Source organism: Triticum aestivum, chromosome 1D, assembly GCF_018294505.1.
Source record: "Triticum aestivum cultivar Chinese Spring chromosome 1D, IWGSC CS RefSeq v2.1, whole genome shotgun sequence".
Lineage (NCBI taxonomy): Eukaryota > Viridiplantae > Streptophyta > Magnoliopsida > Poales > Poaceae > Triticum > Triticum aestivum.
The window spans coordinates 410,236,842-410,308,930 of NC_057796.1; the positions used below are offsets into that span (position 1 = coordinate 410,236,842).

General features: G+C 46.5%; 1 long non-coding RNA gene across 1 annotated transcript; it reads right to left on the bottom strand.

The window, feature by feature from the left end:
- Window positions 1-37,893: 37,893 nt before the first annotated feature.
- On the bottom strand, window positions 37,894-40,266 carry LOC123182467 (uncharacterized). The gene is made up of 2 exons (XR_006492173.1): window positions 39,514-40,266; window positions 37,894-39,408 (listed from the first exon to the last, which is right to left on the bottom strand). It is a non-coding gene; the product is annotated as an uncharacterized lncRNA (long non-coding RNA).
- Between the last annotated feature and the right edge of the window lie 31,823 nt (window positions 40,267-72,089).

A 72,089-nucleotide genomic window follows, 5' to 3' on the forward strand; every position in this document is an offset into this window, starting at 1 on the left:
GTGTAGTTCGTTTGCTAGAGCTTTTTCCAATGTCAAGTATCATTTCCTTAGACCATGAGATCGTGCAACTCCCGGATGCCGTAGGAGTGCTTTGGGTGTGCCAAACGTCACAACGTAACTGGGTGACTATAAAGGTGCACTACGGGTATCTCCGAAAGTGTCTGTTGGGTTGGCACGGATCGAGACTGGGATTTGTCACTCCGTATGACGGAGAGGTATCTCTGGGCCCACTCGGTAATGCATCATCATAATGAGCTCAATGTGACTAAGGAGTTAGCCACGGGATCATGCATTACGGTACGAGTAAAGTGACTTGCCGGTAACGAGATTGAACAAGGTATTGGGATACCGACGATCGAATCTCGGGCAAGTAACATACCGATTGACAAAGGGAATTGTATACGGGATTGATTGAATCCTCGACATCGTGGTTCATCCGATGAGATCATCGTGGAACATGTGGGAGCCAACATGGGTATCCAGATCCCGCTGTTGGTTATTGACCGGAGAGGCGTCTCGGTCATGTCTCCATGTCTCCCGAACCCGTAGGGTCTACACACTTAAGGTTCGGTGACGCTAGGGTTGTAGAGATATTAGTATGCGGAAACCCGAAAGTTGTTCGGAGTCCTAGATGAGACCCCGGACGTCACGAGGAGTTCCGGAATGGTCCGGAGGTGAAGAATTATATATAGGAAGTCCAGTTTCGGCCACCGGGGAAGTTTCGGGGTTTATCGGTATTGTACCGGGACCACCGAAAGGGTCCCGGGGGTCCACCGGGTGGGGCCACCTATCCCGGAGGGCCCCATCGGCTGAAGTGGGAAGGGAACCAGCCCTTAGTGGGCTGGGACGCCCCCCCTTGGGCCTCCCCCTGCTCCTAGGGTTGGAAACCCTAGGGTGGGGGGCGCCCCACTTGCCTTGGGGGGCAAGGCACCCCCTTGGCCGCCGCCCCCCTCAGATGAGATCTCCAGGGTGGCCGGCGCCCCCCCAGGACCCCTATAAATAGTGGGGGGAGGGAGGGCAGCAACAGACACAGCCCCTGGCGCCTCCCTCTCCCCCTGCAACACCTCTCCCTCCCGCTTGCGCTTGGCGAAGCCCTGCCGGGATCCCCGCTACTTCCACCACCACGCCGTCGTGCTGCTGGATCTCCATCAACCTCTCCTTCCCCCTTGCTGGATCAAGAAGGAGGAGACGTCGCTGCTCCGTACGTGTGTTGAACGCGGAGGTGCCGTCCGTTCGGCACTCGGTCATCGGTGATTTGGATCACGGCGAGTACGACTCCATCAACCCCGTTCACTTGAACGCTTCCGCTCGCGATCTACAAGGGTATGTAGATGCACTCCTTTCCCCTCGTTGCTAGTATACTCCATAGATGGCTCTTGGTGATGCGTAGAAAATTTTAAAATTCTGCTACGATCCCCAACAGTGGCATCATGAGCCAGGCCTATGCGTAGTTACTATGCACGAGTAGAACACAAAGCAGTTGTGGGCGTAGATGTTGTCAATTTTTCTTGCCACTACTAGTCTTATCTTGTTTCGGCGGTATTGTGGGATGAAGCGGCCCGGACCGACCTTACACGTACGCTTACGTGAGACAGGTTCCACCGACTGACATGCACTAGTTGCATAAGGTGGCTAGCGGGTGTCTGTCTCTCCCACTTTAGTCGGAACGGATTCGATGAAAAGGGTCCTTATGAAGGGTAAATAGAAATTGGCATATCACGTTGTGGTTTTACGTAGGTAAGAAACGTTCTTGCTAGAAACCTATAGAAGCCACGTAAAAACTTGCAACAACAATTAGAGGACGTCTAACTTGTTTTTGCAGCATGTGCCTTGTGATGTGACATGGCCAGAAGATGTGATGAATGATATATGTGATGTATGAGATTGATCATATTCTTGTAATAGGAATCACGAATTGCATGTCGATGAGTATGACAACCGGCAGGAGCCATAGGAGTTGTCTTTATTTTTTGTATGACCTGCGTGTCATTGAATAACGCCATGTAAATTACTTTACTTTATTGCTAAACGCGTTAGCCATAGAAGTAGAAGTAATCGTTGGCGTGACAACTTCATGAAGACACAATGATGGAGATCATGATGATGGAGATCATGGTGTCATGCCGGTGACGAAGATGATCATGGTGCCCCGAAGATGGAGATCAAAGGAGCAAAATGATAATGGCCATATCATGTCACTATTTGATTGCATGTGATGTTTATCATGTTTTGCATCTTATTTGCTTAGAACGACGGTAGTAAGTAAGATGATCCCTTATAATAATTTCAAGAAAGTGTTCCCCCTAACTGTGCACCGTTGCGAAGGTTCGTTGTTTCGAAGCACCACGTGATGATCGGGTGTGATAGATTCTAACGTTCGCATACAACGGGTGTTGACGAGCCTAGCATGTACAGACATGGCCTCGGAACACACGCAATACACTTAGGTTGACTTGACGAGCCTAGCATGTACAGACATGGCCTCGGAACACGGAAGACCGAAAGGTCGAGCATGAGTCGTATAGAAGATACGATCAACATGGAGATGTTCACCGATCTTGACTAGTCCGTCTCACGTGATGATCGGACACGGCCTAGTTAACTCGGATCATGTTTCACTTAGATGACTAGAGGGATGTCTATCTGAGTGGGAGTTCATTGAGTAATTTGATTAGATGAACTTAATTATCATGAACTTAGTCTAAAATCTTTACAATATGTCTTGTAGATCAAATGGCCCACGTTGTCCTCAACTTCAACGCGTTCCTAGAGAAAACCAAGCTGAAAGATGATGGCAGCAACTATACGGACTGGGTCCGGAACCTGAGGATCATCCTCATAGCTGCCAAGAAAGATTATGTCTTAGAAGCACCGCTAGGTGAAGCACCCATCCCAGAGAACCAAGACGTTATGAACGCTTGGCAATCACGTGCTGATGATTACTCCCTCGTTCAGTGCGGCATGCTTTACAGCTTAGAACCGGGGCTCCAAAAGCGTTTTGAGAAGCATGGAGCATATGAGATGTTCGAAGAGCTGAAAATGGTTTTCCAAGCTCATGCCCGGGTCGAGAGATATGAAGTCTCCGACAAGTTCTTCAGCTGTAAAATGGAGGAAAATAGTTCTGTTAGTGAGCACATACTCAGAATGTCTGGGTTACACAACCGCTTGTCTCAGCTGGGAGTTAATCTCCCGGATGACGCGGTCATTGACAGAATCCTTCAGTCGCTTCCACCGAGCTACAAGAGCTTTGTGATGAACTTCAATATGCAGGGGATGGAAAAGACCATTCCTGAGGTATATTCAATGCTGAAATCAGCGGAGGTGGAGATCAGAAAGGAACATCAAGTGTTGATGGTGAATAAAACCACTAAGTTCAAGAAAGGCAAGGGTAAGAAGAACTTCAAGAAGGACGGCAAGGGAGTTGCCGCGCCCGGTAAGCCAGTTGCCGGGAAGAAGTCGAAGAATGGACCCAAGCCTGAGACTGAGTGCTTTTATTGCAAGGGAAGTGGTCACTGGAAGCGGAACTGCCCCAAATACTTAGCGGACAAGAAGGCCGGCAACACCAAAGGTATATATGATATACATGTAATTGATGTGTACCTTACCAGTACTCGTAGTAGCTCCTGGGTATTTGATACCGGTGCGGTTGCTCATATTTGTAACTCAAAACAGGAACTGCGGAATAAACGGAGACTGGCGAAGGACGAGGTGACGATGCGCGTCGGGAATGGTTCCAAGGTCGATGTGATCGCCGTCGGCACGCTGCCTCTACATTTACCTACGGGATTAGTTTTAAACCTCAATAATTGTTATTTAGTGCCAGCTTTGAGCATGAACATTGTATCAGGATCTCGTTTAATTCGAGATGGCTACTCATTTAAATCCGAGAATAATGGTTGTTCTATTTATATGAGAGATATGTTTTATGGTCATGCCCCGCTGGTCAATGGTTTATTCTTGATGAATCTCGAACGTGATGTTACACATATTCATAGTGTGAATACCAAAAGATGTAAAGTTGATAACGATAGTCCCACATACTTGTGGCACTGCCGCCTTGGTCACATTGGTGTCAAGCGCATGAAAAAGCTCCATGCAGACGGACTTTTGGAGTCTCTTGATTACGAATCATTTGACACGTGCGAACCATGCCTCATGGGTAAGATGACCAAGACTCCGTTCTCCGGAACAATGGAGCGAGCAACCAACTTATTGGAAATCATACATACCGATGTGTGCGGTCCAATGAGTGTTGAGGCTCGCGGAGGATATCGTTATGTTCTCACTCTCACTGATGACTTAAGTAGATATGGGTATGTCTACCTAATGAAACACAAGTCTGAAACCTTTGAAAAGTTCAAGGAATTTCAGAGTGAGGTTGAGAATCAACGTGACAGGAAAATAAAGTTCTTACGATCAGATCGTGGTGGAGAATATTTAAGTCACGAATTTGGTACGCACTTAAAGAAATGTGGAATCGTTTCACAACTCACGCCGCCTGGAACACCTCAGCGAAATGGTGTGTCCGAACGTCGTAATCGCACTCTATTGGATATGGTGCGATCTATGATGTCTCTTACCGATCTACCGCTCTCATTTTGGGGCTATGCTTTAGAGACTGTCGCATTCACTTTAAATAGGGCTCCGTCGAAATCCGTTGAGACGACACCGTATGAATTATGGTTTGGGAAGAAACCTAAGCTGTCATTTCTAAAAGTTTGGGGATGCGATGCTTATGTCAAGAAACTTCAACCTGAAAAGCTCGAACCCAAGTCGGAAAAATGCGTCTTCATAGGATACCCTAAGGAAACCATTGGGTATACCTTCTACCTCAGATCCGAAGGCAAGATCTTTGTTGCCAAGAACGGGTCCTTTCTGGAGAAAGAGTTTCTCTCGAAAGAATTAAGTGGGAGGAAAGTGGAACTTGATGAGGTGATAGTCACCCCTTCCGAACCGGAAAGTAGCGCAGCGCGGGAAGATGTTCCTGTGGTGCCTACACCGACTGGGGAGGAAGTTAATGATGATGATCATGAAGCTTCGGATCAAGTTACTGCTGAACTTCGTAGGTCCACAAGGACACGTTCCGCACCAGAGTGGTACGGCAACCCTGTCCTGGAAATCATGTTGTTAGACAACGGTGAACCTTCGAACTATGAAGAAGCGATGGCGGGCCCGGATTCCGACAAATGGCTAGAAGCCATGAAATCCGAGATAGGATCCATGTATGAAAATGAAGTATGGACTTTGACTGACTTGCCCGATGATCGGCGAGCCATAGAAAACAAATGGATCTTTAAGAAGAAGACAGACGCGGATGGTAATGTGACCATCTATAAGGCTCGACTTGTCGCTAAGGGTTATCGACAAGTTCAAGGGGTTGACTACGATGAGACTTTCTCACCCGTAGCGAAGCTGAAGTCCGTCCGAATCATGTTAGCAATTGCCGCATTCTATGATTATGAGATATGGCAAATGGACGTCAAAACGGCATTCCTTAACGGCTTTCTTAAGGAAGAATTGTATATGATGCAGCCGGAAGGTTTTGTCGATCCTAAGAATGCTAACAAGGTATGCAAGCTCCAGCGCTCCATCTATGGGCTGGTGCAAGCATCTCAGAGTTGGAACATTCATTTTGATGAGATGATCAAAGCGTTTGGGTTTACACAGACTTATGGAGAAGACTGTGTTTACAAGAAAGTGAGTGGGGGCTCTGTAGCATTTCTCTTATTATATGTGGATGACATACTATTGATGGGAAATGATATAGAATTCTTGGAGAGTATAAAGGCCTACTTGAATAAGTGTTTTTCAATGAAGGACCTTGGAGAAGCTGCTTATATATTAGGCATCAAGATCTATAGAGATAGATCAAGATGCCTCATTGGTCTTTCACAGAGTACGTACCTTGACAAGATATTGAAGAAGTTCAATATCGATTAGTCCAAGAAGGGGTTCTTGCCTGTATTGCAAGGTGTGAAATTGAGCATGGCTCAATGCTCGACCACGGCAGAAGATAGAGAAAAGATGAGTGTCATCCCCTATGCCACGGCCATAGGGTCTATTATGTATGCCATGCTGTGTACCAGACCTGATGTAAACCTTGCCGTAAGTTTGGTAGGAAGGTACCAAAGTAATCCCGGCATGGAACACTGGACAGCGGTCAAGAATATCCTGAAGTACCTGAAGAGGACTAAGGATATGTTTCTCGTTTATGGAGGTGACGAAGAGCTCGTCGTAAAGGGTTACGTCGACGCTAGCTTCGACACAGATCTGGATGACTCGAAGTCACAAACCGGATACGTGTATATTTTGAATGGAGGGGCAGTAAGCTGGTGCAGTTGCAAGCAAAGCGTCGTGGCGGGATCTACATGTGAAGCGGAGTACATGGCAGCCTCAGAGGCAGCGCAAGAAGCAATCTGGATGAAGGAGTTCATTACCGACCTAGGGGTGATTCCCAATGCGTCGGGCCCGATGACTCTCTTCTGTGACAACACTGGAGCTATTGCCCTTGCCAAGGAGCCCAGGTTTCACAGGAAGACCAGGCATATCAAGCGTCGCTTCAACTCCATTCGTGAAAGTGTTCAAAATGGAGACATAGATATTTGTAAAGTACATACGGACCTGAATGTAGCAGATCCGTTGACTAAACCTCTCCCTAGAGCAAAACATGATCAACACCAGAACTCTATGGGTGTTCGATTCATCACAATGTAACTAGATTATTGACTCTAGTGCAAGTGGGAGACTGTTGGAAATATGCCCTAGAGGCAATAATAAATGGTTATTATTATATTTCTTTGTTCATGATAATTGTCTATTGTTCATGCTATAATTGTGTTATCCGGAAATCGTAATACATGAGTGAATACATAGACCACAACGTGTCCCTAGTAAGCCTCTAGTTGACTAGCTCGTTGATCAACAGATAGTCATGGTTTCCTGACTATGGACATTGGATGTCATTGATAACGGGATCACATCATTAGGAGAATGATGTGATGGACAAGACCCAATCCTAAGCATAGCACAAAGATCGTGTAGTTCGTTTGCTAGAGCTTTTTCAATGTCAAGTATCATTTCCTTAGACCATGAGATCGTGCAACTCCTGGATGCCGTAGGAGTGCTTTGGGTGTGCCAAACGTCACAATGTAACTGGGTGACTATAAAGGTGCACTACGGGTATCTCCGAAAGTGTCTGTTGGATTGGCACGGATCGAGACTGGGATTTGTCACTCCGTATGACGGAGAGGTATCTCTGGGCCCACTCGGTAATGCATCATCATAATGAGCTCAATGTGACTAAGGAGTTAGGCACGGGATCATGCATTACGGTACGAGTAAAGTGACTTGCCGGTAACGAGATTGAACAAGGTATTGGGATACCGACGATCGAATCTCGGTCAAGTAACGTACCGATTGACAAAGGGAATTGTATACGGGATTGACTGAATCCTCGAGATCGTGGTTCATCCGATGAGATCATTGTGGAACATGTGGGAGCCAACATGGGTATCCAGATCCCGCTGTTGGTTATTGACCGGAGAGGCATCTCGGTCATGTCTGCATGTCTCCCGAACCCGTAGGGTCTACACACTTAAGGTTCGGTGACGCTAGGGTTGTAGAGATATTAGTATGCGGAAACCAGAAAGTTGTTCGGAGTCCCGGATGAGATCCCGGACGTCACGAGGAGTTCTGGAATGGTCCGGAGGTGAAGAATTATATATAGGAAGTCCAGTTTCGGCCACCGGGAAAGTTTCTGGGGTCATCGGTATTGTACCGGGACCACCGGAAGGGTCCCGAGGGTCCATCGGGTGGGGCCACCTATCCCGGAGGGCCCCATGGGCTGAAGTGGGAAGGGAACCAGCCCTTAGTGGGCTGGGACGCCCCCCCTTGGGCCTCCCCCTGCGCCTAGGGTTGGAAACCCTAGGGTGGGGGCGCCCCACTTGCCTTGGGGGGCAAGGCACCCCCTTGGCCGCCGCATCCCCCCCCTCAGATGGGATCTCCAGGGTGGCCGGCGCCGCCCCCCCAGGACCCCTATAAATAGTGGGGGGAGGGAGGGCAGCAACAGACACAACCCCTGGCGCCTCCCTCTCCCCCTGCAACACCTCTCCCTCCCGCTTGCGCTTGGCGAAGCCCTGTCGGGATCCCCGCTACATCCACCACCACGCCGTCGTGCTGCTGGATCTCCATCAACCTCTCCTTCCCCCTTGCTGGATCAAGAAGGAGGAGACGTCGCTGCTCCGTACGTGTGTTGAACACGGAGGTGCCGTCCGTTCGGCACTCGGTCATCGGCGATTTGGATCACGACGAGTACGACTCCATCAACCCCGTTCACTTGAACGCTTCCGCTCGCGATCTACAAGGGTATGTAGATGCACTCCTTTCCCCTCGTTGCTAGTATACTCCATAGATGGATCTTGGTGATGCGTAGAAAATTTTAAAATTTTGCTACGATCCCCAACAACTGCCATCACGCTCTCCAATTCAAATGGCTGATAAACAAGAAAATTAATTGAAAGTATAGACATTGTATGATAGACAGGTGCAATGGATAGTGGGGAATAAAAGAGGGCATGAAATGATTCATATTTATGTTGTCTAACCAAACAGGATAGCATGACACAATTTCACATATATGATGGCTAACTAAACAGGATAGCATGACACAATTTCACATTATGATGGCTAACTAAAAAAGATGGAAAGACATAGTTCAAAATATGAGACTATGTAAACAGGATGACATGACATAACTATATAATGTGTTTATTAAATAGGTTGGCATGCCATAATTCACATACATTCACGGATAGAATGCCATAATTTAAAATATGATGACTGTAAACACTAAACTGGATGAGATGATATAACTATATGATGTCTTTATTAAATGGGTTGCCATGCCATAATTCAGATAGATGATGTGTATGTACTATGTAAACATGATGGCATGATAGAATTCAAATATATGATTTATATAGTAAGCAAGTAAGCAGATGGCAATCCATATATGATGTAAAAACTAAGCAATGCAAGACAACATGCATGACATGGGTAATATAACCCTGCCAAGTTTGAGCATAGACCTCAGGGGGGAAATAGGACTGGTCATCAGTCTCTGAATCCTCCTCTTGGGAGCTCTCTGTAACCAGCAAGATGTCTGCTTCAGCAGGTAGCATTGTCTGCTCTGAATACCTTGTTTTCACTCCAGATACTTCCATCACCGCTTCAAATGGCTGATGCATAGGAAGAGTAGTTGAATATACAAATGTTGTCGACAAATGGAACACGTAATACAAAAAAATGATAGCATGGTATAATTCACATACATGATGATTGGCTAAACAGCATGGCATTGCATAATTCACATATATAATGCCTTTGCAACAAGATAGCATTGTATAATTCACATATATAATGTCTTGCAACAAGATGGCAATGCATAATTCACATATATGGTAATTAGACACTGAACAGGTGGCATTCACACAAAGCATGTCTAAACTAATCAAATGACATAGCAATGCGAGACACCATACGCACGATATGAGCAACATAACCCAGCCAAGTTAGAGCATACACCTCGGGGGGGGGGGGAATAGGACTGGTCATCTGTCTCTGAATCCTCCTCTGAGGAGCTATCCGTAACCAGCGAGATATGCACTTTGTCAGATAGCATAGTCTGCTGTGAAGACCTTGTTTTCACTCCAGAATTTGCCATCACCGTGTCAAATGGCTGATGCACAGGAAGAGCAGTTGCATGTACTAACATTGTTGACAAATGTAATATGTAACAAAAAAAGGATGGCCTGATATAATTTACATATAAGATGACTGGCTAAGCAGGATGGCATTGCAAAATTCACATATATGATGCCTGGCTAAACAAGATGGCGTTGCATCACATAAACGATGAATAAACTAAATAGATGGCATTCGCACAAAGGATGTCTAAACTAAGCAGATGACATATTTGATGTATAAAGTAAGCAATGCAAGACACCATATGCATGATATAACCAACATCAGCATGCCAAGTTAGAGCGAAGACCTCAGGGGGTAAATAGGAGTTGTCTTCTCCTTCTGAATCCCCCTCAGAACAGATATCTTCCTCTCGATTACAATCCAAAATGCGTGGAGGGGGGCTGCCTTTGCGCCTACCATGGAGCGACGTCTGCATGAAATTTTATTGCCACGCAAGGCTCGTCTCTTTTGCTCTACATGTTCAGTTCCATTGTTTACAACAACTGTCATGCATAGGAATAAAACATAGTGAGATTATGTAAGGAGTGCATGCAGAAATCCAGAGTGATGGTAGCAACCTGTGGATAGACCCAAAACCAATAATAGCAGGCAGATAATGGCTTCAGTTAAAAAATACAGATAATGGCTTCTTTATTGTTTGTTTCCCACCCAACATGAAACTCATAGTAGACACCGGAGATTAACCAGATAGTAGATAGATACTATTGATAGCGGCCCCGATGTACCCCACAACCATTTAAAAACTCAAGTTTGACCATTAGTTTGGAGCTGACTCAGAGTCTAATCGGTGAACAGGACGATAAAGTAGCATGTAATATTAAGCGATGCATAACGTAAGTAGACACGAAAGAGTGCGACCTCTCTTGCGGACCCGTGTACCTCGAGGTCATCTGCTCGGTTGATGATGGTAATGCAGTTTTCATGGCTGCCAGCGGCGGGGAAGAAGATCTGAGGCGGCGAAAGACAGTCTGGAGGCCGGATCCCTACTGTGCTGACCCTTCTGTTGTTGGAGCAGCTGAGCTGGGGTGGACGACGGCGCAGCAGGAGCGGGACAAACCACGCAAGGTTTTCTTTGACAACTATCTGTAAGAGAAGTAATTCTGTAAGGGCTCGTTTGAATTGGAGGATTCCAACAATGCAGGGATAGGAAATATGATAGGAATGCACGTGCAAAACAGAGAATTTAAAAACACAGGATTTTTGCCAATCTGGGTGTTTGATTCACAGCAATTGGAAGATCACAGGATGCAAAGAAGCATGGTGAGATTAAGTCAAACCACAAGAAAATGTACGGTTATAATGCTATTATGCTACTATCTCTTAGTCTTGTGCTTCATGAATAGGAATTTGAAAAGGAGGACAAGTGAAAATTAAAATTCCTATGTTTTTTCTATCAAGGAGACACTAAAGGAACAAATCCATGTGCTCAGTGGACAATATATAAGATGTAGAGTCAAAAAGAGATGCAACAAGTGTACAACCTCTTTGGCGAAGCCATGTCGATCTCAGCGTGATTGGGTTGGCCGGTGAGGATGCTCCAGCTGACTTTGCTATTGAAGGAGGGGAAGAAGATCTTAGGTGTCTGGAGATGGAGCCCGAGGTACTGCACTGCTGTGATGGAGGCTTTCGTCGTTGGAGCAGCTCCGGTGAGTTATACGACGCCGAGGCTGAAGCAGGACAAGAGAGACAACGAACAACGTTAACCTGAGTGGAATTCTAATAGCATCTCTAATACATGACGTAAAATACATAACCACAAAGTGCTAGATGTAAAATACATCAGCCGCTCATCTCTGAACTTAACTGTCGAAACTGAACTTAACTGTCAAAACTGAACTTAACTGTCGAAACTGAACTTAACTGTCGAAACTGAATTTTGCTGACGAAACTGAATTTTGCTGTCAAAACTGAACGCACTAGCAAGGTGAGGCTACACGTCGGTCGACTGACTTTTTCATCTCTGGTCAGTCGATTTTGCAGCCGTTGGATACGAAATCAAGGGCCTGCGGTTCATCTTCAACCTCCACCCCCCTGAGCCGCCAGCCACCACCGGCCAAACAGCAGCCCCCGCCGCCCACGGCCGGTGGTGTGCCGCCCCGCCCGCCCCAAAAACACTCCCCACCGCTGGTCCGCCGCCGCCCCGGCCATCCCTCTAGGCCCCCCATGCCGAGCTTTTTCTCTGGCGATCCCCACGACACCGCCCCGCCAAAGCCCCGCCACCGCCGGCGACCACTGCCCCCATCCTGAACCCTAAGATAGATAGTGGGGTACCTCTCCGGCGAGCCCCCCTCCCCGCTGCGGCTGGTTCTTCCTTCACCCCGGCGAGCCCCCCCCCCACCCCCTGAAAATCGACTGACCCAAAAGTCGATTCAGTCGACTGAAGTGTAGCTAAATCGGAGCAGCATCGCAAGCAAGAGCAAGAGCGAGAGCAGCAGCGCGAGCAAGAGCAATAGCAAGAGCAGACCAGGCAGGGGACCGAGAGCAAGAGCAGAGCAGCAGCGCGAGCGAGAGCTAAAGCAGCAGCAGCTCCTACTGATGTGGACGTCGCCGCCGAGGGAGCGACGCCGTGGAGGAAGTGGCCGGCGATGCCGCCGTGGATGGAGCCGCGCCGTGTCGGCTCGGGACCGAGCGCCGGCAGCACCGTGAGATCGAATCAAGAAGAAAATGCGGCGATTAGTGTACAACCTCTTTGGTGGCGCCGATTAGGCCGCAGCTTCATCCGAGGAAACGGTGATGATGATGCTCTTCCGGTGGTGCAGGTGAAGACGGCGGTGTGGGAATGGAGGTGGCGCGAAAGACGAGGGGAACGTCGGGGCAGCTCCTTGGAGGTGGAGGACGGGGTGGCTGAACCGGCGGGACGATGAGATCGACGACGGATCCTCATCCGGTACGGTGGATGAGGGACGTCGAGGTGTTGCTGTGGACGACGTCGTCGGGGAAGAGGCTCCGGCTGGGTGGCGGACGGAGCAGGGTGTGGGGTTTCGTCGCGGGTTTTCGCGGCCTCGGTGTACGAATGGGTGGGCGGATGGGATGGCAGTGGGGAACCATGGCTTAGAGACGCGCTTGTCCGAAATGTGGGGTAAGTTACGAAAGTACCCCCACCGATTTGAGGCGGTTCTTTCGGTTCAGGGGTAGCACGGGCATTTCGCGTGTCGGGATTTCACAGGAGGTGGGAGTTTTCGCGCGCGTTGTAATTTCGGAATAGCAAGGCGCGGGTTGAGATGGAGGGAGTTGTCGGAGCACAACGAGACAAAGATATATCTTAAATATTTCGGGCTAACAAGGCGCGGGTTGAAATTTCCGGACAAGCCTAACGTGTACTGTACCAAATCAATGCGCACTACAAATGTCATTCAAAACTTTGAATTCATGTTATGTTCAATTAAAATATTTCGCTACGTGTATAATGCATGCAACCTACTACTCAAATGAACGTTTTAGTGCATTCCAAACGTATATACTACCGCTTCAATATGAACTAAATTTGAATTCGTTTCTCTATTTGAATAAGATCTACAGTAATGATTGTTGTGAAGTCAAAGCATTTGAATTCGTTTCTCTGTTTTAATAAGATCTACAATCATCATTATTGTCAAGTTAAACCATCGTTTGTGTATTATCTTCACAGCACACCACATGATTAGTCTCGAGTTACATATGAACTATGTGTACTATATGAACTCGAACTAGATTTTTTGAATCCACTTTATTTTGATTTCAAATCACATTACATTTCTAGCTCTAGCTAGATCTTCATAATCTAAACCATGTCTCATATGTATAATGTGTTTATCACATTATGTATGGTGCCCCGCCCCCTACGCCTACAAGTATTTAGATGTGAGTTGCAAACACCACACATTACCACAAATTCAAATAAAATGTGAGAATGTTCGATATATAGTATTGTTTAGATTGTTCGATATTTAGTTGTAAGCTGCAAACGCCACACATTATCACAAATTCAAATAAAATGTGAGATTGTTTGATGTATAGTATGGTTTAGATTGTTCGGCATTTAGCTGTGAGTTGCAAACGCCATGCATTATCACATTATGGTATAACATGTGCACAGCACGTGTATCACCGCTATATTCATGCATGCAATGTTTAAAACACTATGATCTCCTATTCAAATATATGAATCCGCTTTCATATCAAATTATGATCTTTGTTAGTCTCTTACACCCACACAATCCTCTAACCTTTGTAGCTACCACTAACTTTCTCTCGTGCATGCACACGCCCTCCTCGCCCTCCCCCTCCCTCGGCATTCTATCCACCGGGCACATTCATTTTTTTCTTTAGGTCGTTCTCCCAGAGTCTCCACAACTCCTTTCCGACACACACCGATCGATAAACCTCTCCAGCGATGCCTGCCTACAACATACACACACACACCTTCAATCTCCTCCTTTATGTGTCCTTGCCTCGTGTCTCTCATACGGTCAGACACACGTGTAAACTCTCGCCCCTCTTTTCATCGATCTCACAACCGCACACTCCTCCCCCTATCTAGCTAGTAGTTGGGCCTCTCGCACCACCTCCTAGCTCCATTCTCTCTGTCTATCCATCTCGCTGGGCCTTATTTGCCTCTAACAAATGGACGTACACCGACCGATCTCTCGCTATACATATAGCTAGCTAGGTCCTTATAACTCGTTTTTACCCACACATCAATCGACCTACCTCATTAGTTGTGTCTCTCCCTTCCTCCGACAAACAACAATTGATCTACCGATCTAGTTAGGTTTGCTTACCAAACACATGGTTCCCCTTCATCATCCATGGATGCGTCCCGACAGATCTATCACGCACAGGCACACACAGAAACACATCCCCACTCTTATTGATAACATTGCAGTTCCACCCTCAGTTTGTCTAGTAGGCCTCTCCCACCATCTTCGAGAAGCAACTCCATCACCCATCCAGCACTCTACCCCTCTCCCTCCCTCTCCCTCCTCTCTCTCTCCTCTCTCTCTCTGTCCCATCATATTTCCCGTCCTTCAGTTATGTATGGATGTCGACCGATCTCCCTCAAGACATAGCTGGGTCTCTCCTTCTCAACACATATACGAGTCGTTCTACCTCTATAGTTAGGCCTCTGCCTACCCCTCCCCCACCCCCTCCCCCCACACACACCGATACATCGAGCGCTCTAGTCATGTCTCCCTGCCACACACAAACTTGACATGTGCCCTCTAACGTTCCGGTAGGCCAGTCGCCCTATATCTTTGACTTGCACACACACACAATTTCGATGGCTCTCTTCATCGATCTCGCACCCACCCACTTGATCCTCTCTTCGACTCTATCGATAGCTATGACCCCTCCCTCTCTTCTCGTGGATTGCCCGACCCTCTATGTATGATATGGATAGGCCTCCATTTCACACACATTGCATGCAAAATTTTGTTTGAGATGTCATCGACACATATTCCCACAAATAATTCACGAAATCAACCCCCACCCCACCCCCACCCCAAAACAAAAAACACTCACGAACGCGGTTTGTATCTCTCACACACACCCACGTAGGTGGGGGACGTGCACGAAGAGAAGAGGTGCATGCACGGCGCACGTACTCCCGTCTCTTTCCCAACCACACCCGCGCGGTACACGGTGGAGCTCATTTCTGTACGAAAAAGGCAGCCCACGTGGTAATTTGGCACGTGTACTGGTTGTCCACTTGGTGGAGGGAGGATCGTCTACCACGGGTGAACAAACAAATTGCGACTTGACGTGTTATGTTAAAAAAAGAGGCAAACCATGTGGGGCCTACCTTAGAGGCAAGGCTCTATACACTGGAGTACTTTTGATGTGTCCCGTCAACTCGCAGAACGAGGAGAAGCTTGCTTAGTACGCCGTCTCCCCCGCCCACGGGCGCGGTGGCTCGCAGGATGAGGTGAAGCTTGCTCCGCCTTACGCCCGCTCCCTCGCCCATGCGCGCGGTGGCTCGCAGGACGAGGAGAAAAATTTACTACTCCCTCCGTTTACTCCTCGTCCCTACTACCTTGGTTATAGAGATTATATCATATTGTTTGGAATATATATGTCCTTTAGTAGATTTCAATATGAACTACTAGTACATACTCCAAACACTGATGTATATAGACGTATTTTAGAGTGTAGATTCACTCATTTTGCTCCGTATGTAGCACTCTCCCTCGCCCCTCGACCCTCGCCCACGTGGTGGACGTGCAGCAATTCATTCGGTCTCATATAGCCAGAACGATATATACTGCACTACCATTATTGCTCGACTTCCCGAAGAGGCGAAGAGCCAATCGCAAGGTTAATATTTTGGAGATGCCAAGCGCAAGGTTATAGGAGAACGAGTAGTAGGTGTCGCGTCATTTATAAATAAAGTTTTTTTTTCTTCAGTGGCACGTACGCAATATGATAGGTTCATATGGAGAGAAAAGGAAACCGCTCCACTATATACATAGTCAGGATGGGCCAGCCTACACGGTTGCTTGCTGGGGTTGCTCTCTTCACACTCTCTCGCACAAAACGACTGTGGCCACATCTCTAACATCCCGGCGGATCACGTCCGCTTGGGGAAGGGGTGGATGCTTAGTGTAGATGCGGTGGCCGTCGCCGATGGTGAAAACCCACTGTCGGCACGTCCCGATCAGGGGTCCCCGCCGTTCTCTCTCACAAAGCCAGTGAGGTTGCCTTCGTCCCTTGCTCACTGCCGCGACGTGGGCAGTTGCCGCCTCCCACCGCCCTCCTCAAGGTTGTGCTACGTCCCTCAGGTACAACTCCCTTTACAGCCGGCTTGCACCACTGCTCCAGCTGCCCACATCACTCCCTGTGGATATTTCTCTACTTCTTTGCCCCGCACATACCTCTACTGGCTTCTACGTACTGTATTTGTGATGAGTTTATGTCTCATCAACTAGTCCCAGTAATCTTATTCTAATCACGCTTCTTCAATTTCTTTGCCACAGGGATGCTCATCTCGATTTTGGTGAAACTGCACAAAATGATCCGATGGTCAAAAGGTTGCAAACTTCATTTATTAGGAAGCTCGAACGTTGCCAGCAAATTGAAGCCTGGTCAGGGTTCATGGTTCAAGGGCTAGGGACTGCATGGATCGTTTTTTTCTTTAGCTGCCTCTGTTCCAAAATAAGTGTCAACTTTAGTAGTAGTACAACTTTGTACTAAAGTTTGCACAAAGTTGAGACACTTATTTTGGAACGGAGGGAGTACATATTTGCTATGATCTGTCAATCATTGAGATGCAATAGCATGCATGTTAGTCTCCTTTGTATTTGATGAAATGTTGCAACGGGCAACCTTGGATGCAAGATACATGTAACAGAAGCTGGAAGCTTCATAGCATTGTACAAATTTATCTCGCTGATAAATTACAGTACGTACTATACTAGTACTTCCTCCGTTCCTAAATATAAGTCTTTGTAGAGATTTCACCATGAACCACATGAGGATGTATATAGATGCATTTTAAGTGTAGATTCATTCATTTTGTTCCGCATGTAGTGGAATCTCTACAAAGACTTATCTACTAGTAATAGCTAGCCCCCACTACTAGGAATTCTCTATCCTCTCCTTGAGCCACATCATCAAAATTGATGTAGCTGTTAGATGAAGTAAATCAGTCCATGCATAATAGCCGTCTGATCTAGACGTTGAGAGGCTCCGCACTAAACCACATGCAAGCATGCAGAAATACCGTGGCACATGCATGTGAGTGGGTTTTAAATCACATCAACATGTCTGCATGCAAGCATGCACCGGTAGCATGCATGTAAGTGAGCTTTTAAGTCCCATTAACATGTCAAAAAGAAAAATATAATCCCATTATGCAGTAGGAGTTGGCTGATCTTTTTTCCTTACGTGGGATGATCTAAATCAATGATGGGAGTTTATTTAGTTTGGCTACCACATTTGTCATGCGGTTAGAGTTTTTTTAGTTCTATGAAATCGATAATTTTGCACAGATAGATATACCGCTGTTCCGCGGCAACGCGCGGGGACTCATCTAGTAATATTTAGGAACGGAGGGAGTACTATGTAAAGAGTTAGGTGTCGCACGGTGTTAGTGTGAGGTGGGCCATGTAATCACTGAGCCTGCGTGTTTTCACTGCTCTTGCACGCCTCCGCTGTAAGAATGGAGAAAATTGTAATCTAGTAGTAGTACCTCCTTTCGCCGAAAGCGTGGGACATCCAGTAGTCCTACCACCTCAGTAATAAAGACCAATGAGCCGTCAAATCACATAGACCCAGTAGTAAGTTGGACGGATGAAGCAACCATCACTCTTGCGCCAGTGAGAGGTCATGTCCGCTCTGCCCGGGCATGAATGCGGCACCGATTCTTTGGAGCGGCGCTGACCGTTTCGGGCGGGAAGCGCGCGCGGGCGATGGAGGGGCTTTGGGTGGGCCAGGCTGGTCAGGAGCGGGCGTGGCAGCTGTCTGCATGTCCCTACCGGACACGCCCGGAAACGAGAGGATGCACCGACTCTCGCGGCTAAAATCGTACACTACACAACATCTCTCTATAGGAGTAGGTCGATCTGTCGCTCTCTCTAACACACACTTGTTGTTAAGCACACACACACACACACACGACACGCACGCACCTTGGTCCCGTTGCACCTTCTAACGTGACTTATTACACCTAGACGGAGGGAGTAGTAAGTATACGAGATACGGTGGCACACTGACTTAAGTCGAATACAAGTGCCCAAAATTTGTGTGCATGTTATAATAAGGATTCACTTAAAATAGTACGTGAGCGAACAGAGGGATCAATTGGACAGTGTTCCCGAGCAGTAGTGAGATGTGTGAGGTAAGATACACCGCTGGCGCTTTTAATTTTTCTTATTAATTTGTTTGTTTCACCCTCTGACTGGTGGGACCCAACGTACTACGTGGAGAGAGGTAAGGTGACTAAGGCTGCATTATTTCTGCACCACTGTGGATAGTCTCACCACCAAAGCCACATGACACGATTATGATTGAAATCCCAATGACTCCCACACACACAAAAAAACACGGCATGCTTGTCACACGAATGCAGGAATGTATAAAAGGTTATCTCCCTCTCGTTGAACATAACGGGAGGGTTGTGTAGCTGGTTAGCCTATTCGCTCATCAAACTTGAGGTCTCGGGTTCGATAACTACACTTGAGCATAATTTGTGCCAGGAGGATTCTTTGACTGGTCAAAATGTTTTCTAGGGTTTGCACGCTTCACACTCTCTCTCCAGTATATATATACACACTGGAGCCTCAGCGCTTGTGGTTGCTCTCTTCACACTCTCTCGCCCTCTCCCGCTGGAGCCTCAGCGCTTGTAGTTGCTCTCTTCACACTCTCTCGCCCTCTCCAGATGTAAACAAGACTTCGTTGGCCTCTCTCTCCCCTCACTGTTGCTCAAAGAGCCGGCAGGATCCGTCCGCCGGGAAGGGAAAGAGGCTTAACGCTGTCGCCGTCGGCGAGGGACTACCGGCGCAGCTGTTCACTTTCCACCCAGCGACGGCGCGGGAGGGCCTCCGACCCCTTCTTCTTCGCCGCTGTCCCGTCGCCCACCGAACCACGCCCCAAGAACCTTAAGGTATAATTTACTCACTCCACATGCATTGCTCTAGCTGCCTGTATACCATGAATCTAGGACGTGGTTCAAAGAGGAAATAAAGGGGGAAAGTTGTATAGCATGAATCTAGGACATGGTTCAAAGAGGAAAGGAATGGGGGAAAGTTGTATCGCATAAATCTAGGACGTGGTTCAAAGAGGAAAGGAAGGGGCGAAAGTACTAGTTCAAAAAGGAAAGGAAGGGACAAGGCTGTAGAGTTTGAGCAGGACTAGATTTGCTGCGCTCACATAGGGAAAGGTGTCTAAAGATAACAAAACTGGGACCAACACAAATATGCTCCTAGGTTGTTTGTTCTTTGTTGCAACAGACTGTGCATGACCACAGTACATTGGTAGATGCACATGGTGCTGGTGCGTCAACTGTCCCGTGCAACTCATTAGCTGTTGTTAATCTAAGGCCCTGTTTGGTTAAAAACTCCCTAGTCCCTACCTGCTTGGTTCCAGGGACTAAACATGGACTAGAGATTATTAAATGACATGCTAAAAGACCATGTTACCCCTAGTAATGAACTAATAGAGACAAGGTGCGATGCGTGGCAGGGGCAACTGTTGGAAAAGTCCCAAAAAGACTCCCTCGGGGTCTTCTTTCTTTAGTCCCAAATGCCCACTTTTAGTCCCTAAAAGTCCCTCCTATTTGGTTTAGATGGGACTGACACGGAGTTTTTTTAGTCCCTACACCAAAATGTCCCTGTAAACAAACACCCTCTAATAATGCCGCTGGAAAATTGATGCAATGCCACAGTTAAAAGCAAATTACATGTTTAACGAATTTTATTGTTAATATAATCTCTATGTTAATATTAATCAATGCCACCGTTTGAGACATGCTACTGTCTTGCTTTCTTTCCCATTTAGATAAGGTAGATGCTTCTTTTTGTTGGCTTCTGTGTCATCCACCGTTATTGACCACTAATTGTTTCCTTTGCACCTCTGTGTAAACAGGGTTATCTACTTCACCTCGTTGCCATTGTGAACTTTTGTTGCACTGCACAAAACACTTTTGTTTTAAGAGTGTTTTGTGCAGTTCAACCAAAATGTCACACCGACAACGTTGCTTGATTGCTTGATCTTAGTGGAACTGCACAAGAGGAGATCTTACTTCCTATCCGTTAAGGCGAATTTGGTTCAGATCTTCTTCTTGTGAGTTGTTTGAATTCCGCATCATGAGAGGTTAGTACTAGCCTTCTTTCACATGATTCTGCAGTGTGCTTTCATATGTTGTGCTACTTCTACGGTAATGTTGCTTGATTTTAGTGAACTGCACAAATGGAGACAAGACTTCCAATCTGTATGTGCACCGTAATATCCCATTGAGGTAAGATAAGGATATTTCACAAGGAGCAGTTGAAGGATGGTTACATTACTCCCCACAAGACCAAACTAACTTCAGCTCAGAAGGACTGACAAATCTCCATTTTTTTGCTGTGATGCGCGAGTACAATGTTGTTCTAGGATTCTTTCTGGTGAGTTCCATTTTCTAAAAGTGTGCTCTACGTGGACCATGTATGTGCCTGTTGAAACTGTCAATTCATAGTACAGTTTGCTTTATACTAATCACCTTTTTGTATTTGTGCAAACAGGGGTGCTCAGCTTGATTTCAATGGGAACTGCACAAAATGTTCATGAATACATCGAATCATTCATTTCCACCACAAGAAAGGAGGTGCCGATAAGTTTAAGGCGTTGCAACATATAAGGGCGAAATCATACAAGCTACGCGCGAATTTGGTTGATTTTGGTGGAACTGCACAAAAAGAACAGCTGGTTTATTTAGCACGAGGTGCCATGCCAATGTCCGAACTGATGGCAAACCCTGCCCATTCCACAATCGTAGGCATTTGATATTTTGGAATGGGACAACCTTGTCAAATTTTGCTCATTGATTTTAGCAAGACATGCGTTTGATATTTTTGAATGGGACGCCCTTTGCTGTCAGCAGCGTCGATCAATTTTTTCTTTATTCTTTAGTTGTGAAGTAAATATTGCCTCTGACATGTGAGTAGCTGAGATGCATAATCATCGATTGTTTTGAATGTTCTCTATGAATTGCCAGGCCTGTGTGTTTGATTGCAATGTACAGAAACGCTAAAAAGCTGCTCAAACTCTTTGTACTCCTTCTGTTCCTTTTTACTTCGCACATTGTGAAAGTGCATACTTTTTTGTATAAGATTGGTCAAAGTAGAGATACTTTGACTGCAGACAAAACTTGTATGCAGACTAGAAAGGACCGGAGGGAGTACATGTGAAACTGCTGCAAACGAGGTGATCACCCTGGGAATAATGCTAGTACGTATTGTTTTGCATGTTCATCCAATGCCAATGATACAGGAATCCGAACTAATCAAAATAAATTCATTCATACACGGTCGGATTTCATATAAACATGCCGGATTTCATTACACTTCATACATTTTTCAACTAAAAAGGGGTGCACTGGAGGTATAATTAATTAACCGAAGCTACCCACCTGTGTCCCGCTGAGCCGAACAGAAGCTTCAGTGACTTAACTGCAGGTGCAGTTGCATAACTGACATGTGGCCTGTTGGGCCCACATGTCAGTCAGCCAACTGCACCAGCAGTTAAGTAGAAGCAGCGTTCTTCTCCAGCGCAGCTCTCCGACTCCACGTCGCCGCCAAGAAGCTAACCGGCCGTCAATGGTCAACCCGCCTAGCTTGGCTTCAACCGGAGGGTAGCAGCGGTGGCCTTACTTGGACCCGAGCGGCGGCGACCTACCGTGTTCTACTCTTCCTCGTTTTCTGTGTGGCGCGGCCTCGTTGGCAGCGGGGCGGGGCCTCGGCGGAGCCGGCGATGTCCTCTGTCTCGTTGCCGGCGGGCGGCGCCTCAGCGAAGCGGTGGAAATCCTCCCCCCACGTTGCCGGTAGGGTGGTGCCTCGGATGAGCCGGCGATGTCCTCTGCCTCGTTGTTGGCGGGGCGGGGCCTCGGCGGAGCCGGCGGTGTCCTCTGCCTCGTTGGTGGCGCCGCGGGGCCTCGGCGGAGCCGGCGGTGTCCTCTGCCTCGTTGGTGGCGCCGCGGGGCCTCGGCGGAGCAGGGCCTCGTCGATGCCAGCGGAGCGGGGACTCGTCGGAGCCGGCATTGTCCTCTGCCTCATCCTCGGTCTCGCCAAACAGCGCCTCGCCCGCTTCATCGCCCTCTTTGCTTGCCTCTTTGTAGGCGGCCGCAGCCTCCGCCACCCGCCTGCGGTACCGCCAGCGCTCGAGGCGGCCCTTGCGGGCGGAGCGGTACGAGTCGAGCAGCGCCTCCTGCTCCGCCCGCTCCGCGGCGAGCTGCTCCTCCGCCTGCAGGTGCTCCAGGAGGAGATGGTGGTTGTAGGCGGGGTCGGCCTGCGCCACCCGGAACTGCCCTCACGCATCTGCCTCACCCTGTCCATATATTGGGCACGGGCCTCGCCGATGGTCATGGTGCAATGCACCAGCGAGGATGGCGCGGAGGAGGGGGTTGGCGCCGGATCGTCGACTACCATGTTCTCCATTGGGACGTCGTCGTCCTCCGGCTGCCTGCCGGCCAGCCGGTCGGCAGCAATGGCTGCCATCTCATTGTGGTCCGTCGTCCGCCCGTCCCGAAGAGCGCTGGAGCGCGAGGAAGCCATGGTGGGCAGTAGTGGTGTGGACAGGAGAAAGGGAACGGATGCGGATGACTGCGGCTATGGCCGACGCAGCAGTTTATATAGCAATGGTGGGCGGGCGGAGGGACGGACGTGTGGCGCCGGAGTAGCCGCCTCGGCAACCATGTATCATTAATGTGGGCGGCAGATGGACGGACGGATGACACTTGTGTCGTTTGAAGGCGGAGCAATCTCCTGCACCGGGAAGCGGGGCGGGCGGCGCTGACTGTTTCGGGCGGAAAGCGCGCGCGGGCGAGGAGATGACTTTACTTGGAGAGGATGACAATGGGGACCCACCAGGTCCATAGCCTCACGTACGCAAGTGCCTCCTTATTATATATATATATAACTATAATTTATTTTGCTTCCTCCTGGTTTCCTGACATCACGGTCCCACACCATTGTCAACCTATGTAGTAGTCAATAAACGAGAGAATTGCACAAGAAGCGGCCGACAGCCGGGACCAAGCAGCTCGAGCAGTATTTTATGTTTTTGAGGTGTGAGCACTGCAGAGTTTTTTTATGTTTAGCCCAGATATTAATTTTTCTCCTCTGAACAACAACGAAAACATCACTGCAGGTATTAAATGGGTGGGCTGTGGCCCGTCTAGCCCAGGCCAGATATCCAGCCCAGATATTAATTTTTTTCAAGCTGAAAATGGCTAGCCCAGCTATACTTTTTTTAGGAATACCCAGGCAAGGTCAAGTTGTTATTCTCCGCCCCGCTGGGCTGCAAATCTTTCCTAGGAGTGATGCATTAGGCTTAACAAGAAAATGGGCTTTAAGAAATAATAAATGGGATGTAATTATAAAAACTGGGCAGTAACTAAAAAAATGCACCAAACACGTGATTACTTTATAAAATATTATTTTTGGATATTGAAAATTTTAATTTCATTAATTGTTGCGAGCGCAATGTTTCGTTGGAATTTTACGTAATATAAATTTGTATTGAAATTGTATTTAATCTGACTAGAAATTTTGGGATAAAAATATTTCGGATCCCATCAAAATATGGGAAATTTTATTGAATTCTGTTTTGAACGGTTGGTTGAAATGGGCTGTACTTTTAACAAACTGTAAATGGGCTATAGTAAATTCCAATAGAATTCAAAAATGGGCTACACATTCTTACAAATCTCAAATGGGCTATAAGTTCTCTGCCACACACTTTTGGCCTTACTAAGTTGACGTGTCCCCTAAAAAAACAGAGTTGACGCGTATGCAAGGCTTTGTCAACTTATAGTCAACACACGGTTCTAGCAGCAGTGGCCGTTGGATGTCCATCCAACGGATGCCGTGCTTCTTCTTCAATCTCGGATATTCTAGCTTCACCCGCCCAAAAAATGCTTCCTCCCCCTGACATCTGGGGCGCACCGTTTCGGAAGCTGACCTGTGGGCTTACTAAGCTGATCTGCATGCATTCAAAAAAAAGTTGGCGTACCAAGGGCTTTGTCAACTTAGTCAATATAAACGATTCTAGCTGCAGTGACCGTACGATGTCCATCCAACGACCGTTGTGCTTCTTCAACCTCTGGTCTTCTTGCTCCAGCCGCCCAAAGCAGCGCCGGTCGTGCCGCCTGCTCCTGCCTCCCGTGGCCGGCTGTGCTGCCGCGGAGGCCTCACCGCCCCCTACTACTCCCACCGCTGGCCAGGCCATCCCTCCACTCACCCACACCCCCTGTTATTCTGCGGCGACGGCAGCCTCACACCACAGCCGAACCAGTGAACGCTCATACTCCTCTCCGCATGGGCATCCACTGCCGCGTCTTGCCCGGCTCCGCGTCGTCCCCTTCCTAGGCCTCGCCGTCGTCCACCGCCGTGGTGCTCTCGGCGCGGCGTGGTCAATGTGGTCAACGACCGACTTCCATCAAAAGAATACTGTACGTGGAGAGGCTGACAGCTGGGTCCACGGCAGCCGCAAGGAAGTGCCTCCTTATTACGCGGAAAATAATTATTCCTCCACCTGACAGCGGGGACCCACCGGACGGGCCACCAGTATTTTGCGAAAAAAAATCGTTTCCCCCTGACTGCTGGGACCCATCGGACGGGCCACCGTATTTCGCGAAAAAACGTTCCCCCCGCTGTCAGCTCGGACCCACCGGAAGTGCCTCCTTATTACGCACAAAAAAATGAATACTCCCCCGGCTAGTTGGGACCCACCTTGGTGGCAGGCTGACTTGTGGGCCTACTAAGTTGACAGGGACAAAGGGCTTTGTCAACTTAGTCAATATGAACGATTCTAGCTCCAGTGACCGTACGATGTTCATCCAACGGCCGTAGTGCTTCTTCAACCTCTGGTCTTCTTGCTCCAGCCACCCAAAGCAGCGCCGGTCCTGCCGCATGCTCCTGCCTCCCGTGGCCGGCTGTGCTGCCGCAGAGCCCTCACCGCCCCTACTATTCCCACCGCTGGTCAGGCCCTGCGGCGACGGCAGCCTCACACCGCAGCCGAACCAGTGAACCCTCGTACTCCTCTCCGCGCGGGCTTCCACTGCCGCGTCTTCCCCGGCTCCGCGCCGTCCCCTTCCTAGGCCTCGCCGTCGTCCACCGCCGTGGTGCTCTCCACGCGGCGTGGTCAACGTGGTCAAGGAACGACATCCATCGGAAGAGTACTATACGTGGAGAGGCTGACAGCTGGGTCCATGGCCACAGCCCAGTTTTTTTGTGATTTGCCAAGTAAGTCTCTTTGTCAGGCCTGTTGGGCTGCAAATCTTTCAAGACGAGGAGAGCTTTCATTCGGCTGGCCGAGAAAATGGCCCATCAGTAATGAGAAATGGGCTGTACATTTTTAAAACACATCAAACCGACAATTAGTTTCAAATATCTTTTTTTTCATTTCAAGATTTTAAATTACATTAATTTTTATGCGTGGAGAATTTGTTGGATTTTATATTGATATACATTTATTTTTAAAATCAGTTTGAATGTGAGTCGAAATTTCAGGATTAAAAACAGTTCGGACTGCACCGAAATATGCAAAATTTCGTATAATTTTTTAACCGTGGCCACAATATGGGCTGTAATGTAACAAAAAGAATATGGGCTCCAAAAAAACCTTAAGAATTAGCAAATGGGCTGTAAATTATTAGAAATAATGGCAGATGGGTTGTATGTTGTTTTCCACAGATTTGAGGCCTTCCTCAAAAAAGGTTGACGCACAAGCACTGACTGTTGGATGTCCATCCAACGGCCGTCGTGCTTCTTCAATCTCTGCTCTTCCTGCTCCAGCCACTCAAACAAGCGCCGGCGGGACTGCCTGCTCCCTCCTTCCCGTGGCCGGCTGTGCTGCCGCGCAGGCCTCACCGCCCCACCGTACTCCCATCGCTGGCCTAGCCATCCCTCTACTCACCCACACCTGCTGTTATTCTCCGGCGACGGCAGACGAATCAGTAAACCCTCGTACAGTCATACTCCCCTCCGTGTGGGAAACAACTGTCGAGTCTTCCCTGCCTCCGTGTCGTCCCCTTCCTAGGTCTCGCCGTCGTCCACCGCCGTGGTGCTCTCGGCGCGGCGTGGTCAATGTGGTCAACGACCGACTTCCATCGGAAAAGTACTGTGCGTGGAGACGCTAATAGCTGGGTCCACGGCCGCAGCAAGGAAGTGCCTCCTTATTACGCGTAAAATAATTATTCCTCCACCTGACAGCGGGGACCCACCGGACGGGCCACCGTTTCGCGAAAAAAAAGTTTCCCCCCTGACTGCTGGGACCCACCAGCTACACCTTCGCACGCAAGGAAGTGCGTCCGGGCAAAAAAAACAAAACGATTCGCCCCCCTAACTGCTGGGACCCACCAGCTACATCTTCGCACGCAAGGAAGTGCCTGACAGTCGGGACCCACCTGGTCGAAGCGTACGTAGCATTGTCATTCTGGTCGCGAACGTGTACGTACATATATAGTGGTGGATGTAGAGGCGCGCACGTGTCGTAGTAGAGGCGCGCACGTAGCATGTACACGTACGTACAGCGACCAGGGTGCAAGAAAGAAAATACGGCCACGTATGTGTACATACGGGCGGGGTCTTGAACGCCTACTTGCGCATACGTACGGCGAGGGCTCGTTGACATGGCTGGGTCGGAACGGAGAAACAGCGTCGTCGTCGTGTTCATGGGGAGGCAACGGAATGCGTCGTGTTCATGGGGAGGCAACAGAATGCGTTGTGTTCATGGGGAGGCAACGAAATGCGTCGTGTTCATCGGGAGGCAACGGAACGCGTAGGAGCCAACCGGCTGGGTCGGAACGGAATGCGTGGTCGTGTTCATCGGGAGGGCTTGGACAGAACAGGCGATGGAAACGAGGCCTGGCGTACCGCACAACAAAGGAAACGGACCTCCTACGTTCGGAACGGGGTCCTGTTGATCGGGAGGGGTGTGGCGTACCGCAAAACGAAGGAAACGGACCTCCTACGGTCGAAACGGGGGTCCTGTTGATCGGGAGGGGTGTGGCGTACCGCAAAACAGACGAAACGGACCTCATACGGTCGAAACGGGGGTCCTGTTGATCGGGAGGGGTGTGGCGTACCGCAAAACGGACGAAACGGACCTCCTACGGTTGAAACGGGGGTCTTGTTCATCGGGAGGGGTGTGGCGTACCGCAAAACGGGACTCCACGGGATACTGTTTATCTCCACCGTCGACCTCCTCCAGCCTCCACGGGCTCCTGTTCATCCAGCCTCCACCGCGCGCTACTCCACCGGCTACTGTTCAACCACCCCTCCACGGGCACCCCTCCACCGTCTACTGTTCATCCAGCCCTCCACACCACGGGGTCCTGTTCAACCACCCCTCCACGGGCACCCCTCCGCCGTCTACTGTTCATCCAGCCCTCCACCACACCACGGGGTCCTGTTCATCCAGAGGCAACGCCACCGCTCACTGTTCATCCAACCCCCCCCCCCCCCCCGCAACGCTCACTGTTCATCCTAGAGGCAGCATCGATCGGCTTCAGTTAGCAGCAGTAGCGAAGGAATCGCTCGATCGGGTTCAGTTAACAGCCATCGATCGATCGCTCGGGTTCAGTAACGCGTAGCCTGCAGTGCAATCGCTCGAGTTCAGTTAGAGCCCAATGCCTCGCTCGGGTTCAGTTAGAGCCAACGCCTCGCACACACACGCGTACGTGTACGAGAGAAACGCGCATCGCTCGGCCCCCGACCTCCCACCATAACCTGGAACTCCCTGAAATTTTCCTCGCCCTCGCTTCTACCACGGTTTTTTCTGTCATGGACGGCCCAAAGAATGTCATGCAGCTGCGTCTCCGGCCCGCCCAGGACGAAAAGTCCATTTTCTGCCATGATTTTTTGTCATAGAAGTAGGAGCCCACGACATCTATGATGATACCGGGTTTTGTCACAATTATCGTCATAGAAGTGTCATATGTACGACAGAAAAAATTCGTTCGGCCCAAAATGTCACGGATGTGTCTTTTTTTTGTAGTGCAGGCAGGAGTCGGTCGATGTGTGGAGTAATAGTAGTAGATGCAGAATTGTTTTGGTCTACTCGACATGGACGTGATGCCTATATTCATGATCACTGCCTTAGATATCGTCATAACTTTGCGCTTTTCTATCAATTGCTCGGCAGTAATTATTATTTGCTATCTTGAGAGAAGCCACTAGTGAAACCTATGGCCCCGGGTCTATTTTCCATCATATAAGTTTCTGATCTACTATTTTGCAATCTTTTACTTTCCGATCTATAAACCAAAAATACCAAAAATATTTACTTTATCATTTATCTATCTCTATCAGATCTCACTTTTGCTAGTAACCGTGAAGGGATTGGCAACCCCTTTATCGCGTTGGGTGGAAGTTGTTTGATTGTTTGTGCAGGTATTCGGTGATTTGTGCGTTGTCTCCTACTGGATTGATACCTTGGTTCTCAAACTGAGGGATATACTTATCTCTAATTTGCTGCATCACCCTTTCCTCTTCAAGGGAAAAACCAACGCAAACTCAATAAGTAGCACCAGGCAGGAGGCCTACGCCTTTTGATCCAGATGAGATTGCTAGCCTTCTTAAGGCAGACTTGTTTACTTATTTCTGTACTCAGATATTGTTGCTTCCGCTGACTCTTCTGTGTTCGAGTTATGTATTCGAGCCCTCGAGGCCCCTGGCTTGTAATATAAAGCTTCTATGACTTTAATTTTTGTATAGAGTTGTGTTATGATATCTTCCTGTGAGTCTCTGATCTTGATCATGCGCATTTGCTTTGCGTGTATGATTAGGGCACGATTATGTCAGGGCGTCGAAGATTTCTAGGCCCATTTGGCGATTGCAGTTCTCCTATGGGCCATGTTGGAGGAGTCAGCAGATCCGGGGAAGAGATTCAAGTGGCGGGTGTTCTGGTCGCTTCGATACATGCAAGACCAATAGCCAGCGGTGCCTATGGAGGTGGTGATGGGGCTCCCTACTCCGGGCACGCAAGCGATGCCCATTGAGATCATTAACAACGAGAAGGATCCCCCAAGGAAGAAGAAGGTGAAGGGAGCGGTGGCGCTTCCACGCCGCTCCCCTCGCCTTCCCTGCCGCTCTGCAAGACTCGAAGCCCTCTCCCTGGCACAGTAGGGGTCTCTCCAGCCGGCAATCATTTCTAGTTGTCGGCCGGAGTAGGCTCTGACGATGACAGAGAGGGATTGTCGTCTTCTAGTGCATGTATGGAAGTTGGTATTTTCAAGTATTTGGTTTCTACTTCACAAATTAGTGGAGATGAAGCTAGTTTGGGACATAGGCACAATAATAGACTTAGTAGAGGCCTTTAGCGAAATGTTTAACTGAGGGTGGCAATGAAGAGTGAGGGAATATGAGCAAAATTGTTATATGATGAGATTCCCCAACAAAGCCAAGCTTGTGAAGCTTGCTAAATTCAATGACTTTAGTTTGCTGGATACTGGGGTAGTAATTAAAGTGACTGGACTTTGGATCATAAAGCTGTGGGAAAGTTACATGCTGCTTGGGTAAGATTTGGGCGGGTATACCTGATTGCAGTTGTAGGCCCTGTTCTGAGAATATATATGGATATTATCAATCAGGAAAAGATAACAGCTAAATGTGGGAAAAATCCCTCCACATGTGGAGATCACTTCACATGACTTGCTGATGTTCAAGATTGAGTCTGAGCTAGACTCGGTTGTTGAGATGGGATGGTATAACGAAGGCAAAAGGAAAGAAATTGCTAATACTGATTTAGAAGATAGAACCAATGTTGATGAGGTCAGAAAGAGAGCTAGAAAGGAAGACAATAATAGGAACAATGTGTCTTTAGGGACCCTATCTCTAGTCCATATAAAGGAGACCAATAAAAGAAATGAAGTGTTGAAATGCTCCATTGAGAACTCTATGGGGGCTATGATCAAGGAAATGGCAGCTGATAGGGGTAAAATGCAAAAAAAAAAGGATATCATGTTTAAGAAAAATCAAACTTTGGAAGAAGAGAAAATGAGATAGAATGCTCTGTGGGCTAAAGAAGAGAAGAAAATAGCTAAATTAGAAGCTGACAAGAAGAGGCTTGAAACTGAATTTGCTCAGGAATAAGCAGTTGTGCACCAGTTGATTCAGGAGGTTGCTAATAGAGACCAATATGAGTTGGAGTTGGCTAACATGAAGTTTTAGGAAATGGAAAGAGATGAAGATGGAAAGAAGATTAGTTCTAAGTCTGGGAAATACATTGAACCCACTAATTATAATGCCAGCCAGGAATCGGTGGAGAACTTTGGTGGGAAGATATGGCTGCTATCCATGGTGAGAGAGGAGATGAAGAGACTGAGGAAGACAAAGATGAGGAGCTTAGAAGGAGCTTGAGGTATAACAGAAAAGAAGATCAGAAAGTGGAAGATTTGGCTAAGATTAGAGACGAGGAAAGAGGCAATTATGGTAAGAATACTGGTCCTTCTGCTTCCAATCCTTCCTTGCTACATATGACTTCTTTGTTTGGTATTGATCTGGGATGTTCTATTGAGATGGTTCATAGAAATACTGAAGTCATTCAGGAACTGGAGATAGCTAGGAAAGAGTTTTACTTGCATAATATAGCTAATCGGGCAAGAAAATATGATGAAGTTCCTGGTACACCAGTGCATATTGACACTGGAGGTGCCTCTATTGAAGAGTTATGCTTTGATATGGAACATTCTGTTGCTAAATTAGTACAAGATCAATTTGAAAATTTGAGAGGAATTTTCTTAGGAAGTAAAATAAACAGAGAATGCTCACCAGTTCTTAATGGTGTGAAGCACTCTGTTGTTGTTGGGGTCTTAAAAAAAGAGGAAGAAGGAAAAGATCCTCCTAGACTCTTTAGTACTCTTTGTTTTTTGATTTACATTGATAATAGAGACATAATGAAAGGTCTTTTTTTAGAATCTAGGGATTTGGGAAAAGACCCCCAAAAGAGATATGTTAGGGAGATGATTATTGAAAATAAATTAGACTTTGTGGGGATTTTGTAAACTATCAAGCAACATTTTACTAAATATGAGTTACACAACTTTTGAAGTGGGAGAAACTTTGATTGGCACTAGAACCCACCCAGAGGCCTATCTGGGGGGTATTGGTGTGCATTAATAAAGACTATTTTGATGTATTGCACATTGAACATGGGTCTACTTCCTCAGGGTTTAGGTTTTTGATTAAAAAAAAGCTAAATTTCATTGGAATTTGGCAGCTGTATATGGAGATGCTCAAACTGAAAGAAAGGTTGGCTTCCTAGCTAAGTTGGCTAGGTTATATCATCATAACCCTATTCCTTGTTTGGTAGGGGGAGATTTCAATATAATTAGAAAAGAAACTAAGAAAAATAAACCTATCACGGCACCTAGTCAATTTGATATGCCCTGATTAGGAGAAGATGTTAGGAAACAAATTAATTGCAATTAGTATGGAATCACGCATGCAAACTACTCCCTCCGTTCCTAAATATAAGTCTTTGTAGACATTTCACTATGGACCACATACGGATGTATGTAGATGCATTTTAGAGTATAGGTTCACTCATTTTACTCCGTATGTGGTCCATAATGAAATTTCTCCAAAGACTTATATTTAGGAGCGGAGGGAGTAACTAACAGGCGCACTTTTTAAGGAAACAGTACAACACACCATGGCACCACGCGTGAGGCTGTACTGGCGAATCCGACGGTCATCATGCTTCTCATCCTATGGTGAATGACTAGTCTGATTAAACGCAGTGTCTTTTTTTATAAGGAAAGTCTTTATTTATAAGGAAAGTCTTATTTTCTTATAGCGGTGGAATCGGAGACGTATAAGAAAGGGAAGTGGCTATAGCGGAAGAAAGATGACACATGAACCTGGCTCCTGAGCTCAAATATGTCAATAAAATTCAAACAAGACTTAAAGTTGTGCAACAAACATGTTGGACTGTTCTAGTTATGTGCAACATTTCGTGAAAAATAAACAAAATTGATATATTTTAAAAGTTTTTTGAGCATTTTTTTCAAAGCACCACGAGTATTATTTCTTCATGAAGTTTTGCCTGCAGGTTGAACACTCGAAAAAGTTTGTTTGCAGAAGTTTTTTTTGTTTGCTATTTTATCTGTATTTACTATTCACCGGGATGCCATGAGCAGGATGAACATCCAAAAAAGCCTATCGATATTTGTTACTCCTGTATTCATGCATTTTGGTGTTCCGTGCACCGTGCAACGGCACAGGCATCTTACTATTTCGTAATAAAGCCCTATGCTTTATTCAAAAGAGCAAACCCTATGCTTTAGAAAGGAAAACAGTTTGAACACCACAACGGTTAGAGTCACTTATGCCGAATAATCCAAAGTTCCAGGACATCAGCACCCACTCGACAAACAACTGCGGACATTCTACTCGCCAGTGATTCAACATCTGCGCTGATAAGATTTGAGATACAGCGCGATGAAATTACGAGACGAGACAGACTCTGCGGTTGAAAATTTGTATACAGCCGAAACTGCAGCAACATCTACAGTGGTGCGCAAAGCTTGACTGCCGGTGTGTCTAACTGAAAGAAACAAGGGCATGAACCTCTACACACGAGGTGATGAAGGACGTCTCCAGAGGGGATTGCAGTGGTTGAAGCTTCTTCAGTTTCGTTGGACTTGAATTTCTACTATGAAAATGAACCATGGATATCTGCATCTCAGACTTTCTTATGGGCGGAAATCAGATTGTGAAACGACAATCACAACTCTGACTCAAGGACAACTAGTAATGTAAACGTACCTAGTACTAGTTTACTGTAACTGAAACAATCAGGGAACTCTGTGAACCATCCCCACTTGCTTGCATCTGCTACAATACCACAGCATTTTCTAGGGAAGCAGTTTACCCACAACAATTGAACTACATCTTTTCTAGACAATTGTGTGGTACATGAGGCCTCTCATTCAAAGCTTCCTATACACTCACTTCCCTCTAGGAACGTAAGTAAAACACACTGACCTTGTACAGCTAGTAATCAGCAAATTCCTGGAGGAGTCTGACTGACTACAAATTACACTTGCCCAGATTCTTCATAGCAAAGGGTGCATTCCAAAGCTTGCCACCACATTGTGTGACCAGACAGTCTGCAACTTACTCACTTCATTTACTGCTACTCAATGTAAAATATTAGGAGACCATGACAGTTCTAATGCAAATGATACAGAGGAGCTAATTGCAGTCCCCTCCACATTTTCTCATCCGGGCTTGGGACCGGCAAAGGCAGTGTTAAACTACTCCTACTTACACAAGAAACAACACACACTACAAACAATTTTAGTCAGCTAAGCATACAAGCCACGCAATCAACCAAAGGCAGCATTGGTACGACACACGATTGGCAATAAGTATTCACGCAACGTTTTCACAACATCATAAGACTGACATGGGGCGCAAACAAAGAATGCCATAAATTCCAGAACCTGAATGGGAGTAACTAATTTATCTAGTGGGATGAGCGAGATTCAAATCTTTGCACTGAGAAAGCTTTCGTAGTTTATACAGGGTCAGAGGACCGTAAGATGTGTGAACAGATACTTTCGTGTCTTAATCTATATAGGATTTATTATGTAGTATGAAACAGAATGGGTTTGTCTAAGCAATCGACAGGAATCATCAAATTAGTACTTCTGCTAGTTGCCAACTAAATTAAAACTAGGAAGTTTCCAAAAACTACGAATATGTAATTAAAGAGAATATGTGGTTCAAGATTCAGAATCCAGATCAAATTAGCAGTTCGCCAGAAAAAAAATGTCAATTAGCCATTAGAGGACTGTCAGATGTGTGAGCGCTGTGAAATTATAGATTTACGTAATTGAAGATTCCATAATCCATATCAAATTAGCAGTTCGGCCGAAAAGAAGGTCAAATTAGCCATTAGAGGACTGTCAGATGTGTAAACACTATGAAATTATATATTTAATAAGAATATGTAATGGAAGATTCCATAATCCAGATCAAATTAGCAGTTTGCTGTAAAGAGATCAAATCAGCCATTGGAAGACCGTAGAGATGTGTGAGCGCTTTGTATCTTTAAATCCAGGATGAATGAAGTACGAAAACAAACTGCCGTATGTTGAAAGTAAACAGGAGAAGCACCAATGAGAATAAGATCACTTCTGAAAATCAACTCCATACCAACAAACCAGAATCATATTCAGTGGACATGAGTGGAGTGTTCAGGGCAAAATATTTGTTCAAGCCTCCAGTTCAGAACCTTCAACTCTCCATTGTTTTATAGTATATATATATATAGGCAATAGCAACAACTCCTAACATCATTCTGCATATCAAGTCATCAATATTACCAAACTACAGGAGGCCACTACTGTTAAACCAACACAAATGCGAGGGTGGGATCTTTCAGTTAAAAATTATGTGCACACTAAATTTTGATTTGTGTCATAAGATGAACCTAAATAACGTATATAAACAAACCACGTGCAATCATGAACAAGAGTATGTAGAATAGTATGGTAACCAGGTAATTAATAGCCAAATCAAACTTTGATAATCTGCTATACAAACCGAGTACGAACTGATATTTCCATTCTGGACCCTGGTTTGAGACTTCTAGCATTTTCTTGATTCGAGCAAAAGATGAGATCATTCCATCCAAACCACATGCAAGTTGAAGAAGATACCGTAACCAGTAAGGTGGCACAACAGAAACCAAGTAAGATGATTCAGGACAGTTGAAAGAAACAGACGTGCACACTACCAGCTCCAAGCTGCACCAAAGATATGAGGCCACTGAATGCGAGTTCAAACTGAAAACTACCACAAAAACCATCATGCTTCAGGATCACTAATCAGAAGTCAAAACCATCAAGGGGGTCCATTTGCTTCACCAAGGCCCTGCACTAATTGATTATCCAACTATACAATTTTGCAATAAAACCTCCAACAATGCAAATCAATGAACGGCCCAAATATAATCAGCATACTTGAAGTTTCTTCAAGGAAAGTCAGACCATAATAAAATCTGGGAAATCAGTTGAAACAAGCATGGAATCCAGGTGTAAGCTTTTGTGGTTGAAGAAGACCCATCCAGAACAAAGCTCCCAAACAGCCATCAGACAAAGATAAATCGAAGAACTCAAGGTATAACCACTCAAATCTGACATCACCAAGCACAGATGAGGAATCCAGTAAACCAATGTGACCAAACATGGGAAACTGACCTGCCTCGAGTCCCCTTCACCATACGTTCACACACCACATGGAACATCATTTCCAGACCAGATCAAGATTCAGTCCTGCAAGCCAAATTGTAGAGGAGGCGATAACAAACGAAACAAACAGACCATCTACGAGACACTGACCTGACTCCATGTACAGAACAAAGGTTTGGGTCCAAACTCCTGACTATTATATCTTACCAACCCACAGACGCAGAAGACCAAGAGAACACAGGGATCAAGAGTACAGATAACAACCATGGAGAACTAGTCATTGCCCACATGGCCTGGGCTAAAGAAAAATCTGCAACCATAGGAAGGTCAGGGGCACAAACCTAAGAGATGGCCAAGTAACTAAATGAAATAAAGAAAATGGGAAGGTAAGAGTCTTTTTCGGCTGTATGATGTGCCATTAGTTGAAAGCTCTGGATTATCCTCATATTCGAGCTGCATATGAATCTGTATTTAAAATGTCTAGTAAGATAATTTATAGGTTATGTAAGTTACAATGAATTGAAACGATACTAGTAGATTTAGAAGATCAATAGACAGATTCATCATCAGGCTGGACAGGAGTTCGTCAACTACAACCTGCCGCGAGCAAGAGACCTTTTCTATAAAAAAAATTGTTAGGGGAAATGCTGCTTATAAATAGCTAAAGCATGGACGAAACGATGAGTGGGAACAAGTAAAGCCTGTCTAAGGAGGTATGGATGATGGAGGACAACAACGCCGGTTCCAAACTGCAGTTATATCCTTTCCAAGTCAGTATCTGTAAGTGCTGATAATTACTAAGGCAAAGAAAACCTAATGTCTAGAGAGTTCAATTATAGAGTAAAAAAGGTTGAAAAAGTTTTAGCCACAGAAGGAACCGCCATGCCGAGGCAAAATAAGACTGCCTTCTAAGCCATATTATTCCAATTTCTGGAGAGCCACCGGCATATCCAAATATATCCTGCCATAGGCCCAGACTTCCTAAATATATCCTGCAACTGATACGCGCAGAAGACGAGCACAGGGATCAAGATTACAAACAACAAATCAAAATCCACAGAGAGCGAGATCGCAAACCAAACGATTTTAACAGATTCCGACTCACTATCAGCATGGTTTGGGCTTAATCTGCAACCAAAGGGAGGGCAGAAGGAAAAACCTAAATCAAAGACATGAACAAGTAGCTACGTGAAACGAAAATAAGAGGCGAGTTAAAACTGGAGCAGTCTTTTTCATTATAGGATGTTCCAATAGTTTGAATCTTCATGGTTGAACCTTGGAAGATAAATCTGAATTCAAAATATTGTCTGGTAAGATAATTTTAAAGGCTGTCTAAGTTCTGATGAATTGAGAAAATAGTAGATTTAGAAGAACTGCAAACAGATTCAAGTCGGCATCAGGTTGGACGAGTTCATCAACTACAACCTGCAACGAGGAAGATACCTTTCTATAAGTTATAAGAGGAAAACTAGGCTCAGCTAAAGCATGCATCAAATGTTGAGGTAAAGGGTAAGTAAGCCTGTCTCGGCCGGAAAGTCAGGTAGACAACACTGGTTCCAATTATTTCGCTCCCAAGTCAGCATCTGCAAGAGCTGAGAATTACCAACCAAGGCAAAGAAACTAACATTTCGAAAGTTCAATTATCAAGGGAGGATAAAAGGTCGGATATGTTGGGCCACAGAAAGAACCGCCATGCCGAAAAAATAGGACCACCCGCTAAGCCATATAATTCCAATTTCTGGAGAACCAGCAAAAATTCTATATCAGAATTGTCGGGCAACTAATTGGGCTATGGAGAAGAAATTAAACAGAGAGAGTAATGATCATCCAAGCGCAGGTCAGCAAGAAGATAGTTCGCTCCCGCTGAGCCATATAATCCCATTTTCTGGACAACCAGCAACAGATCTAAATCAGAATTGTCAGAGACTAAAATTGAATTGAGAAGGAATTAAATAGAGGGGTTCATAATCATCCAAATGAAGATCAGCAAGAAGATAGGTTGCTCCTGCTAAACCTTACTAAGCCCAATTTCTGAAAAACCACAAACGAATACAGATCAGAACTGCCAGGACTAAATTGTACTGTGCAGACCAAATAAATTGAATGGGGACGGAATTCATTATCCAAACGCTAATCACAAGTTCCAGGTTCCAAAGCTTCATTATCCAATCAATCAAAATGATTATCAGAAACTAAACCTCCACCAATTAACCCCAATTTCTGGAAAACCACAAACGAATACAGATCAGAACTACCAAGGGCTAAATTTTATTGTGCAAACCAAATAAATTGAATTGGGACGGAATATATATTATCGAAACGCAGATCACAGGTTCCAGGTTGGTAAGAGATACAAAGCTTCATATCCAATCAATCAAAATGACGAACAGATACCAACTCTCCACCCTATGATTCATCTGTGCAGAACTACTACACTCCTGCATCTGCTGCAAGCAAAGGAGCACAAACACACACCAAAAGCGCGATCAGCTGCTACAATAAGAATCCACCAGGACTTCTCTAATCCACCTCATATTAGCTGATGATGAAGAAACACGTGATGAGAACCAGAAGATCACACGGGCGATAGCCATTCAAACCTGACCTGCTCAGAGCCCCTTCAACATACAACACCACAGGGCTCTCCACATTCCAGATCGAGGAACACAACTAAACCAAACAAACCGTTAATAGAACACTGACCTGACTCACTGTACAGAGATTTGCCCATAAGCCCAAACTTCCTAAATATGTCATGCAGTCGACAGGATAAGAGTACAGATAACAAATTGAACCGCATAGAGATAGATTGCAAACCAACCGATTTTAACAGATTTCGACTCACTACCAAGTACCAACACGCTCTGGGCTAAAATAAATCTGCAATCACAGGGGGGCAGAAGCAAAAAAGCTTAAATCAAAGGCATGAACAAGTAGCTACGTGATACAAAGATAAGAGGCAAGAGTTAAAAATGGAGGAGTCTCTTTTTTGTTTGTAGGATTTGCCAAGTTTGAAGCTCCACTCTTGCACCTTCGCAGATAAATCTGAATTTAAAATATTGCCTAGTGAGTGAGAAGATCTTAAAGGTTATCTAAGTAATGATGAATTGATTAGATTTAGAAAGAACTGTAATCAGATTCAACTCAGCATCAGGTTGGACTTTGCATTCGTCAAACCTGCAACGAGCAAGATACGTTATTAGGGAAAACTGGGCTCAACTAAAGCATGCTTCAAACGAGGAGGAGCTAAAAGTTATAAGGAAGTCTGAGCTGGGAAGGTCAAGTAGACAGCACCAATTCCAATTATATCCCTTCCAAGATGGTGTCTGCAAGAGCTGAGAATGACAAACTAAGGCAGAGAAACTTTTCTAATTATATTATTGATGACTAAGAAAATGTTGAGCCACAGAAGAACCGCCGTGCCGAGGGAAAATTGGACCACCCACTAAGCCGTATAATTCCAATATCTGGAGTACCAGCAACAAATCGAAAATCCAAATCAGAATTGTGCCAACACTAACTGAACTGTGGAGAAAAGGAAATAAACAGAGAGTAATGATTATCCAAACACAGGTCATGAAGAATGACAAGTCGCTCCCGCTAAGCCGTATAATCCCCAATTTCTGGACAAGCATCAAACAACAAATCTAAATCAGGACCGACTAAAACTGAACCGTGTAGATGAAGAATTGAAAAGAAGGGGTAATCATCCTCCAAACGCAGATCAGCAAGATGGGTCGCTCCCCCTATGCCTTGTAATCCAATTTCTGAAGAAGAACCAACAAATCGAAATCAGAATTTCCGTTGACTAGTGTGCGAACCAAGAAACTGAAGTGGGGGGGATTTATTTATATTATCCAAACTCAGATCACCGGTTCCAGGTTGGTAAGAGGTCCAAAGCATCATCATCACCCGAGAAGATCTGACCATATCAGAATAACCGCTGAACCGTAACCAAAAAATCAAAACAACCATGAACAGAAATCAAACCTCCGCCCCTTCATCTATGTAACTGTCCAGAACGAGCGCTCGCCCTCTTGGTTCTGCATCTAGGACAGAGAGCACATATACCAAAAGCAAGATCAGCCGGCACAACAAGAATCCACGAGGGCCTCGAATCCACCTCGTATTAACTGATGACAGCACCGTTCAATTCAATCAATTCAAATCTGAAATCACCGACGGGCGCTCGATCGGGGGAACGTAGAACCGGAAGGCCGCACGGGCGACCGCCGCTCAATTCAATTCAATTCAAATCTGAAACCACCGACGAGACGAACGCAGGCAGGTGACGGAACCAAGGAACCGATCTGGCCGATCGAGCACGAGAAACTGACCTCGCTTCGGCCAAAATCAGACGCAGGACAACTCGATTGAATCCCCGATTGATCGCTCCCCCGAAGTCGCGCGCGCGGAGGCGGACGAGACGGGCCGATCGAACCCCCTGCGAGCACAGAAAGCAGAGCTGCAGAGGCGACGGCGAACAAAATCAATCAATCGCGATTCGAAACGAATCGAGATTTGATGCACAAGGGAGGGGATGGAAACGGTCGCCGAGACGCGAGGGCCGGGGAGGCTCGGGCGGAGGCGCGGCCGGAACGAAAGCTCCAAAGAAGGAAAGGAGAGGAGAGGAGGCCAGAGCGCGGGGTGGAGGGGCGCCTTTTGTAGGTGGCGCAGAGGCGGTGGGGGAGGCGGGCTGGCGCCAACCGGTTCCTTACCGGACACGGCTTCGCGCGCTGGCGTGGCCGCTTGCGGGTTAGGCAAGGCATAGTTCTGCTTTCTGGTCACGGGTGGGCGGCGGAAATCAAACGGGAGTGGAGCTGGATCCGGACCGGGTTTCGTTTTGGTTCGGGTGGGCGGGCGGCTGGCGGGCAGGTCGGCAAAGCCACGCGACGCGGAGATAAACGCGGGCCGCACCCACGGAACGGGAAATTTCTAGGGGGCTCGCTGCTCGGGGGTTGCGACGGGCCCATGTGACGGGAGATGCCGTGTGTGGCTGCCGTTGATTGCTGGCCGTGTCCGTGAGCGCGAGCCACGACAAACGCGTGGACGAGAACGTGGAACAGGCGGTGCGCTCGGGGAGGACCGTTGCCCTGGTCCTAAACGTGATCCGCCGAATCAACTGCCGTGTTTACGCGACCAATGTGCTCACTTGTTTTGTTTTCATTTTTGGATTTGGATGGAAAAGCTAGTTTCCGAACCACCGCAATATTGCAACGGATACGAACGCTTTACGTTGCCGTCGGATCCGAACCGAACGATCGTCACACGTCCTTTTGTAAATCCTGATTTTTCTTTGTTTCCCGCGACCCGCGCGTCCATATCTGATTTTTTGGGGCGACCTCCCATGATCACCGCCACGTCCCAAATAAGTGCCTAGATCCGAATTTTTTTCCTCCATCTTTTAAATCTCGGGAAGAAAAATAAGATGTGGACTTGAGGATTCAAACTTGCAACTTGCTGGCTCTACTATCTATGTAGTGTGGGAATAACTTTAAATGTGAATTGTTGGTTGCACTCGATCCGACAGTGGAGACTTGGCAAATCCTTACACTTTGAACCGTTGGATCGCTCCTCTATTGAACAGATTGTGCCAACTGTACTCCAGCCTTCGTGTAGCCAGTGGTCACAGCAATCTAGACATTTCTCCTTACTTCTATTCTATCACCATCTCGAGAGCAGGACATTATTTTGAAAAAATATATAAGAAACAAAAACCTGGGCAGTGTATTTGTCAAACAGGGAGACTCTTAGTTTTGGAGGGAGATCCTGAAACATAGAGACCATTTTACTTCTTTATGTAAGTTCACAGTGGGAAATGGGGGCAAAACACGATTTTGGGAAGACTGGTGAATTGGGTCTGCTCCACTTAGCAAAAACTTCCCTAGGTTATATATATATGCTTTGATAAAAGGGTTTTTATCAGTTTTGCCATCAGTTGTACTACACTACTCAATTTTGCCACTAAAAAGTTTCACTGCTCAAAAATGCCACTGTTCCGTTAGACGCGTGCCCAAAAAAGCTATTTTTCATCATTGTCGTCATGTCAAAGGACGTTGACCGAAGATAGTTGACGAAAATACCCCTCTCATGTTTGTCAACTATCCTCTCTTGGTTTGAGCTGTGGGCCCACCTGTAAGGCGAGCATGAAATGAGAAGACAAAAATTGGAGCCGGGGGGTTTCAAACCCACGACCACTACCTGGACAGGCGCTTGTGCTAACCAGCTGAGCTAAGGGAAAGTTATGAAATATAAGGAAATATGTTTCCCATATCCTTTAGGTAAGTAATATTCAAACTGAACAGTATATAATATCGTTTCTTGTTGCTCACTACTCCATTTCTCCAGCTAGCTAATTCATGCATCACACACTAATTGACAGCAACAACAAATATGATAGCAGGAGCACATGATTTTCTAAATTTCTCTGAAAATTTCAGCATGGTGCCTGCCCATTTTTCTGAAAACAACACAAACGCAGCAAGATTTACAAACTTCACATCTGCAACCTTTTTTACTTCTAGTATCCGTAATTCCATATCCATCCTGACCATCAGAACACGTGTACCAAATTGCACGCGAGTATCAACAAGGCACCAATCAGCTACTACAAATTATACACAAGAAATTCCATCTCTACAAGCTACTATGAGCCACACACACACTACACTAAGAATTAGCATACTCACCCTGCCGGAATTTCAGAGGCTACAACATGTTGGGGCGTCCGATGGAGGACGCTCCTCTCCGATTCAGGATTGTTGTCCATCGCCATTGCCATGGAACAAATCACTTCAAGGCATCACGGGGGATGGCGGAGTTGGAATCGGGAGGAGCTACGTGCTGTTGCGGAGTCAGGCGGAAGAAGCGCCGGAGCTGCCTGCCTCGAGTGGCGGTGCTTGGCGGGAGGTAGCGCCGAAGCTACAACGGAGGCGGCGCTGGGCAGGCAGCGCAGCGGCTGCGGTGAGTGGAGGCGCGCCGGAGCTGGGCAGGCAGCACGGCGGCTGCGGCGAGTGGGGGCGCAATGGAGCTGGGCGGGCAGCCTGGCGACCGGCGGTTGCAGTTGAGGATCGGCAGGTGGTGGCTAGGGAAAATGATACGAGCAGGTTAGGTATTGGATAAGGTTAAGTACAAGTACATCTGTTCCGCTGAACACACTCAGGTCTCTGGTTTGATCTACCTCGTCGCTCTTTTTCCTCGTAATTTCTTTTCCTACTCCTTGACAAGTTGGGCCCACACCATGGAGGGAGATCTTGCAAATGAGACCAGGGGCATTATAGTCATATAACATGGTCAACGTCCATTGACCTGACGGTAACGGTGAAAAATGGCTTTTTTGAGCACGCCCCTAACGGAACAGTGGCATTTCTGAGCAGCGAAAAAATTTAGTGGCAGAACTGAGTAGTGTAGTACAACTGATGGCAAAATTGATAAAAACCCTTGATAAAAAGAAAATAGTCAAGGAGGTCCTAGATAATGGAATAGATAACATGCATTTTAGGAGAACTTTGATAGGGGATTCAAGAGAACTTTGGGAGCATATCAAGGAAGCTTGTAGCTCAGTGACTTTGAATGAAGACAAAGATGAGGTAAAATGGACACTGACTAAGAAAGGGATTTATACTGTAAAATCCTTCTACAGACATCTGATTGAAAATGGTATTAAATACCCACACCTGTACATGTGGAAAATTAAGATGCCACCTAGAGTCAAAGTCTTTATGTGGTTGGCTCTTAGAAACAGTATTCTTACAAAAGATAATCTGCTTCGCAGGGGGTGGAAAGGTGATGATAAATGTCCTTTCTGTGGACATAAAGAAAATATAAACCACCTCTTCCTCTCTTGCTCTGTTGCTAGGTTACTATGGAACATCTTAAAATGTGCTTTCAATTTAAAAAGCATCCCAGAAGATCTTGACCTGGTAATGAGAACCTGGGTGAAGACTTTTGAAAAAGATGAAAGGGGTTTGGTTATGATAGGTATCTCAGCGATTTGCTGGACTATTTGGAAGTTGAGAAATAGTATTATATTTGATAACAACAGGGTGAATGATCCCTGTGTACCTGCTAACCTGCTTCTCAAAAACTTGCATGATTGGAATGTTTTGCAGACAAACCCCGTAAGAAGTAAGATGATGGAGGCTGGAGTGAAACAAGTCGGCGAGGTGGCTGGAGAAGTGTTTAAAGCAGCTCATGGATGGCGCCTTAAGACTGGGAGAATCCTGGGGTGACCAGCTTCAAACATTTCGGGAATCATTCTCCGGTGTTGTAAAAAACAGACGCTTCAACAAGCTACATCGACTTGCCTTCTCTGTTTCATCCTGCTCTTCGATCTTTTGCTCCTGGGACAGTAATAAATATGTAGGATGATGGACATCTGTGTTTAGAGGGGGTTGTCTGTGTTGCCTCTTTGAACTTATTTATGCGTTCTAAGACTTGCTTCAAGCCGGGTGTTGGGACCTATTTGAGCCCAGGCCTTGGATCCTTGTGGGTGCTGCTTGGAGGACAATGGAGGGGGGAGGGATGTCTTTCCTCCCCCCTCAATAGTGTTAGCATTCGCGAAGGGGGTTTTATGCTGTAGTTTTTTCTTTCCTGTTTTTCTTTGCAAGACATGGTGATTTCTCTTAATGGAAATCGGAGAGAGGGCTCCCTCTTATCAAAAAAAAATCACCATCTCGAGTCTCAAGTCCTACCCCTCTCAATGTTTCTCCTCTCCTCAACCATAACCTGTAATTGGGGTCTCTCCAAGGTCAAGAACTTTCTAGAATATACCAAACAAAAGATGATAAGCGTGAGAATAATGACATGTGTAAGTAGTATAAATAATACTCATGGTACTATACATTTAGTCATTTGCAAATCTGTTTCCACTACGCATCACTTTTTAAGATTACATCTAACGAACAAATATGTTGAGTGTTTCGACATGCGAAGCATGTACTTTTTGCAAGTTTAAATTAAGAGTAAAAATGTGACCGTTCTCATTTTGGGGGCTAATTTTCCGTCTCTTTGGCCAATTTTAGGGGTAAAATTAGTATTAACTCAAAAATGAAAGGTCGTTTAGAGCTATGATAAATTGGTCCAGCTTAAGGTGGGGTATATCCTATCCGAATATTACACCGCCATTCATGAAGGGAGAAAACCTTTCTGACTGTATGCTTCAGCTGGGTGGACGCCATCATAAAGAGGTCTATGTCCTCTAACCTCTGCAGGATAAACCAAGTATGGAGTTATTGCATACAAGCATAAATAACTAGTGGCGAACCCACGTTATGGTGAGTGGGGGCCCAGGCACCCACTGATAATTTCAAATTACTGTAAGATTTGCTTGTGTTTTTTGGAAAAATATGCTTAAATTCTTTGAATTTCTATAGAATATGCCCCACTCAATTAGTTTGCCCCCACTCCAAATACTTTCTAGGTCCGCCACTATGAATAACTTGGATAGAAGATGAAACACATTTATTGTTAGAAACCACATCATTATCGTTAAGTCACAATGCCCAACATAAGGTAGCCATCATCATAAAAATATGTGTCTATACCACTACATAGTGTGGGAATAACTTTGAATACCCACCGTTGGATAAACTCGATCGGACGGCTGAGAGATGGCAAATCTGGACATCGCCAACCATTGGATCAACTACTTAGATGTATTCTGATTGTGCCACGTGGTCTCAGCTTACTTCAAATAAACCATCCAAAAATTCCACTCATTTTCGAACAAGAAAATGAATAAACATAGTGAAACATCGATGATGGACTATTAAGAACAAATTCAGACTAACTCACTACAACATTGAGACAAAAACACCATGTGTTTAAAAGAATTTTTGGATTCCATGATAAAATCAAGAACAAACAAAGAGGATGGAAGCTTCAAACTGCATCTCCACAATGTATATAGAATGAATTCATCTGAGAAACCGAGCGATCGACCAAAGATTCCATAGTTCCTATGTACATCATGTTCATGAGCAAAGGGAATCATGTCATGAAATTGGTTTCTTGAACATTCAATTTCTAAAGTTCAGCTCTCCAATGTGCAGATTCGTAGCCCGCCAAAATCTCGGTCCTCTCTGGAATCCCCCATGATCATCGATTATAAAGAAATAAAAAGGGAGGAGATTCCACTAGTAGAAAACAGGGCTTTCGTTCGGGCATGGCAAGCCCATTAGTCCCGGTTCAGTCACGAACCGGGACCCATGGGGGCATTCGTCCCGGTTCGTGAGCCCAGGGGGCCGGCCGGGGCCTCGTGGGCATTGGTCCCGGTTCGTATGGAACCATTTGTCCCGGTTCGAGCCACGAACCGGGACTAATGGTCCTCGCTCCTGGCCCACAACCATTGGTCCCAGTTCTTGGCATGAACCGGGACAGAAGGCCCGGATTTAGTACCGGTTCATGCCACGAACCGGGACCAATGAGGTGCCTATATATACCCCTCGCCCGCGAGCAGAGCACTCCAGTGCTCTGTTTTTCTCTGGCCGGCGAGGGGAGGGCTTTGTGGTGCTCTAGCTCACCTCCTATGCACATGAGGTGTTCGATGAAATGCCCAAGCCACACTAGTTAAGCTTTGTCCTCTCGAAGCTCGACCTCAAAGCTCCATTTTCCTCGAGATTTGTCTAGGTTTAGCGGCCCGTCACGTCCCATTCCCGTCTTCACCGCCGTCGACCGCCCGCGCCGATCTCGTCGCCGGCACCACCGTGGTGAGCCTCTTGTTCTTATCTTCTTTCTGAAAGAAAAAATTCTTACTTTAGATAGATACTTGTCTAATTTTCTTACTATTTTATTCCTTCTTATTACATAGTGCGATGGTTTTGGTATCCGCCCCCGTCGGCCCTCGTCCTGTCTATGATTCGGATGTGGTATATATTATCTTTTTATAACTATTTGATTCATTTATTGTTTATGACAAATATACCGACCAGCGTGACATAGATTTTATTTATCTAGGAGGTGGTTGAACCGGAAATTCTAACCGACCCTATTGTCGAGAGGTTAAATTTAGTTGAAGAAGAAAACAATTACTTGAAGGAAAAAATAAAAAAATTTGAGGAGGAGAAGATGATATTGGAGTTGCATGTTGCGGATGTCGTCGATGATCACAAGATCAAGATGGATGCAATGCGCTTGAAGATTAGAAAGATTAGAAAATATGCCATTCATACCGAGGCTTGGTATCATTATGTCGTTGGATCAATTGTTACCTTGGTTGCGATTATGATCGCATTTGTTTTCGCATTGAAATGTTTTACATAGTTTCAATGTATGGTTTAATTAATTAGATGCTCTGGAGAGCTATATATATGTTGTTAGATGAGAACTATGTATGTACTTTGGTTCTAATGTGATGATGAACTTCTATTAATTTGGTCACTTAATTATCTATTCATGATGTTCTATAATGGTTTTTGACACACTTAATTATATATAATGCACGCAGATGAACCGGCAATGGATGTACGGTGACAGACACACCTCCAAGTACATTAAGGGCGTGCATGATTTTCTCGAAGTGGCTGAGGCAAACAAGCAGAATGGTTTTATGTGTTGTCCATGCCCTGTATGTGGGAATACGAAGTCTTACTCTGACCGGAAAATCCTTCACGCCCACCTGCTTTACAAGGGTTTCATGCCACACTATAATGTTTGGACGGGGCACGGAGAAATGGGGGTTATGATGGAAGATGGCAAAGAAGAAGAGGACGATGACAACTATGTGCCCCCTGAATACAGTGATGCTGCAACGGGGGAAGCTGCTGAAGATCAAGAGGAACCAGACGATGTGCCCAATGATGCTGCAAGGGGGGAAGCTGCTGAAGATCAAGAGGAACCAGTGCCCGATGATGATGATCTCCGCCGGGTCATAGTCGATGCAAGGACGCAATGCAAAAGTCAAAAGGAGAAGCTGAAGTTCGATCGCATGTTAGAGGATCACAAAAAAGGGTTGTACCCCAATTGCGAAGATGGCAACACAAAGCTCGGTACCGTACTGGAATTGCTGCAGTGGAAGGCAGAGAATGCTGTGGCTGACAAAGGATTTGAGAAGCTACTGAAAATATTGAAGAAGAAGCTTCCGAAGGATAACGAATTGCCCGACAGTACGTACGCAGCAAAGAAGGTCGTATGCCCTCTAGGATTGGAGGTGGAGAAGATACATGCATGCCCTAATGACTGCATCCTCTACCGCAGTGCGTACAAGGATTTGAACGCATGCCCGGTATGCGGTGCATTGCGGTATAAGATCAGACGAGATGACCCTGGTGATGTTGAGGGCGAGCCCCGCAGGAAGAGGGTTCCTGCGAAGGTGATGTGGTATGCTCCTATAATACCACGGTTGAAACGACTGTTTAGAAACAAAGAGCATGCCAAGTTGATGCGATGGCACAGTGAGGACAGTAAGAAAGACGGGAAGTTGAGAGCACCCGCTGACGGGTCACAGTGGAGAAAATCGAGAGAAAGTTCTTGGCTGAGTTTGCAAGTGACCCAAGGAACGTATGGTTTGCTTTAAGCGCGGATGGCATTAATCCTTTCGGGGAGCAGAGCAGCAATCACAGCACCTGGCCCGTGACTCTATGTATGTATGACCTTCCTCCTTGGATGTGCATGAAGCGGAAGTTCATTATGATGCCAATTCTCATCCAAGGCCCTAAGCAACCCGGCAACGACATTGATGTGTACCTAAGGCCATTAGTTGAAGAACTCTTACAGCTGTGGAATGGAACATGTGTACGTGCGTGGGATGAGCAAAAACAGGAGGAATTTAACCTGCACGCGTTGCTGTTTGTAACCATCAACGATTGGCCCGCTCTCAGTAACCTTTCAGGACAGACAAACAAGGGATACCACGCATGCACACACTGTTTAGATGACACTGAAAGTATATACCTGGACAAAAGCAGGAAGAATGTGTACCTGGGCCATCGTCGATTTCTTTCGACCAACCATCAATGTCAAAAGAAAGGCAAGCATTTCAAAGGCGAGGCAGATCACCGGAAGAAGCCCGCCATGCATACCGGTGATCACGTACTTGCTATGGTCAATGATTTACACGTAATCTTTGGAAAGGGTCCCGGCGGACTAGCTGTTCCGAATGACGCTGAGGAACACGCACCCATGTGGAAGAAGAAATCTATATTTTGGGACCTACCCTACTGGAAAGAGCTAGAGGTCCGCTCTTCAATCGACGTGATGCACGTGACGAAGAACCCACTACTAGGAAAAGGGCTATAGATGGAATGGCCACGAATGGCGCACCAGATATGTGGTGTGCCATTGCTATGTAGCAGTGGCGCACCATGTGCTGGTGCGCCATTAGTGTGAAATACACTAATGGCGCACCAGACACACGGTGCGCCATTAGTAACAAATTTTTTATTTTTTTATTTTGCCAGACATACTAATGGCGCACCAGGACATAGTGCGCCATTACTAGTTGTAACTAGTAATGGCGCACCAGGAACATAGTGCGCCACTACAATTTTTTTTTCTTTTTTACTTTTTTGCAAAACTACTAATGGCGCACCTGGGGCAGTTGGTTGATACGTGGGACGCCGCAGAGAAAGAATATTTCCCTATGAGAGCCGCACTGCTCACGACGGTGCACGACTATCTCGGTTTCGGATATCTCGCGGGGCAGGTGGCTTCGGAGAGAAAGAATATTTCCCTCCCCCGCTCCACCGGCCGCCGCCGCCGACCCCCGGCCCGCACCCTCCCCTACTCCACCGTCACCGACGACCCACCGCACCCTCCCCCGCTCCACCGGCCGTCGCCGACGACCCCCCGCACCCTCTCCCCCGCACCCTCCCCGGCCCGCTCCACCGTCACAAATGAATGCAACTAAATTTGCAAAAAAAAGCAAATTTGATTATATTTTCAAATAACAAATTTGATGATATTTTTAAAAAATCATTACTGTTTTTATAAAAAAATATTACTGTTATGATTTAAACAAGTTTGAACATATTTAAACACAAATAAATATCAAACAGCATTTTAAATGCATAAAAACAAAAATTGGGGAGCCTGGGAATCGAACCCAGGACCTCCTAGTGTGTGTGCTGCGTGCTGACCAGTCGGGCTAGTGGGCGTGTTCTGATAGAGATAGGGTTAGGTGGAATATAACCTGACCAGTCGGGCTAGTAAGTAAAACAAAATTCTAATGGCGCACCAGGGGGAGGTGCGCCATTAGAATCGACGTACTTATGGCGCACCAGGGGGAGGTGCGCCATTAGAATCGCTTGTTCCCCTCGCACTGTCGCCTCCCTCCCTCCCTCGCTCGCCAGATCCCCCACTCCTCGACCCCAACCGTACGCCGCCGCCCCCTTGCTCCGCCCCCTCCGTCCGCCGCGCCTGCACGTCGTCCGCCGTTGTGGTCTTGCGCTGCCTCGACGCCGCCGCCCCGACCGCCGCCGGACTCCACCCCCCCGCCCCCCACCACTGCAGCTCCCTCGCGCCGCCGCCCCCGCGCCCGCCGCTCCTTCGCCGCCCCGCCCCAGCACGTACGTCCCCTCCCTCCCTTCCCCCATCCCCCTAGCTTCTCCTCCTCCTCCTCTCACCACCCGTGCCTTCTTCTGCTCGGAAGGTCAAGAAGGCGGCCAAGGACGCCGACGACATCACGGGCCCCTTCCTCTGGATCGCCGCCCGCAGCCTCCTCGACGCCGGCGTCCTCTAGGTGATTCCTCCTCTCTCCTCCCCTCCTTCCCCCTAGGTTTCTCTCCCCGCCGGCGTCCTCTAGGTTTTTCACGATGTACACTCAAAACTAATGACTCTGAATCTCTGCTACTGAAAATCATACATTTCAGATATGACACTGTTTGGACATTTGTAAAATCCAGTGCTTGTGTATCTGCTGTTTGGATTAACAATTATGAATAGCACATCCTAGGACATGAACTAGAATTATGAACAGGACATCCTAGGAGTAGATGAACATTTTGTGGTTCTGCTAGGACTTGCTCCAGATTTTTTAACCCTAGGATTTCTTTTCTTTTAGTTCTTTTCTTACAGAAATTTTACTGAAAATTCAGAAACTTGGAGTAACCTGTGGACTGTACTTTTGTGATCTCCTACTCCTGAATCTTACTACTACAAGCACAAGCAGTACAAATAAGGCTAGAATTTACTCTGAATTTTGACAGTAAGAAGAAGAATGAAAATTTTGACAGTAAGAAGAAGAAGAATGAAAACCTGTGGACTATCTCTGAATTTACAGCAGTACAAACATTGTGATGACCAACTCATTGATTTGTCATACCCATACTAAACAAAGGTTAGGTTCAGAGATAGTGCTGCATTGTTGAGTTTTACTCCTTTTGATGTAGTAAATTTATTGACTGGTGTTTATCTTACCCTGTTCCATTGAGTAGTAAATCATTATTGGCTTGTATAGATGTCAGCATGCTCCCTTTCTACTCATTTTGGAGAACCTGTAGATGCCAACTCTTGATATGCATGCATGCATTCTTTGCTTGTTTATATTCATTCTTGTAAACTGAACATGCTCATCTATCTATATATGCATTGTATTTTTTCCTTTGGAAAGTAAAGTTTATTTCCTGGCTGGCTGGCATGATGGCTCATGGATACCTCAGCTGCAGCTGCAGCTGCAGCTCAATGGATGCAACCTTTGTATCTTCCTGTAGTATGGAGTATTAAATTGCCCCCTAGGGTATAAGGTCTCATTTGGATGTTCTCCCAGAACAAAATCATGACTTGTGACAATCTAAGGAAAAGGGGGATGGCAAAACCCCTAGAGTGTGTTCATTGCAAAGAGATACAAACTGTATATCATTTATTTTTTGAATGTATTGTAGCTAGTAAAATCTGTGAAGATGTTGAAATGCTTTTCTAGGTGCCAATCGTTAACTTTGAATCTATTGCTAAGTTGTGGCTTTGCAATAAAAGATACATTCACTTGAATCTATTGCTAACTTGAATTGGTCTCTTCTGCTGCTTATCAGAGATGGGGGGAAGCAGCCACCGCCGCTCTGCCTCACCGGAGTACGAGTTGGATGCTTTCGAGTTCTTCAGTGTCATACTTGGGACTTCAGTATCAGCCACGAGGCAGGTATATAAAACGAGAGATCTCCCCTTCACCCATCTCATTATGATAACTCTGTTGTTTGCTACATCACTCCTTGTCCCAAATTGCAGAGGCTGCCTGACACTTTTATGAACATGCTGGGTGAAGATCCGCCACATAATGTGAAGCTCCGACAGGCCGGCGGCGGGGTTCGCAGGCTGTGGGACGTGGAGTTGGTGATCGAGGAGGGCCACATGTACCTGTGCCGTGGCTGGGACAAGTTCTACAGTGCCTACGACCTGCGGACCGGGTACTTTCTTCTCTTCAGGTACGACGATGACGCCACAATGCTCATCGTGAAGGTTTTCAACACGACTATGTGTCGCATGCGCTACGCTGACGACGAAGATGCCAGTGCGTTCTGCCTCTTCTTATTCCTCTACATTTGGCTTTGTCTCACATCGATTGTTAACGGCCATTGTTGCATTTGGACAGGCAATGGGAGCAGCAGCAGCAACACTGGCTACAGCCAAAGCAGCAGCGATTCTGGCTTTAGCGAAAGCAGCAGTGATTCTGGCAGCAGCAAAGACAGCAAGAAGGATGATCCGGACTGGAGTGGGGGAGAAGAGGAGCAGAGTGGGGATGAGGAGCTGCAGGATGACGATGGGCATCAGGCTGAGGATGACCTAGCGCTGGTGGTGGCTGACCAAGGGCAAGAGATGGTGGTGGCTGACCATGGGCAAGAGATGGTGGTGGCTGACCATGGGCAAGAGATGGTGGTGGCTGAGGATGACCTAGCGATGGTCGTGCCCGTCCTTCTTGAAGGTGGCCTCGCGATGGTGGTGGTGCCTGACAATGACCACGCACCGGTGGTGGCGCCGGCGATCCCACAGCTGCCTCCACCGCCTCGCCGCTCTTGGCGCATCAGGCTGAGGAAGGAGAAGGAGAAGAACAATGAGAACTGAACTATGTGAAACTTTTGTAATATGGTGTTGGATGGATAACGGTGTTGGATGAACAATGTGAAACTTTTGTAATATGTAATGATGGAACTATGTGTTGGCTATGTATGTATATATGATGAAACTTGTGTGTTGGATATGATTGTTATATGGATGCTTGTTGTATATATATGTGTTGGATATCTCATATGTGAAATAGTGACCTGAGATTAAGAAAAAACGATTTTTTTTTAAAAAAGTTACTAATGGCGCACTTCCATCTGGTGCGCCATTAGTATACCAGTTACTAATGGCGCACCTTTGGGATACTAATGGCGCACCCGTGGTGCGCCATTAGTATACCAGATACTAATGGCGCACCTGTGGTGCGCCATTACTAAAATATTCTAGTGGCGTGGTGCTAGTGGCGCACCAGTAGTGCGCCATTAGTAGGCAAAACTGGTGCGCCACTAGTAAGCCTTTTTCTAGTAGTGACCTTTGCGTGAACCTGCTAGGCTTCTTGGGCGTGTATGGGAAGACAAAAGATACACCTGAGGCACGGGAGGACCTGCAACGTTTGCACGAAAAAGACGGCATGCCTCCGAAGCAGTATGAAGGTCCTGCCAGCTACGCTCTTACGAAAGAAGAGAAAGAACTCTTCTTTGAATGCCTGCACAGTATGAAGGTCCCGACTGGCTTCTCGTTGAATATAAAGGGAATAATAAATATGCCAGAGAAAAAGTTCCAGAACCTAAAGTCTCATGACTGCCACGTGATTATGACGCAACTGCTTCCGGTTGCATTGAGGGGGCTTCTACCGGAAAACGTCCGATTAGCCATTGTGAAGCTATGTGCATTCCTCAATGCAATCTCTCAGAAGGTGATCGATCCAGAAATCATACCAAGGCTAAGGAGTGATGTGGCGCAATGTCTTGTCAGTTTCGAGCTGGTGTTCCCACCATCCTTCTTCAATATCATGACGCACGTCCTAGTTCATCTAGTCAACGAGATTGTCATTCTGGGGCCCGTATTTCTACACAATATGTTCCCCTTTGAGAGGTTCATGGGAGTCCTAAAGAAATATGTCCGTAACCGCGCTAGGCCAGAAGGAAGCATCTCCATGGGCCATCAAACAGAGGATGTCATTGGGTTTTGTGTTGACTTCATTCCTGGCCTTAAGAAGATAGGTCTCCCTAAATCGCGGTATGAGGGGAGACTGACTGGAAAAGGCACGCTTGGAGGGGGGGACTCAATAATATGCAGGGACGGACATTCTTGGTCTGAAGCACACTACACAGTTCTACAGAACTCTACCTTGGTGACCCATATGTCGATGAACACAAGAACAGTCTGCGCTCCAAACACCCGGAGCAGTGTGACGACTGGATTACATGTGAACACATCAGGACTTTCAGCAGTTGGTTGGAAACACGTCTCAGAGGTGACACCACTGTTTGTGATGAGTTGTACTCGTTGTCCAGGGGACCATCTTCGACTGTATTGACTTACAAAGGATACGAGATAAATGGGAATACATTTTACACGATCGCCCAAGATCAAAAGAGCACCAACCAAAACAGCGGTGTCCGCTTTGATGCAGCAACCGAGAGGGGAAAGGACACATATTATGGTTACATAATGGACATATGGGAACTTGACTACGGACATGATTTTAAGGTCCCTTTGTTTAAGTGCAAATGGGTCAATCTGTCAGGAGGCGGGGTACATGTAGACCCACAGTACGGAATGACAACAGTGGATCTGAACAATCTTGGGTACACTGACGAACCGTTCGTCCTAGCCAATGATGTGGCACAGGTTATCTATGTGAAGGACATGTCTACCAGACCGAGGAAAAGAAAAGATAAGGAAGCGAATACATCATACGATGAGCCAAAGCGGCACATAGTTCTTTCAGGAAAAAGGGACATTGTGGGAGTGGAGGGCAAGACAGACATGTCTGAAGATTATGAAAAGTTTCATGAAATTCCTCCCTTCAAAGTCAAGGCTGACCCAAGCATCCTGATAAACGATGAAGATTATCCATGGTTACGGCGCAATAAGCAAATGACACAAGCGAAGAAAAAGTGAAGACTTTCTCCCGCAACTATTATGATGATACCATGCCAACTTTGTAATAGACGAGTATGATACCATTGTCCGTTTTGTACAAGAAGTGCATCTAGTTGTTGCCGTAACCCTCTCAACTTTCTTGCACATGCTATGTGGATGAAATGATGATACCATGCCAACTTTCAACCTTTTCAGAGTTCATTTGAAATGCTTTATAAGCCCTGAGTGCAGAGAGGTTAGGCCCGTAAGCCTGCTTTAGAGAGGAGCTCGACAGCTCAGGCGCACCGCACCTTATAAACAGGTGCGGCTCTCTCTTAGCTAGCGAGGTGGGACTAAACTCACCACCACGCCGCTGTGCAAGGCCATTGGTCCCGGTTGGTGGCACGAACCGGGACCAATTCCACCCTTTGGTCCCTGTTGGTGCCACGAACCGGTACTAATGAGGTTGTGGCCCCACGAGCACCTTTAGTACCTGTTCGTGGCACGAACCGGTACTAGAGTTTCTTACTAGCTAAGCAGTTTTTTAGTCCCACCTCGCTAGCTGAGAGGCACTAGGAGCGGTTTATAAGCCCTGAGTGCAGAGACGATGAAGAAGAGGCGCAATGCTCACGTTGCTTAGCTTCAAGCCTTGAGGAATAAGGTAGACTGCATCGAGCTATGTGCAGTGCAGTCTACACTATTCCGAAAGGCTTGAAGCAAATCAACGCGCATTGCGCCTCTTTTTTATTTTTAATCATTAAAAGCAAAAAGAATTTTCATAAAAAACTTTTTTGATAGAAACTTTAATAGCAGAAAGAATTATCATAAAGTAAAATAAATAAGTAATTAGAAACAAAATAAAATAAAATAAATAAGTTTTTTGTTGTAAGTAGAAACAAAACAAAATAAATATAGCAAAAAAGAAAACAAAAAAACTAAATACAGCAAAAAGAATTTTCATAAAGAACTAATGGCACTAATAGAAAGTTTATATTTTTTCTAAAACTAATGGCACTAACAGATAGTTTATAATTTTGCTGACCTAAAAGCAAAAAGAATTCAAAAATAAAGCAAAAAACAAAAGAAAATAAATAATGCAAAAAACAGAACCAAAAAACTGGAATTTTTTTTAAAAAACTGCCACCTATTGGGCCACCACGGCCTGAATACGACTAGAAACCCAACCTGGGCCAGGATTCAGGCCCGCAGAAGGCCCAATAGGCCAACAGACAGCACAGTGTGACATTAGGCCCGTAAGCCTGCATTTGAGAGGAGCTCGAGAGGGCAGCCGCAGTGGGGCTTATAAACCACTCCGAGCCCCTCTCAACTAGCGAGGTGGGACTAAACTTTTGGCCGCGGGCAGCGCAAGGCCTTTGGTCTCGGTTGGTGCCACCAACCGGGACCAAAGGCCGCCGCTTCCCGCCCTTTGGGCTGCTGAAAAGGGGACACCCCTCTCGACCGTGATAACTTATACCACGGGAGCACCCCCCGGCCCTAGAGGACACCCAAACCCTAGAAAAAAACGATGTCGGTCTCCTACCCCCTCCCGCCGCGCCCCTACCCTTGAACCGTTGCCTAGGCCACCCCAAACCCGGAATAAGCTAGGTCTACGTTTGCACTAATATATCCACCTGTTGTCATGTTTGTGTAATAATTGCCATGTTGTAATATTTGCAGAAACAATGGAGCACGGCCGAGATGAGCAAGCAGAAGAGGTGTTGGGGGACATAATCTTAGCCGGAGGTGATATCTTGTCGTATCTTAACGACAATGATGGTCTGGAAGAACAGGGTGAAGAAGCAGGCTGCGGTGATCGAAGAGTGGAGGAGAAAGACATGATTATGATGGCTCCGGTGACCCAATGTTGGTGCAAGAAGGAGCCCGTGGTGACGGCTCCGGTGACCGAACAGAGTCTGGCCAGGTAAATATATTAGTTAAGCCTGTGCTGACTAGCTAATTGATGCATTCATTGTTTTGGTATGTACACATATTAATTAACACTCGTCTTTCTTCCTTTTTCTAGCCCTCCGGATCGAGCACAACTGTGGTAAAGAGACGAGGCCCGAAGAGAAAGTTGCGCTCGGATGAAAGGTTTGAGATCACAGCAATCGTGCGCGACGGCCAACCGATTGAACCCCTCCGGACAAAGGATGCTTTTGTTGCTCAGTGCGGGGTTCTAGTTAGGGACAAGATCCCGATCAGCATCCACCAATGGTATAAGCCTAAGAAGGAAGACCCTGAGGTGTCTTATGTCAATGATATGCAGAAAGATGATCTTTGGACTGAGCTGAAGGCAAATTTCACCCTACCGCCAGAGGAGGATCCGGAGAAGCCAGTTATAGAGCAATTAATCAAGTCTCATGCTCTTAAGAAGATGGCAGACCTATTCAGGAGGTGGAAGAATGAGCTGAAAACGTTTGTCGACAAAGAAGAGACACCAGAATTCATCGGCCGGTATGAGAAGATCAGAGATCACTGGCCCGCATTTGTGGCCCACAAGACATCGGAAAAGAGTAAGAAGATGTCAGCGACAAACAAGAAGAATGCTGCGAAGAAGAAGCTTCACCATCGCACAGGGTCAGGTGGCTACCTCAAAGCCCGGCCTAAGTGGGCCAAGTCTGAGAGGGATCTGCTTGATAAAGGGATCGAACCAGAGACAATGAACTGGCCAGACCGTTGCCGGACTTGGTTCTTCGGGGCTGGCGGAACCTTGGACCCTGTATCAGGGAGGTGTCGTTGGACGGACGAGCAACTTGCAATACCCGTCAAGAAGCTTAAGCACTATATCGATGCAGCGCAGCAAGGGACGTTCGTTCCAGACAGAGAGAACGACGAGCTCACAATGGCCCTCGGGAATCCTGAGCACCCTGGACGGACATGAGGCACGCCAGGCTCCGTTCCGTGGAAGGATGGTTTTCCGGACGCGGGCGGTTACAAAACCCAGGAGAGGAGGAAAAAAGTGGAGCAGATCCAAATTCAGCGTCTGCACGAAAGGGTTCAAGTGCTAGAGGAACGAGACGGCAATCGAGATGCCAAAACTGCCCCCGAAGCTACACGGCATCTCAGCGGAGAAGCAGCATGGCTTCCACCGAGCTGCCTCAGCTGGAGCATGCGGCTCCTGCTAGCTACCCCGTGGATGCTATCACAGAGTCTCAACATTGCCACCTTATGGCGGAATGGCAGAACTTGAAAGTCAAGGCGGCTGTTGGCTCTGTTTTACCTACTAAACCCGGCGCAACCTACCACTGCCGGCCGATTCCAGAAGGATATGCTAGGGTGATGGTGGATGAAATAACGGAGGGATTTGAGGACCTCCAGCTTGACCACCCTACCGGTGAAGGGGAGACTCGGCTGGGTTTAGCTCTGAAGACTCCATGCCTATGGCGGAAGGAGCTCATCAAGCTTCCGAACTGGACGGCTCCGGCGAGTAAGGGCACTCCGCCTCCTCCTCCGGCGAGTGATCAGGGCACTCAGCCTCCTTCTCCGGCGCGTGGCGGCACTCCGCCTCCTTCTCCGCCAGCGCCGGCGCGCCAGAGCAGCCAGCCTCCTCCTTCTCCGCCTCGTCAGCAAGGGCGGAAGAGACCTGCCGCCGCTGGGGCTGCTCCGGCGCATCGTAGTCCTTCTCCTCCGCCTCGTAAGCAAGGAAAGAAGACAGCCGCAGCCGCTCCGTCTGCTCTACCGGCGTCTAGCAGTACAGCTGCCAGAGGCGGGAGGCAATACAGATTCGGTCCTTCTCTGAAGACTCCAGAGAAGTTACCATATGAGAGGACCGAGGAGGAGAACGCGAAGATCATGCGAGCCGAAGTGAAGAACTTCTTTGAAGGGGTGAAAGAAAAAAAACATCCACCTCCGGAGGAGAAGGTAGATCCGGTGAAAGCAAAGTGCACTCTGGCTGCCCTGACAAAACCACCAAAGTCTCCGCCGAGAGGCAACTATGAGCGCGTTCTTGGAAAGGCATATGCCGAAGCGGAGCGGTCGGGAAGTACTGTCAGTGATAAAAGGATGAAAGAACGACGAGCTGGGAAAAAAATTGCCCAGCTCGGCGAACAAGCGAACCAATCGTGCCCCCCGCTCAAGGTGTCAAAAGACATCGTCGCTAATGATCCGGGTATGGTGCCCGGTTATAGCAATCTTGGAGATTACCTGCCCGACGATGTACATTATGAAATCATGGAGGTGGACGAACACAAATACCATTACGGGAAGCCTCTCGTCAAAGATGTCAGATCTCTAAGCACGATGATGCGAAGACTACATGATTGGTACATGAAAACCTGCAGAGAGTCTGATGGGATGAGTACTTTGACGCTGAGAGTTAAACCGGAGCATGACCTCGTTGGAATTGAACTGCTGAATGTTCCATTTGAGGATTTCTTCCAGTTTTACAATCAAAAGTCCCTCGATAAAACAACGATCACTTGCTACTGTCTGTAAGTAGTACTACTTCTGTCATTAAGTCTCTCTATATAGGTCAGCTCTTTCATTGCATGTATTTATACTTATCCTCACTATATTATGCAGATTGAAGATCGCTGAATTGAAGAAAAGACAAATCGGTGATATTGGGTTCATTAACACAAATCTCATAGATGCATATATGGTTGAAAAAAATCCCAAAGAAGCCGAGGCCAACTTGCTACAATCGTTGGTATTAAATCAAAACAAAGATATAATACTCTTTCCTTACAACTTCAAGTGAGTGTTACTGTCTTGTGCATATTCGGTTTCCCTTATTAGTCCAGGTTATGGTAATGTAATTGATGACTTATGCATGCATGCGCAGCTTCCACTATGTTCTCCTAGAGATTAAGCTTGAGCGGGGAGTAGTAACCGTCTTAGACTCGAGACGAAAAGATCCCCAGGACTATGCGAACATGACTCAAATGCTCCAGAAGTAAGTTAAATCGATCATTATCCACCATATCAGCAACTTTGTTCATTTCCTGATATCAAGTAATTGTTTTCTTTGTCTGGCAGGGTTTGGAGAAAATTCACCTCAAAAGCTCCGGGACTCCCGAAGAAGCTGCAATTTAGACACCCGAAAGTAAGTACCATAGTAGCATGTTCCGCGCATCTCCTAGTGATTCAAGCGCTAGTTTCATCAATACCATTTAGCATGCTTGCTTATCGGTTTGATTGACCTCTATTTCTTGTAAAGTGGTTGTGGCAGGAACCCGGGAATAATTACTGTGGATACTACGTTTGCGAGTCCATCCGCCACACGACCTGTGAGCGGGGCTACACTGAAGAATAATATGAAGTGCGTAAGCAATAATATTCACAATTTTATTTTATTACCATCATTTGTGTTGAGTTTCATTTATTCATATATATATATATATGTATTGACCCCCTTCTTCAAATTAGATCTTTCGGATGCGGGATGAACTCCTAGCAGAACATCGTATGCGAGCAATTCAAGAGGAATTGGCGGCATTCTTCCTTGACCACGTGATCGCTGAAAACGGAGAATACTATGTGGACCCTGTGTTCCTACAATATAATTAGGAGATTGTATTGTAAGAGATAATTATTGTATATATGTAGCCGGTAGTGTCGGATAGATATACGAGAACTTGTTGTTCGACCAATATCTCGGAGAAGGAGAGGTGGTCGATATCACTTCTCTCTGTATGCATATGTTCATGACGATCTTCTGTTTCCTTCATTCGATTACTAGCTAGCGTGTCTACTCCTCTCCATACGTATATAGTATGTAGCGTCGACCAAGCACGGAGATAAGAGAGGACACTTCTCTCTATTAATTAGCTAGCTAACACAATATATGAAACACCTAAATTAACCACCCAAAACCCCTAAACCACCCCCTTTAAAAAAAATAAAAACCTCAGCTCCTGCCAGGTGCTGACGCGTGGATGCCTATTGGTCCCGGCTGGTGACACCAACCGGGACAAAAGGCCCTCCTGCCTGGGCTCCCCGCACCAGCCACGTGGACGGCCTTTAGTCCCGGTTCGTGTAAGAACCGGGACTAAAGGGCTAGGGCATTAGTAACGACCCTTTAGTCCCGGTTCCAGAACCGGGACTAAAGGCCCTTATGAACCGGGGTAAAAGCCCCTTTTCCTACTAGTGTTCTGACAATAAAAAAGAGTAGGAGGTTGCCAGGACCTATGGTGTACCCTAGGAGCTTGACTGCGAGGTAGGGAGGCGTTGCGGTGGCCAGACGTGGCGCCATCGGGGAACATGCCATTGCTGGGGAAGACACCCGCGGCAAGCTTGATCACCACTGTGCATGCCTACCTCCGTCTCGCCACCGTCCTCACATGTCCGATGCCTTCCAGTGCTGACGAGGAGAGTCGCCAGGGTTCATCAGCACGACACGTGAAAGGGGACCACGGCAGGCTGAACACAGACACATGGAAAGGTGCAGCGGCTGTTGAAAGTGGGATTGCCCGCCTCCCTCCATCAGTTCGGATTTTTGGATGAGTTGGCTGGAGCATGAATCCAATATGGTAGAGCCAAGAGGCCTTGAGTTCAAGACCCTGCTAACGCAGTATTACAATAAAAATAATTATGCGGCCTACATCAATCCCACGTCTAAAGACTAAAATAGCCTAAACGTGAGGTGGTAAGTTTTTTTTTTGGTTTAAGGACTGGACAAGTACACTTCTTTTTTTTGCGAGGAGTACAAGTATACTTCTAACTGAGTTGTAACAGTTGGTGTGCAGCTCCGTAAAAAGTTCTCCTTTTTTGTGAGGTATAAAAGTACTCCTATTTAAAACAGGACTGATTTGCAAAAAACAAAACTCTACATGATTATGAATTTATTTGCTTACCCCTTTTTTATTCTAAGTTGATTTATTTTTCAATCGTAACCAAATTTGTATAAATAAATTAAACTCAAAAAACGGAATAAGCAAATAGTAAGCTTTGTAGTGTAACAAAAGGTATAATTGGAGGGGTGTTCAAAAAAAAGTATGATTGGATGGACTTAATTCACTATCGTGGAAATAAGTTAAAATCAACAGCAAGGCTGTGAAGGAAAGAAATATATTCACTTTCATGGAACGAATCCATGAAAATTGCCAACAAATTGGCAATTGCATTTAAATCCATGGCATCGCCAACTGTTTGTAATTTGCACGTGCATTTTACTAGTTGTAGTAGTCTATCTAGCAACCAACTGACTAAACATCATGATGTGTCTAGTTACATGTTACACTGTAATCTTTGTACCTTCGTGTTAAGGCAGACTTTGTGTTAACACATCCACATTGGTGGCATTGTGCATACACGACTTCAGTTCTTCTTTAGACAATCGCCCAGCATCATCCGGGTAATATGTCGTGGTTCTTCATACTTGAACAGGTGGTGGGCGCACTCTAATAGCAGCTGAACCCGCCTCTATAGTTAGGTCTTCAAAGTTTGCATGCCCGTGATACCTTCACCATTCAGGTGCTTCACCTCAGTCACTAGGAGTCCGACCTCCTCAGACAACTAGGGTACGACCTGTCAAAAGAACATTTTCCGCATCACCATCATAGACCGCGGCACACCAGCTACCATGCCAGCCACATGGCCATGGCAGCGAGCCAACACCTAAGAGGGGAACCAACTCCACGGTCGTGACTATTTTAAGGTCCTCGACCAGATCCGAGGGTAAGCAAAGGGTTCAACCGCCAGATTCTGTCCATTGGATTTTAGATCTTGATGGTAGGTAGGGGCTCCAAAGCGCTCATGTGCTTCAGCTGATCCGAAGTCTTGGGTCTCCGGCGTGGAGACACGCGGGAACGATTTTGATCGTCAGATGAGGCTTCCATCGAACCTTGGCGATCACGCGGCGGGGTCTGTATGGGCCACCAATGTCGGTGCTAAAATTGACGGATCTCGGGTAGGGGGTCCCAAGTTGGTGATCTTAGAATGATGGTAACATGATTGATAGGGACACGGTATTTACGCGGGTTCGGGCCCTCTCAAAGAGGTAAAACCTACGTCCTGCCTTGTTTATATTGATTGTGGATGGGATACAGAGTACAATATAAATCATGGTCCATCCGTGAGCTCTTCTCGCCTCCCCCCGAAGCTTCCAAGGTGTCTTCTGGTCCAAGAAAAATCGTCAAAAAGTTTCGTTCCGGTTGGACTCTGTTTGGTATTGATTTTTTGTAGAAGACAAAAACAAGGAAAAAACAACAACTGACACTGGGCACTAGGTTAATAGGTTAATCCCAAAAATGATATAAAATAACATAAAAATGCATATAAAACATTCAAGATGAATAATATAATAGCATGGAACAATAAAAAATTATAGATACGCTGGAGACGTATCACAATCATAGGAGAAATGAAGCATATGTATGATTCAAGCTAAGCCGCCGCTGGCAAAGAAAGAAAAACTAAAAAATTGGTGAGTAATAATGCAATGAAAATAGAAATGGAAAAGGAGACAACATCTTTTGTTGAAAGATGTATAAAAGCTTGAAAGTGCGTTATATCGGCTAGAGGGGGTGAATAGGCGATTTTTACAAATTCGTCACCGAGGAATTTCACAGAGAGGAAATTCCTAAGTCACGAACAACTAGCAGCGGAATAAGTACTCAGAAGTAAACAAAACAGAGCAGAAGCACAGACATCATGATGAAATGAAAACAAGCACAGAGTACAAGTAGCGTAAACACAGGATAAGCAGGCTGAAGACAAACTGACTGAAGAAATTGAACTGAGGAAATTGAGAAAGTCTTCAGTCAAAGTCTTCGAACAGTAACGATCAGGTACAACAACACAGAATGAGGAAATTGGAAGGGTTGAGGAGATAGAACCAGTTAGCTCGGTGAAGATAGTGATTTGGTAGACCAGTTCCAACTGCTATGACAGTCGTACGTCTGGTTGGAGCGGCTAGGTATTTAAACTTGAGAACACACAGTCCCGAACACACAGTCCTCACCGTATTATCCTTGCTCTAAGGTCACACAGACCTCGCCCAATCACTCGTGGTAAGTCTTCAGGTGACTTCCAAACCTTCACAAACTCGGTCACTCGGCGATCCACAATTTCCTCTTGGATGCTCTAGACCATGACGCCTAACCGTCTGGAAGATGCACAGTCTTCAAAGGTAACAACCGTCGGATCCACACAGGAACAATCTCTTCAGTGATGCTCAATCACTTTGGGTTTGTAGGTATTTGGGTTTGAGTTTTCCTCACTTGATGATTTTCGCTCAAAGTCCTCGGAGGATGGGATGCTCCCAATGACAAGTGTCAGTTTCTCTCGGAGCAGCCAACCAGCTAGTGGTTGTAGGGGGCGGCTATTTATAGCCTACGGAGCAGCCCGGCATGATAAGGCATAAATGCCCTTCAATGATATGACTGTTAGGTCAGTAGATATTTTGGGACAGCTAGCGCGTAGCACAACAGCGGTCGGAAATTTGAGCTCTCAAATTCCTCAGGGCTATCATGTTCCTCACTTGTAGGCAATCCGCACTAGCGAATTCCTAACTCCTCAGTCAGAACAAATTTCTTAGAGACCAGAAGATCTTCGTCTCTTTCACTGAAGAAATTGACTGAACTGTATGAGGTTTCCAATGGCTTCACTCAAAGGGATTGGTAGGTGTATAGGATTTTGAGATGAGCATCACTTGGAAACTTTTTCTTAGTTTTTCCTCGACCCCCTTTAACAGTATGGTGTTTCCTATGACTCAAGAAAGAGAAAACGAAACTACGAAAACAAAAGTCTTCACGCTTCATGTTCCTCGCACGAATATCAAGTCTTCACGGTCACACCAATTTCTTCACTTTCACAGTCTTCAGAAAGCCAAAGTCTTTAGTTGAAGACATTCATTTTTAGGGGTCGACTTTCACTGTAAATATCAAACTCCTCATAGACCTATAGACATGTGTATACTCACAAACACATTAGTCCCTTAACCTATAAGTCTTCAATACTCCAAAATCACTAAGGGGCACTAGATGCACTTACAAAGCTACGGACACAGTGTCTTGTCATATTGATTGATGTTTTACTGTTCACATTATGTCATCTTGATTATTGCGGCGCTCTGTTCCTTGCAAACCTAATACCCCGAGATGCATGCTGGATAGCGGTTTTGGGGTGGACTATTAGTAGTAGATGCAGTTGGAAGAACGGTCTTCTTATCACGGTCGTAATGCCTATATGAGATTATAGTATGAATGATCATACTCATAAATATAAATATTGCAATTCAATCGCTGCTCAACTGTAATTTATTTACCATACTACTTGCTTGTTTCGAGAGACATGCCACTAGTGAACCTATGGTCCCCAGTCTATTCTCCATTACTAAAATCTTCATCACAATTGCTACTTATACTTTGTCGTGTCACATTTCTATCAATCGATTCAAAGGAGAAGAGAAAGGACTTATTGAACTAGCTTCCAAGATCGACGACCAAAGATGGAGCAGCTCGAAAGAACCGGGGAGTATCCTCGACTTGAAGACCGGTTCAGGGGCTACTGACGGTGTCTTGGATTAGGGGTGCTCACCACATCATCTCCCGGCTAGGAGGGCTGGGCCGAGGACCCTAAGATGATTCAGTAGTGGGCCTAACTCGTCGACCCAGGAGCGCTAGGAAGGGATGTTTCCAAAGACTTGGCACCTACTCCAAGATTTAGAGGTCGTCTACATCATGATTACCTTAATTATATGTAACCAACCTATGTGTAAACCCTACACACCCCTAGTATCTATACAAGCCAAGGGGCAAGATTCATAGATGACACACAAGGATCTCACGGTAGATCAACCTGTAATCTCTACTGCGTCAAACAATACAATCAAAGCAAGACGTAGGGTATTATCTCTTTGAGAGGGCCCGGACCTGCGTAAATCCCTATCTTCTGTTAACATCGCATGGAAGCTACCTTCTCGGGATCCCCTACCCGAGATCTGCTGGATCTGACTCCATCAACCTCCTCGTCCCACTCGCCGCTGCCGCATCCACTGGTGCCCCACCGCCGACATTGGTTCCGCTTCTTGCCGTCGACGATGTAAATAGCGGCCCGCACCCTACCCAGGGTCGTCGCCGCCCATCGGCACACTGTCTCCACCTCCGCGGTCACCGTCGAAAGACGTGGGGTTCACCAGCCTTGCTGCCTGGAGGGCCAAGGACGGTCCCTTCACCAGCCGAGACTCGTCCATGCCCGCCCACAAGATGTTCGACCATTTGCCCGGCCGAGACTCGTCCACGCCCACTGTTGTCTAGTAAGGTACAAATTCACATCACTCGAAAGGATCATGGCGGATACCTCGGACAAGTTCTTTTTTTTTACAATAACTTCATATGTTCATCATTGTCTGAAGAATAGTCTGGTGATGATTGTGATGTTGTGGTTGCTACACTTCTCATGGATGAACACATTGCAAAGCGGCGTCCATTGTTCAGTGGATCGATACCGGGCCAAGTTCCTGGGTTGACTCATAATAGAGAAAACGTCCATGCCCTACTCTTCAATGATTATTTCCATCAGACAAAACAACTATTCCCTACCAAGCTTTTTCGGCGATGCTTATGGATGGGGAGACCATTGTACAATCGTATTTGGCAGGGAGTGATGGGTTATGATTATTACTTCAATTGCAAGTATGATGCCCTTGGAAGGGTTGGCTTGACCTCTTATCGAAAATGCACTGTAGTTGTTTCGATGCTTGCATACGGAGTTCCCGATGATCTAGTTGATGAGTACGTAAGCATGCGTGATTCCACATGCCTTGAGTCATTGTACATGTTTATGATTAGAGTGTTTGGCCTAGAGTACTTGAGAGAACCAAATGTTGAGTATACAACCCGATTGTTATTGATCAATGCTTCTAGAGGCTTTCCGGTGATGCTTGGAAGCATAAAGTGTATGCACTGGGAGAGGAAGACTATCCATTTTCTTGGCAGGGGCAATATAAGCACTAGTAGAAAAAGGGGCTTTCGTTCGGGCCTAGCCAGCCCATTAGTCCGGGTTCTGCCACGAACCGGGACCAATGGAGGCATGTGTCCCGGTTCGTGAGCCCAGGGGGCCGGCCGGGCCTCGTGGGCATTGGTCCCGGTTCGTCTGGGCCCATTTGTCTCGGCTCTTGGCACGAACCGGGACCAATGAGCCTCGCTCCTGGCCCACAACCATTGGTCCCGGTTCGTGGAAGGAACCGGGATAGAAGGGTGGCCTTTAATCCCGGTTCCAGCCACGAACCGGGACAAATGAGTTGCCTATATATACCCCATTGCCTGCGAGCAGAGCACTCCACAGTGCTCTGTTTTTTGCTGGCCGGCGAGGAAGGGCATTTGGGTGCTCTAGCTCACCTCTTATGCATGTGAGGTGTTCGATGAAATGCCCAAGCCACACTAGTTAAGCTTTCTCCTCTCGAAGCTCAACCTCCGAGCTCCATTTTTTCTGAGATTTGTCTAGGTTTAGCGGTCCGTCACGCCCCGTCCTCGTCTTCACCGTCGTCGATCGCCCGCGCCGATCTCGTCGCCGGCACCACCGTGGTGAGCCTCTTGTTCTTATCTTCTTTCTGAAAGAAAAAAATCTTACTTTAGATAGATACTTGTCTAATTTTCTTGCTTTTGACACACATAATTATATATAATGCACGCAGATGAACCGGCAATGGATGTACGGTGACAGACACACCTCTGAGTACATTAAGGGCGTGCATAATTTCTCGAAGTGGCTGAGGAAAACAAGCAGAATGGTTTTATGTGTTGTCCATGCCCTAATTATGGGAATACGAGGTCTTACTCTGACAAGAAAATCCTTCACACCCACCTGCTTTATAAGGGTTTCATGCCACACTATAATGTTTGGACGAAGCACGGAGAAATAGGGGTTATGATGGAAGACATCGAAGAAGAAGAGGACGATGACAACTATGTGCCCCCTGAATACGGTGATGCTGCAACGGGGGAAGTTGAAGATCAAGAGGAAGCTGAAGATCCAGAGGAACCAGACGATGTGCACGATGATGATCTCCGCCGGGTCATTGTTGATGCAAGGGAAAAGTGCGAAAGTGAAAAGGAGAAGCTGAAGTTCGATCGCATGTTAGAGGATCACAAAAAAGGGTTGTACCCCAATTGCGAAGATGGCAACACAAAGCTCGGTACCGTACTGGAATTGCTGCAGTGGAAGGCAGAGAATGCTGTGGCCTGACAAAGGATTTGAGAAGCTACTGAAAATATTGAAGAAGAAGCTTCCGAAGGATAACGAATTGCCCGACAGTACGTACGCAGCAAAGAAGGTCGTATGCCCTCTAGGATTGGAGGTGGAGAAGATACATGCATGCCCTAATGACTGCATCCTCTACCGCGGTGCGTACAAGGATTTGAACGCATGCCCGGTATGCGGTGCATTGCGGTATAAGATCAGACGAGATGACCCTGGTGATGTTGAGGGCGAGCCCCGCAGGAAGAGGGTTCCTGCGAAGGTGATGTGGTATGCTCCTATAATACCACGGTTGAAACGACTGTTCAGAAACAAAGAGCATGCCAAGTTGATGCGATGGCACAGTGAGGACAGTAAGAAAGACGGGAAGTTGAGAGCACCCGCTGACGGGTCACAGTGGAGAAAATCGAGAGAAAGTTCTTGGCTGAGTTTGCAAGTGACCCAAGGAACGTATGGTTTGCTTTAAGCGCGGATGGCATTAATCCTTTCGGGGAGCAGAGCAGCAATCACAGCACCTGGCCCGTGACTCTATGTATGTATGACCTTCCTCCTTGGATGTGCATGAAGCGGAAGTTCATTATGATGCCAATTCTCATCCAAGGCCCTAAGCAACCCGGCAACGACATTGATGTGTACCTAAGGCCATTAGTTGAAGAACTCTTACAGCTGTGGAATGGAACATGTGTACGTGCGTGGGATGAGCACATGGGGGAAGATTTTGACCGAAAGGCGTTGCTTTTCGTGACCGTCAATGATTGGCCCGCTCTCAGTAACCTTTCAGGACAGACAAACAAGCGATACCACGCATGCACGCACTGTTTAGCTGACACCGAAAGTATATACCGGGACAGATGCAGGAAGAATGTGTACATGGGCCATCGTCGATTTCTCCCGACCAACCATCAATGTCGAAAGAAAGGCAAGCATTTCAAAGGCGAGGCAGATCACTAGAAGAAGCCCGCCATGCGTACCGGTGATCACGTACTTGCTATGGTCTCTAATTTACACGTAATATTTGGAAAGGGTCCCGGCGGACTAGCTGTTCCGAATGACGCCGAGGGACGCGCACCCATGTGGAAGAAGAAATCTATATTTTGGGACCTACCCTACTGGAAAGAGCTAGAGGTACGCTCTTCAATCGACGTGATGCACGTGACGAAGAACCTTTGCGTGAACCTGTTAGGCTTCTTGGGCGTGTATGGGAAGACAAAAGATACACCTGAGGCATGGGAGGACCTGCAATGTTTGCACGAAAAATACGGCATGCCTCCAAAGCAGTATGAAGGTCCTGCCAGCTACGCTCTTACCAAAGAAGAGAAGGAAATCTTTTTTGAATGCCTGCACAGTATGAAGGTCCTGACTGGCTTCTCGTCGAATATAAAGGGAATAATAAATATTCCAGAGAAAAAGTTCCAGAACCTAAAGTCTCATGACTGCCACGTGATTATGACGCAACTGCTTCCGGTTGCATTGAGGGGGCTTCTACCGGAAAACGTCCGATTAGCCATTGTGAAGCTATGTGCATTCCTCAATGCAATCTCTCAGAAGGTGATCGATCCAGAAATCATACCAAGGCTAAGGAGTGATGTGGCGCAATGTCTTGTCAGTTTCGAGCTGGTGTTCCCACCATCCTTCTTCAATATCATGACGCACGTCCTAGTTCATCTAGTCGATGAGATTGTCATTCTGGGTCCCGTATTTCTACACAATATGTTCCCCTTTGAGAGGTTCATGGGATTCCTAAAGAAATATGCCCGTAACCGTACTAGGCCAGAAGGAAGCAATGGGCCATCAAACAGAGGATGTCATTGGGTTTTGTGTTGACTTCATTCCTGGCCTTAAGAAGATAGGTCTCCCTAAATCGCGGTATGATGGGAGACTGACTGGAAAAGGCACGCTAGGAGCGGACTCAATAATATGCAGGGACGGACATTCTTGGTCTGAAGCACACTACACAATTCTACAGAACTCTACCTTGGTGACCCGTATGTCGATGAACACAAGAATAGTCTGCGCTCCAAACACCCGGAGCAGTGTGACGACTGGATTACATGTGAACACATCAGGACTTTCAGCAGTTGGTTGGAAACACGTCTCAGAGGTGACACCACTGTTTGTGATGAACTGTACTCGTTGTCCAGGGGACCATCTTCGACTGTATTGAATTACAAAGGATACGAGATAAATGGGAATACATTTTACACGATCGCCCAAGATCAAAAGAGCACCAACCAAAACAGCGGTGTCCGCTTTGATGCAGCAACCGAGAGAGGAAAGGACACATATTATGGTTACATAATGGACATATGGGAACTTGACTACGGACATGATTTTAAGGTCCCTTTGTTTAAGTGCAAATGGGTCAATCTGTCAGAAGGCGGGGTACAGGTAGACCCATAGTACGGAATGACAACAGTGGATCTGAACAATCTTGGGTACACTGACGAACCGTTCGTCCTAGCCAATGATGTGGCACAGGTTATCTATGTGAAGGACATGTCTACCAAACCGAGAAAAAGAAAAGATAAGGAAGCGAAAACATCATACGATGAGCCAAAGCGCCACATAGTTCTTTCAGGAAAAAGGGACATCGTGGGAGTGGAGGGCAAGACAGACATGTCTGAAGATTATGAAAAGTTTCATGAAATTCCTCCCTTCAAAGTCAAGGCTGGCCCAAGCATCCTGATAAACGATGAAGATTATCCATTGTTACGGCGCAATAAGCAAATGACACAAGCGAAGAAAAAGTGAAGACTTTCTCCCGCAACTATTATGATGATACCATGCCAACTTTCAACCTTTTCAGAGTTCATTTGTAGTGCTTTTCAATTTCAGGGTCTTATAGCTCAAAATAATCAGTAAATGCATGGAAAATAACAAATATCATAAAATAAAATAAATAAGTAATTAGAAACAGAATAAAATAAACTTTAATAAAATATATAAGTAGAAACAAAATAAAATAAACTTTAATAACATAAATAAAATTTATGAAACTAAAATTATCAACGTATTTTCTGTTCAAAACATTATAAGCAACCTCTAGTATTATTGAAACTAAAATTATATAAAATTGATGCAACTAAAATTATCAATGTTTTTTCTGTTCAAAATCATTTAAAGCAAAAAGAATTTTCATAAAGAACTTTTTTTAGAAACTTTAATAGCAAAAAGAATTATCATAAAATAGAATAAATAAGTTATTAGAAACAAAATAAAATAAAATAAATAAGTATTTTGTTGTAAGTAGAAACAAAATAAAATAAATAAAGCAAAAAAGAAAACAAATAAACTGGGGAAAAAAGCAACCTACTGGGCCACCACGGCCTGAATACGACTAGAAACCCACCCATGGGCCAGGATTCAGGCCCGTAGAAGGCCCAATATAGATAGAGTATGTTTAGGCCCGAAAGCCTACATTTGAGAGGAGCTCGAGAGGGCAGCGGGAGTGGGGCTTATAAACCACTCTCGAGCTCCCTCAACTAGTGAGGTGGGACTAAACTTTCGTGCCGCGATGTGGGCAGCACAAGGCCTTTAGTCCCGGTTGGTGCCACCAACCGGTACTAAAGGCGTACATTGGTACCGGCTCATGCCAACAACCGGTACCAATGCGCACCCTTTAGTCCCGGTTTGTGCCACCAACCGGGACCAAAGGCCTCTGCTTCCCGCCCTTTGGGCTGCTGAAAAGTGACCTTTGGTCCCGGTTGGCGGCTCCAACCGGGACTAAAGGGGTGCTTTGGTCCCGGTTGCTGCCACGAACCGGGACCAAAGGTCTGTCTATAGAAGCCACACTTGTGAAATTTTCGGTTCAGTTCTTCTTCCCACTGCCCCGACGTCGTCGCCGCGTGCTCCCCTGCCCCGACGCCGTCGCCGCGCGCCCCTGCCCCAACGCCGTCGCCGCACGCCGCCCCTGCCCCGACACCGTCGCCGTCGTCACCGCCCCGGTCCGTGACGCTCCGCGTGGTCACCGCACCGGTCCGCGCCGCCCCTGCCCCGACGCCGTCGTCGACGCCGCCCCCAGTGAGCCCTGGCCCCCGCGCCCCTGCCCCGCCGCCGCCGCCGTGGCCGCCGTAAAAAATATATGATTAGATGATTTTTTGTTCATAGATGTGATTTTTTGTTCATATATCATATGATGTTTTTATATTGTTCATAGATGATCGATCATATTTGTTCATATGTATGCAAGCGAAGTCGTTGTAGTTAGGGTTAGGGTCGTTGAGGAAAGAAATTAAGGAAAGAAGAAAAGAGGAAGAAAAGAGGAAGAAGGAAGAAGAAGAAAAATAAG